At 50.2% G+C, this 71,095-nt stretch overlaps 1 protein-coding gene and 2 pseudogenes across 1 annotated transcript; 2 read left to right on the forward strand and 1 right to left on the reverse strand.

Annotated features, from left to right (window-relative positions):
* The first annotated feature begins 7,792 nt into the window (after positions 1–7,792).
* Positions 7,793–23,259, forward strand: LOC137146702 (C-type lectin domain family 2 member E-like; annotated as a pseudogene).
* A 1,671-nt stretch (positions 23,260–24,930) lies between these two features.
* Positions 24,931–34,800, reverse strand: LOC137146704 (killer cell lectin-like receptor subfamily F member 1). Its single transcript, XM_067538193.1, has 5 exons — positions 34,716–34,800; positions 30,731–30,880; positions 28,984–29,138; positions 27,040–27,152; positions 24,931–25,062 (listed from the first exon to the last, which is right to left on the reverse strand). Exons 1-5 carry the CDS (start codon positions 34,798–34,800, stop codon positions 24,939–24,941), a joined length of 627 nt encoding a protein of 208 aa, XP_067394294.1. The 3' UTR covers positions 24,931–24,938.
* A 14,479-nt stretch (positions 34,801–49,279) lies between these two features.
* LOC137146701 (killer cell lectin-like receptor subfamily F member 1) lies at positions 49,280–62,052 on the forward strand (annotated as a pseudogene).
* The last annotated feature ends 9,043 nt before the right edge of the window (positions 62,053–71,095 follow it).

Genomic DNA, 71,095 nt, shown 5'->3' on the forward strand with positions numbered 1-71,095 from the left:
TACAGTACAAACGAATATATTTTAGAACCTGTTGCTTAAGTGACAAGATGTGTATATGTAGCATTTAGGTCACAACGTAAGCATCCTTACAAAAACCTGTATTGATTTTTCAGACAGCGTGGAGGACTACTGCATATACTGCAGCTTCATCACTTGCACACAGAAGAAAGATTGCATGATGGTAAGAAACAAGAAATAATTTATGTGGTTGCTACTGTTTTTGACTACAAGCCACACAGTAACAGTAGGTAAAACAAGTGCACCACTAGCAGCGATAAGCAATAAGAACCCCGATAAGAACATATGACGATAACAGTAAGGACAGTACATGACATAATAACATTAATAATACAAATGTACTGATAGCTGATTAACAAGCTACATCTACTCTGACACAGGAGCCACCTCAAGCCACCCTACCTCATGAACTGAGGGTAATGGAGGCGGGTTGGCTGGGGATGGGGCAGGCCTTCAGCAGCGCAGGGATGCTTATCTCAGGCCAGGTGCCCATCCACTGTGTGGCGAGTGGTGTACAGAGCTGAGTTCAGGGTTGCTTCTGAGCTGTAGCCGTTGTGGATTTCATGGGGGGTTCCCTTCCACTTTGTCTGTGGCACAGCTCAATGTCTACATGACCGAAATATTACTGACATCTCAGGAACACACACACACACACACACACACACACACACACACAGACACACTCCATGTTGGAGCAAATATGTAAGTTACGTTCGGTTTTTTTGAAAACACGAACTAATATGATGGAGCAATATCACAAGACTTGCACATACACCGCACTCAATACCCTACCTAAGGCTCAGTATTCTTGTATTAATTCGTGTGCAGTACTGTGTCACCAACGATGAGAGCAATCTCCTCAGTAATGATTATACATATAATAAACATTATTTATGGAGTAGTACCAGTCAAGAGAAATTACATTTCTCATTGTCTGGCCAGTGATTTCATTCATATTCTCATTATTATTTATCACAGGTCCAGTGTGACTCCTGTAAGAGGTGGGCACATATTCTCTGCATTCCTGGAGGAATAAATGAAGAAATACTGCATGATGAGCACAAGGAGTACAAGTGCAAAAAGTGTGCATAGTTCATACATTGTATAACTGTTGTTTCAAAATAAATTTTTGAGTTATGTTGGAGTTATGTTGAGTTATGTTGGAGTGACATATCTGGCATATCAATGGAGAATAGGAAAGTTTGATATTACTGTTCAAGCCAGTAGAGTAAAGAAAATGTTCATAACTCAAATTCATATGTTTACGTACCTGTTTTTGAATACTTTTAAAAGAACTCATTGTTCTTGATTCTATACAGTTGTGTACAATAAAAGTTAAAAAAAAATTCTTGATACTATAGGGGAAACTGAAACTTCGACATGGGATAAAGAAATAACAGGGAATAAAAGAATTGTAATAAGACAAAAGGTCGGTGGGGGGAGGAGGGGAAGGGCTCTACTGGAAAGAAAGCATTTAACACAATCAAGGAAAACTGTACAATTAACAAAATATACCACAGAATGTCTCTGGATAGCAACTCCATGCTGCATTAATGGCAATATAGCAGTAGGAATATACTCCCACCCACCAGACAGTATAAAAGTAAAGAATGTAATAAAACTTTTGGATTACAAGTACCCACATATTGAGTTTCTATGTGATAAATAGAGAAGATTTCCATAAACCTTACATGTAAGCTTCTTGTGCCAGGTAGTCGTGAAACACACTAGAGGAGGTGAAATCTGTGCTCTAATAGTAAGTTGAGCACTGATGTGGAACAAGAAGTTAATATAGATGAACTGCTTGGAAATAGGGGCCAGAGCATTATAACATGAAACACCCCTGTGGGAATTAAAGAAACCATAGTAGAGGATCAAGGTAAATACATATCACAAATGCAAATACAAACAAAGAAAAGGGAAAACTGAAATCCTAGAGAGGAAAATGGAAAGGATCTTACATGGGGACAAGTGATGTGTACAAATACAATTGGGAAGGAGAGATAGGAATGTGAAGAAGAGGTCCAGTGGAAAAAGTGATACAGGCTATGAGAAGCGGGGGCACACTTTTTCCCGTGATTTTGTGTGTCCAGGAATGTGAAGAAGAGGTCCAGTGGAAAAAGTGATACAGGCTATGAGAAGCGGGGGCACACTTTTTCCCGTGATTTTGTGTGTCCAGGAATGTGAAGAAGAGGTCCAGTGGAAAAGGTGATACAGGGTATGAGAAGCGGGGGCACACTTTTTCCCGTGATTTTGTGTGTCCAGGAATGTGAAGAAGAGGTCCAGTGGAAAAGGTGATACAGGCTATGAGAAGCGGGGGCACACTTTTTCCCGTGATTTTGTGTGTCCAGGAATGTGAAGAAGAGGTCCAGTGGAAAAAGTGATACAGGCTATGAGAAGCGGGGGCACACTTTTTCCCGTGATTTTGTGTGTCCAGGAATGTGAAGAAGTGGTCCAGTAGAAAGAGAAAAGAGGAAAAGGTGATACAGGCTATGAGAAGCGGAGGCACACTTTTTCCCGTGATTTTGTGTGTCCAGGAATGTGAAGAAGTGGTCTAGTAGAAAGAGATAATAGGAAAAAGTGATACAGGGTATGAGAAGCGGGGGCACACTTTTTCCCGTGATTTTGTGTGTCCAGGAATGTGAAGAAGTGGTCCAGTAGAAAGAGAAAAGAGGAAAAAGTGATACAGGGTATGAGAAGCGGGGGCACACTTTTTCCCGTGATTTTGTGTGTCCAGGAATGTGAAGAAGAGGTCCAGTGGAAAAAGTGATACAGGCTATGAGAAGCGGGGGCACACTTTTTCCCGTGATTTTGTGTGTCATTGCTTGCTGAATGCTTGCTGAATGCTGAATGCGGTGAGCATGCGCACAATGCGGTGGTCACAGGTTTACTCTTCTGCCATCTAAATGGGAGAAACAGTGCGGGGGCACACATTCTCATGACATACAGTTTTCACTACACACCCCCCCCCCGGCTGATCGCTCAGAACCTGACATCAGGGGTCCAACCTTTGAGCGGCAGGGGCCCCATGGCCACGTGTTTCTTACTGGGGCCGCTGAGCGAGTTTCGGAGGGGGGGGGTGCTGCTGTGCCGGGGGGGAGGGGAGGACCTGTCATGGGGCACGTGACTCACTCACAGCTGCTGCGCTTCCTCCCTCCCCCCAGAAAAGCACATTTCGGTGACCTGCAGTAACCTACATTCCAGCGTCATCGGTCCCACGCCGGCCGGGCCAATCAGCGAGCAGCCTCTCCCCCAGGGCATGAAGCGTACTGAGGCGGCGGCGACTATAAATGCGGCGGGCGCGGGTTGCTTTAACACGTTTACACTGGCTCCGGGGCACGGTGTCGGTCCGACGCTGCAGCCCCCCCCCCCCCCCCCCCCCCCCCCCCGACCAGCACCCTGGGCAGCAGGTAAGTCCTGGGGCAGAGCCAGGGAGGAGGGTGATGGGCGGTGGCAAAGTTGCCGCCGCCGCCGCTGTCTGGGCGGGGACAGGACCTGCCCCGGACAGAAGCCGGGAGCAAAAGCGCCGCCGCCGCTGCCTGGGGAAGCCACATGGGGGAAGCCCGGCCCCACTTCCAGAACTGGGGGCCGATAGGCGGCAGGCCGGGACCGGGACTGCAGGGCGGTGCAGGGGCCTGGCGGCAGGATCGGGACCGGCTGCCATTGGCTGCAGGCTGGGCCGGGCCCGGCGCCCCCCCCCCCCCAACCCCACCAGTGGCCCGGCGGCGCTCACCAGCTGCCTGTCCAGCTTCGGGGCTGCTCCCTGCCCGGCTTCTGTCGCGGCTCTGCTCTGGGGCTGCCCCCGCACGTCCCTTCGGGGGCTTAGGGTAGGGGTGCTGCTGGGGCTCAGGGTGCCCAATTCTCCAGCCAGGGCCCCCAAACCACCTCCCGCCCCCTCCAGCCCTAGCCCAGCCGGGCTCCTCCGGGACTTACCTGCTGCCGGGCAGCCTGGGGTCGGAGGGGCTCCCACCGACATCATAAAAGCACCTAAAGGAGCCGCGGTGGTTCTGTTCAGGGTCACTGTCTTTGAGGGTGGGGTGCACTCAAATGCCCCCCTGCCCTTGGGGATGTGTATGAAGCACTAGTTAGAGCGGTACAGAGGTATAAATAAAGATGATCAGGTCTCTAAGAATAGAGATGCGGGAGGGGGAAGACATGGCTGATTTTATTTTCCTGAAGCAGTGCATAGCTCCCAAAGGTGGGGTGAATGCTGTTTTGGGGGAAGCAGTGAAAGTGACCACAGTGAAACTGACTAGACAGAGGCTGTCAGTGCACAAAGATAAAATGGGGAACTGTTGTGTGTGTTTAATCTCGGTCAGTCAGCGGCTCTTCAGTGCTGCAAATAATTCTAGCTCAAACAGAAGTGACGGGCTGGAGGTAGGAGTCTCCCAGGCATTGTCTGCACTGCAAACGTGTGTTTACACCGAGATCCCGAACTTGATCATAGAATCATAGAAGATTAGGATTGGAAAGGGACCTCAGGAGGTCATCTAGACCAGCGGTTTGCAAACGGGGGAGATAGGAAGGCACGAGACGGGTCATGGGGGGGGGGGAGGTGCACATTTTTTTTGTGGAAAACAATAATACATCTAGTAATTGTATTTATGCTGAGTGCACTAGTGACTAAGATCTGTAATGGTGCTGTGTACTGTGTTCGACAGATGTATCGTGTTTGCTGCGGGGGGGGGGCTATGCATGTGGGGACAGGGTGTTACAGGGAGGGATGCTGTGGGGCTGGGATTCACACATGTGCAGGGATCCAGGGGAGAGCCCTGGCGGCTCAGGGGTTCAGCTGAGCAGACAGCAGCGTGAGCCGGGAGGCAGCAGCTGAGCTGTGCCTGGGTGAAGAGTCTGGAGGGTCGGGCAGGCACAGAGAGTGTTCCCGGTCCTGGGGCAAGGCCAGGTGCATCGTTGGGGGCAGGTGGGCTGGGGGGCAGGCTGTAGAGGGGCTTTATTTTATTGCCCCCTCCTGCGGGCTGGGGGCGTGACGGGCCCTGCACACCTGGGGTGAAGACTGGGAACAGGAAGCCAGGGCGAAGGCTTTTCCTCACTCCCGTGTGTGTCTTGCTGAACTGGCCGAACAGCCCTTCCCCCTCCCCCATTCCTCAACACAGCCGGCTCCCCCCTGGGGGAGCTCCGTAGCGGACAAGCAGCAGGCGCAGCCCTGCACCCTGGGGAGCCCTGCACCCCCCACACGTATCTGGGTTGTGCAGCTGCCGTTGTTGATTGATATAAATGTAGGCCCTGTTTTTTTTCTGAAAGGGGGGGAGGGGTGCAATTGTTACACAAAAGACCAGGGGTGGCTCCATTTAAAAAGTTTGAGAACTGCTGATCTAGTCCCACCCGCTGCTGCGTGTCCCGGGCGGGCGGTTTCCGTAGCGGGGCAGGTCTCTGGAGCCCGTCGGGGGCGGAGGGACCCGGTGGCGTTGAAGGGGTTTAATCATGATGGCGCCGCCGCTGGCGGGGGTTGGGCTGCTGGGCCGGGAACTAGACGCCACAAACCAACCTTCCCTCCCCCGCCCCTCCCCCACTGCCGGTCCGCTTCCAGGGTGTCTGGCAAGGCGAGCTCGCTTTAAGACGCTGTTCCTCAGCCGTTGGATGGTGTCCGGGGCCGAGCCTGCCGCGCTTCGCAGCACCGGGTCCCGGGCGGCCCAGCGTGTCGCGCTCTGAACCCGTGTCCAGCCGCCGAGGGGTGAGTGAGCGTCTGTCAGCGGCACCAGCCGGGACCCAGCCCCGCAGATACCCGGGCCGGGGGGAACCAGGCGGGCGCGGGGCGGGCTGGGCGGTCCTCATCCCCACGGACCCCGAGGGGATCTAGCCCCACAGACAGCGGCGGGCTCGGACACGCTCCACCCTAGGGATACCCGCGCCGGGCCGGGCCGGGCCGGGGAAGGGCTGGACGGGCCCGGGCAGTTTCTGGGGGTTTTGCTCCCACCCGGGCCGAGCTGCTGAGAGCGGAGCCGGGAGGGGGGCCAGGCCGCGGGCTGCGTGTGTCGGGCCGGGGCAGCCGCCATCGGGTCTCGGGGCGCTTTGCCCGGCCCCAGTCAGCGTCTGTCTGCGGCTCCAGCTGCCGTGTGTGCACGGCGCTGCACAGGGGTTAGCGCACGGCCCGGGGCAGCAGGTGTGGCTCGCCCGGCACCGCTCGGACGGGTCAGACCGTCTGCGTTACAGCAGCGCAGGGCCATGTGGGCGGCGTTTGGTCTCCCTCTTTCGCGGCCCGACCCCCCCGTCTCCTTCCAACCCACCCTCGGGTTCCCCTCTTCGGCTGTCACGGGCATTGCCCGGCTGCGGCGTCTCGCTGTGAACAGAGCCGAGTGTGAGACGCTGGCACGAGCCGAGATCAGCGCGGCCCCGCCCCAGGCTCGGAAACCGTAATTCCCTGCGGCGGCGCACGGCTGGGGGTGGGGGGCAGAGACCTGAACTCAGAACTGAGTGCGTGACATCTGTGCGCGTTTGTCACCCCGGCAGTGTGTTACGGCAGTTTCCCCTGCACCGACCACAGCGGACAGGCTGTCACTGGGCCGCTCCCGGGCAGTGCTGGCAGCTGGCAGCATCCAGAAATGGGCCAGGGCTCGAAAAATGGGGATTTAAAAACCTTGGTTTATTTTTTTCTTTTTAACTTCTGGTTTCTGAGCCGTGGGGTGGAACCAGGTCACATTGTCCAACTTCTCGCTGCATCCACAAAAGCTGGAAACTTAGCTTCACTTTTTAAAGGAAAGTGGAGATTCTCCTCTAATTACAGGAACTCAGGAGCTGGGTTTTGGAAAACACGAAATTATCCTAAAATAATGTGAGAGTTGTCAACAGGGTTTGAGACTTTCACAGCAGTGTCTAGGAGATTTAGAAACCTAACTGTCTGCACTGTGCTAGTGCCTAGCTGACCATCCGAGGTCAGGGCCCTGCTGTGCACTCATCCGCCTTCAGTTTGAATGGACAATGTGTCCAAATCTCACGGCAACAGCTGTGCCACCCCCACATACTGAAAAATGTTTGGAGGGGGAGAGGAGGCTCCCCAGACCTGCATCTCTTTCCCGATCATGTTTCTTATTAGAGGCAAAAACATCCCTACTCAACCCCCTTTTTTATGGCATTTCCCTTTCTGGAGCAGGGAATCACTTTGAAATGTGATGTCCCTTGGGATGCTGTGGGGCAGACAAGCAGGCAGGAGCAGTGTGTTTCATTCCCTCTGCCCTAGGTGCAGGGATAAAGGGCTCACCAGGATCTGCAGAGCAAACACACAATTTGACTTCTAGGACAGGAGTCGCTGCTTTGTGTGCAGTGGTGGGAGTGTTCCTGATTCACTTTGGGACTAACAGAAGGTTGGTCCTCAGGACTCCTGAGTTCTTTTCCCAGGGCAGGGGAGTGAGGTGTAGTGGTCAGAGCACACACTTTAAACCCAGCTCTGGCAGACAGCTGTGTATTGGTTAAAGCACAGGACTGAGTCAGGATCCTGGGTTCCAGTCCTAGGGCTGCCCCTGACTGATGATGTGAACATGGCAGGGTGTTAGTTGGTTATTGCCTCTGCCTTAATTTCATCCTCTCTGAGATGGATGTTACATGCTCACCCTGCTCTGGAAAGCAGCTTGAGATCTACGGGTGACAGGTTCTGCACCAGTGCAAAGAACTGATAACCCATTAGTGTTTGCACAGGCCTTGGAACAGCTCCCTGGAGTTACTGACCTAATTCTGCTCTTGAGTCAGGAGCGGGCTGTGCTGTGTAATGCTGCCCCTAGTGGAGACTCTCAGAATTGCAGCAGAATGATGACGGGGGGCCGGGCAATACAGAGGGCCCCGGATGTCACTCCCTGCATTACCCTGGTACAGCAGAACCGCAGAGTTACCAACACCGGGGAATGGAGGCTGCTCGTAACTGGGAAATGTCTGTAACTGAACAAACGTGATGGTTCTTCCAAAAGGTTACCACTGAACACTGACATAACACAGCTTAGACACTTTACTGTGCAGAAGAAACCTGCTGCTTTTCACCATTTTAATTGATATGAAACAAGCACGGAAACAGTTTCCTGACCTAGTCATGTCTTTTTATTCAACTTTCCTGTTATATTTCAGTAGTTTACATTAACACAGCGCTGTGCGGGGTTTGCTTTTTTCTTTCTTTTTTTTTTTTGTCTCAGCTGCTGCCTGATTGCCTGCTTCCGGTTCCAGATGAGGTGTGGGGTGACCGGTGAGTCTGTAACTCCGGTATTCGTAACTCTGAGGTTCTACCCTATGGGCCATGAAGAAAAGCCTGTCTGGGGAGGAGCTAATGGGGAAGATCATGCGTTCAATATGGGGGAGGGAAGGGGTGCTGTGCTCAGGGGCTGTAGGCCCAGTGAGAGGACCTAGGATTGCAGATGCCTTGCAGAGCTTCACCTCTTCTTCAGGCAAGCCCCTGCTGCCCGTGTAACAGAGGCTCTGTATTGCCGTGAGCTAGTCCCAGAGCCAAATCAATGCAGTTAGCAAGAAAAGAGGAACAAATGAGAGACAAGGCCACAGAATGGGGGGGGGCACCAACAGAGACTGACGCCCACGTAATTCTGATTGTTACTGTCTGTTTGGTTACATGAGTATATACAAGGAGGGGGTGGGGAGGAAATCAGATCCTGACCTCTAACAAATCTCCTGCTGTGGCCATCCCCAGCCATCCCCACAAAATCAGTTCTCAGTGCACAGGGTGGGTAGATTTAAATCAAGGTGCCTTTAATCACCAAGGGGAAAGCCTCTGTTTAAATTATTGATTTTGATCAGCTTTTCCATTGGTTCTTCAGTTATTTTCTAAAGGAAGCTTCATTCTTACTGGTTGATAGAACCATCACAACATCTGGATGCACAACTACAGAGTCTTTACACTAGATCTGGGTAGCAAAAAGATGTACCAAGAGTGTGCACTGTAGCCATTTATTCACATAATTACATGGCTTAATATTTTGAGATTCTTATTAGTTCTGCATTTTTAGTACATTAGAAAATGGGGAGTGATGTTGCTTATTTTCTAGATAATTAACTTTTTTGCTCATGATCGATGTCACACTACATTAGGCTGGTAACTGGAATTTAATTAAACACAACAGCAGATGAAATGTATTTAACCCAACAACTCTAAACGTCTTGGATACGTAAACTTCTCCTATCAAAATATGTTCCATGTCTACAATTAAATGGCATATTAAACTGAGGGACTAACTGAAATCAGTGAATTAAATGGATTATCAGGTTAGCCTGGGTTGGAAAGCTTTCAAATGCATCAAAGTCTCTTCAGTTATTTTTAAAATTCGTAGATTTCATCCCCTCCCATCCCTGCTCATTTTTAAGTTTTCCTGCTTTTTCAACTCCCAGTTGATTTCACAACTTTGAATAAATTGTCTGAATGAAGAAAATATTCTTTCTGGGCCTGCAGAAGAGATTGTGGCTGTCAAAAAGCTGGTTTACCACATTAACAAACTCTGGTTCCAGGTGCTTAACTAGGTACTTTAGGTTGAGAATATTAGCAAGAAAATGAAGTGGAGTAAGTGCTTGATTCATCCGCCTCTTTACTGCCTGTGATTTAACTTTGTTGTTGGGCGTTTGTCTTCAACGTCTTGATGCTCTTTCTGAATTTCAGTACCATCGGCAATACAGTAGTTATCTTTCTGCAGTTTCCCCCGATTCCTTCTTTCTACAGAAAAGCAGCCTTTTTCTCCAAGTTTTTGATAAAGGCTCATGGATTCAGCATATTTAAATAAATATTTTAAGACATAATTTTAGGCCTTACATTTTGTACATTAAATTCAGATTTAATTTAAAATGGGTTTATTTTTAAAAAGAAAAACTTATTAAAAATCCAATTAATTAAACATTTATTCGTTCACCCAGTTTTTATCCACCCTACCTTTTTTTGTGGCCATATCTTTCTTTTTGGGGGAGGGATGAGGAGGAGAGACAGGGCAGGCTTCACACTGGAGAATTTCTTTCCTTTCCCAGAAATCGCTTAGTCACCTGTTGTTCCTCCTTGCTGTTTTGCCTCCTTGAGAACGGCTGTTGCCAAGCTCCCCGGGTTCTCCGGCCTTTCTGAGATGGCCACTGTCACTACATCATCTCCATCCACCGCCCTGTGCAGTTATCTGTGCCATCACTAGGGTATCACGGTGGCACATCCAGAATTTCCATACACATGAGATGTTTTCCCTTGTCCCCTCACTGCCAGGTAATGTGTAAAGGCACAGTCCGTAAGGGACACCACAGGGAGAGAGTTAGTCACTAATCTTGGGTACCAGGTTGACAAGGGAGGTCTGATGTTGGCATCTTTGGATGAAGGTTTAATGCTGTGTAACCCTCTTCGTGCTCCCTTGGCCAGGCTTGTCCCCGGTTTGAATTTTTTTCAGCAGATACTCAGAGGGGAGACCAAAAAAACCTACCAAGTGACCATCAGGCTCTGCAGCTCAGGGCTAACCTCCAGAAGCTGCATTGACCGTGCCCATGGGAAACCCCAGGATGTGCGGCCTCTGAACGTTCATGTGGTCAGAAGGGTGTGGGGGGGTGTTAGTGTTTCCTTCCCTCCATTGCTGCCTGGTTGCTGCCCCGTTAGGATTCTCTACTTGGGCTGGCTCCAGGAAGGGTGCATGTTTGGGTGCGGGGGGGGGGCTCCCCCAACCCCTCATGGACACCTGTGAGAGGCAGTGACAGGGATCCCTGGACAAGAGCTACTGTGCAGCGTTTACCCAGTCTCTTGAGGAAGCCCTTCAAGCTGCCAGACCGCTAAGCGGTCTCCTCCCTCCAGGGTAGCCTAGGGTGACCAGATGTCCCGATTTTACAGGGACAGTCTCGCTATTGGAAGTTTTTTCTTATACAGCTGCCTATTTTTCCCCCCCCCCCACCCCATCCCGATTTTTCACACTTGCCATCTGGTCACCTCGGTAGGTGACAGGCCTCACTGCCTCTGAGCCTGAGTCCCTGGGCTCCAGCTGTGCTAGCCCACACCGAACACTGGCACTTCTGCCGGCAAAACTTTTGTCACAGGGATGTGAAAAAAAAAAAACCCTGAGCGACGGAGGCTTTGCCGGCAGCAGTGCTGCCCTAGGCAAGGCCTTAGACTCCTGCCCAGGGACTTGTCCTCGCTCCAGCGACCAGGGCACCCGGCAGGAACTGGCAGTGACACAGGCAGCGTTTTCAAAACAGGGCAGGGTTTGTTCGTCACCTGCACACGGCCCTGGAAGTCTCTCGGTTGGCAGACAGACAGCGAGGTTAAAGCAGCGTCAGCCTGGTCAAGCCAGAGCAAACCACTAGCACGCCCCTGCTTAGTCAGTGGCGGCAGAGGGCAGCCAGCGTCCTCCAGGGGCTCACACTTTATCCCCGTCTGATCATGGCTCAGTCCTTCGACCTCAGGCTGGTCTGGGCTCAGCGTCTCTGCTGAGAAGTGGGAGGAAAACCTCCTTAGGGCGCTGTTGGCCAGCTGTCAGTGCTGGGCTCAGTGAGGTTTTTCCATTCTCTCTTTGGCCCTTCGTTGCTCTGGGTTGGTTTCAACCAATTCCTTAATGATCCTGTTCGCTGCAGCCCAGACATTCAGGTAACACCACGCGTTGTGTGCTGCCCTGCCCCCAAAAGAAGACTTAACCATTTCCCCTCCACTGGGTAACAATGCAGGGTACAATATGGGGCGGGGGAGGGAGGGGCTGCTGCACCTGGCGCAGAGCTCGGGGGCTAACTGACGTCAATATTACGGAAGCCCCATGGATCCCTGGAATCTTTGGTCCCCCCTCAAGGGGGTCCTGCCCCCCAGGTGGGTAACCACTGTTCTAGGGCAGCTTCAGCCCTGGGGCCATCAGTGAGACGGGTCCTCTCAGCCCTGGCTGACGGGTCTTTCTCTTTCAGCCACTCACGGTAACGGCAGGAAACGTATCATTGCCCTCGCACTCGCCCTCGCACTCGTGTCCCCAGCTCTCCTCGTCACTGTTATTGTCCTGGCAGGTGAGTTCTCAGCCCCCCCCCCCCCCCCCAGTTGCGTCTCTCCTGGCCTGTCCCGCCCCTGGGACAGAGGATTCCTGGGGGATGTTCCTCCAAGACCCTCCTCCTGCCCCTTGCAGTCCCTGCACCTGGGCTCTGTGTCAGGATGATCTGACTCACGTTCCTTCCCCCAGCAGATCTCTCAGCACGTTGGGTCCCAGTGGCTATTGCCGTGTCCCAGGCACAGTCACTTGTTCCCATGCTCAGTGTTGGTGACTGACGGGGCAAGGTGCAGGGCTGCAGTGAGCCGGGCCCTTTGCCTGCAGCGTGTCCCCCTGAGGCACCAGCCTGGCCTTCCTGCCTCCCCGGGTCATGCCCTGGCCGGGCTGGCAGGTGCTTTGCTGCAGTGACTGCGCTGAGCCGTGGAACGCAGCACAGACACCTCCATCACCGCAGTGCAGAAACCCACCACGGAGCGACCTCGGCCGGGCAGGGCCCCATAGCGCTATTGGCTTCCCCGCCTGCCCAGACAGCGCGGCTAGTTCAGAGGGCGGCTGTTCGTGGGAACGTGAACCCGGCTGTATCTGCCATAGCCTGGGGATGGGGGGGCTGTAAAACTGTCGGGGCTGGGATTTAGCTGTTGTCCTGGGATCTGATCAGTGGCTCCCCAGGAGGGTTTAGCAGCTGGGAGAGGGGATCAGTCCAGGTCTGTCTGCACTGGCACCTCTGTGGCGCTGTGGCAGCAGTGATACACTTCAATTGGTGCAGCTAACGTAGATGAGAGGGGCTTGCCCTGGTTCGTTTGGCTGCAGGAAGTTACCAGAGCAGGACACGCTGCTCCAGCACGTCTGTGCCAGGGTCTGCACTGATGTAACTGCCTCACTGCCCTCTACACGGGGGCTGTGAATCCCAGCTCCCTGCCGTCCTGGCTGGCTATTGCAATGGGCCGCGCTGGCTCACACAGCGTAAGGTGAGATCTGTGACCTGGGGGTTCCACAGCTGGGGGTGCAGGGACCCCCCAGAACGCAGTGGGTCAGATGGTGGAGATGGCACCAGTCAGAGGCTCCCAGGACTGAAAGGCCCTTGCTGTGCCCTGTCCCCCCAAGGCAATACTGGAAGGGGCCCAGCCGGCCTGGCAGCTTTTCTCCGAGGGGCTTGTGTGTTGCCATGCCCAGCGCTCTGCACAGCGTGTGTAATTGTGCCCCACGCAGCTGCCGTTGCTCCCTGAAATGAGTGACACAAATCACACCCTGAGCAGGACCATGAAGCATCTGCTGCACCGACTGCCCTGCTCTGTGACTAGTGCTCACACACGGGGTGCGGGGCACTGCCCCATGGAGTCTGCAGGGACGTACGTGCCTTGTGCACGACCTGCTCTATCTTCCATCAGCATGGCCACAGCTGCTAACGTTCTCCCAGACACGAGTGTCCCGGCCACAGGGGAAGGTTTAAAACCAGCGATGGTGTTAGTGTTAGTGTGGTGCAAAATGCAGATCATGTTGACATCAGCATCTTACCCCTTAATTATTGGCCCCTGCCCACCCCTGCTGTAGCACTGAGCCGGGCCCAGCTCTCTGTGCTGGGCCTCCAACCAGGGGCTGTTTGTCAGCTGCATCCCTACTGAATGTGACCTTGAGAGAGTGAGACCAGGGTCAGGTAACCCCCCTCTGGGGCTGGATTCCCAGTGTGCTCCTGGCTCCCTCACACCCCCAGCACCTGGCATTGGTTCGAAGAGTCTCCGAAGCCTGGGGCACCAGGGTTCATTTCCCCGTGTTCTCCTCACGGCCGGGCTGCAGGTCCCGCTCTCACACCATGTTACTGTCTCATTCTCAGTGCAGAGATGTGAGCATCTGTCAGCTGATCTGGGGCCCCTTGCATGCCCGGATATGTGCCCAGACGGCTGGATCGGATACCAAGGGAAATGCTACTACTTCTCAGAGGGCGAAGGGGACTGGGCCTTCAGCCAGAAGCACTGCTCTTCACTGGGTGCCTCCCTGGCTGGGATTGACAACGGGCAGGACATGGTAAGAGACGCTAGTTGCAATGGACTGTGCCTTGCCTCAGTGGCTGCTGCTGCAGTAGGAGCTGGGCTCTGCCCTTGCGGGGCGAGGAGCAGCTGTGACCCCCCTCGTGCTGCGAGGCCAGAGGCAATGTACCGCGGGGATCACCTCTCGACAGGTGCCCAACAGCTGCCCCAGCCCAGAGGAAATTGGGGTGCTGGGAGCTGTTTGGAGTGGGAGGGTTAATACTGAATTACCCAGAGCTGTGCCAGAGGGAGGAGAAAATCCCCAGCCACCCCCTGGAAACAGCCCGTCAGTGTAGGACTGGGATTCCCTGCACAGAGCCTGGGGCAGCAGCAGGGTCCGGGCTCTGACCCCGCCTCTCCCTCTGCTGTTTGTAGGATTTCATGGCGCGCTACAAAGGGAAATTTGACCACTGGATCGGCCTCCGGAGGGACCCGGGGCAGCCCTGGAAATGGACCAATGGCACCGAATTCTACCACTTGTGAGTCTTCTTTTCTCCTACTCCATGAAGTCCCTGGTGTCTGCAGCACTGCCGCACGTCGACCTAGCGCTGTAGTGTAGACCAGGTCTGCATTAGCTTTTATCACTCAAAGATCTTGGCATCACTGTGGTTAGTTCTCTGAAAACATCCTCTCCATGTGCAGCGCAGGCAGAAACGCCACCAGAATGTTAGGAACCACTAGGAAAGGGAGAGAGAATATGACAGGAAATATCCTTGTGCCTCTCTATAAACCCAGGGTACGGCCCCACCTCAAATACTGTGTGCAGTTCTGGTCACCCACCTCAAAAAAGACACATTAGAATAGGGAAAGGTACAGAGAAGGGCAACAAATTGATTAGGTGGCGGAACAGCTTCCGTACTCAGAGAGATTAAAAAGACTGGCCCTGTTCAGCTTGGACAGGAGATGACTAAGGGGGGCTATGATTCAGGTCTATAAAATCACGCCTGGTCTGGAGAAAGTGAAGAGGGAAGTTTTATTTACCCCTTCACACAACACAAGAACTAGGGTCACCCAGTGAAATTAGCAGGCAACAGGTTAAAACAAACAAAAGGACGTATTTCTTCACACAGCACAGTCAGCCTGTGGACTTGTTGCGGGGGATTTTGTGACGGCCAAAAGTATAACTGGGTCAAATAAGAATTAGCTCAGTTCATGGAGGACAGGTCTGCCAGCTCCTATTAGTCCAGTGTGCAGAGACACAACCCCATGCTCTGGGTGTCCCTAAACTTCTGACTGCCAGAAGCTGGGACTGGACGACAGGGGATGGATCACTCGATAACTGCCCTGTTCTATCTTCGAGTGATTGCTCATGTCCATTCCAATATGGGTGTGTGCACGCCACAGTGCACGGTTCCTGGAACTCTTTCCCCCTTAGCAGACCCTGTAGGGCCAGCTCTGGTGCCCCTGGAGTGCCACGCTCATGCTGCAGCACGAGGCACTGCCGGCCCCAGACCCCCCAGTCCCTTCTTTCCGCCCGTGAAGGTTGGATGGAACTAGCACTTGCTCTCTGCACGTGCCTTCCCCTTCTGTGAACTCTTTGTTAGTCGAAGTACCTAGTTAGTTTAAGTGTTGTTAAGTGCTGTAGTTAGTAAGAAGTCCCTGATGGACTTAAGGTGGCCAGGCTATGTCCCGGCCGCCTGGGTTTAACCCCCACCCCGTGTCCCTCCCCCGCACTCGGTACCTTAAGTGCCTGGGGGGACAGCAGACAAGAGTAAGATACGCAAGGCTTTAATCAGAGAGCAGAGCAGAGAGATCAGGTTTAAAGCCTTGCTCCTAGCGCAGCGCTCCGCTCTGTGTCCGGGTCGTCCTGCTCCCCCTCGGTGAGGAGCGCACTGTCGGCACCGGATTCCACTCGGCGCGGAGCAGCATCCCCCGGGCCCACGACGAGAAGAGCGCATGGAGCGCAGACACTCCCCTGCGCCGTGGGTACGGGCAGGGTCAAGGACGGAGATGCACCAGCCACGACCCGTCGAGTCCCCTCCGGGTCTGCATCTCTGAGCAGGGGTCCACCCCCGACTCTTCGGAGGGGGAGAGTGCCCCTGCCAACGCGGAGGCTGGCGGCATGAGCCTTGTTGGCCGGCCTATGCCACCTCCGCCCCCCCCCCCCCCCGCCCCCGCCGAGGGAGAAGGGGCTGGGGTCCCGGCGCAAGCCCGCGTGGGTCCCCCCGCAGGGCGGTGGAGATCCCCGGTACGGGGAGGACGATCTCCCGCCAGATGGCCACCAGGGGTAGAGCGAGGATGCTCCCCCAGCGGGTCGGCACCAGAGCTCCCTGCGGCAGCGGGTTTCTTCGGGCGCCGCCGCCCTGGGCGGCGCTGCAGCCACAAAAAAAAAAAAAAAAGCCGGGCCGGAGCTCCCGAGGGCAGGGGGGCTCCTGTCGGTGGTGGGGCTCTGCTGGCACCACAGCCCCAAGCAGGGCCGGAGCTTGCAGCCACCCCGTGGCTCCACGCGGCGCTGGGGTCCGCATGGCACTGGGACTCCATGCTGTGCTGTGGCTCTCCACAAGGCTGAGGGCTCTTTGGCGCACGGTCCCCAGTGTAAACAGGGCACCCGGGACCTAGGACGGCCGCCTGTGTGACGGCTCAGGTCCCACGGGGGGGGGCAGTCATCGGAACAGCCGACGCCCCCTCAAGGTGTCCAAGCAGGCCGCAAAAGTGCTAGTAGGGGTACAGTCCATGCCCTGGCACAGTCTGAGGCCCATAAACACCACTCCTTGGTTGAGGAGTCGGACCCCATGGAGACACCCCCCCCCTACGGGGGCACCCCTTCGGCAAGGGGAGCACCCGCAAGACTTGCCTCGGTAGTCCTATTACCCCTTCCCGGACAAGGCAGTCTCCGGGGACCACATGGCGCTACTGAGGGATTTCGGGGCACACCAGCAGTTGCGCAATAGTGGGCCCCTACCTTGAGGTTGGCTTCCGCCATCCTGCATGGAGGACTCACGCTGGCTAAGGCAGCGCTCCAGACGTCAAACGACGCTGCTGCCGCGGCGGGTAGGGCCATAGCCCCCGCAAGTTCCATGAGGACGTGCTCATGGCTGCTGCCATCAGGCCTGTCCAGGAGGTGCAGCAATCTATCCAGAATGCCTGGATCCAGGAGTCTAGTATGCCGCCCTCGCCCTACACGGACGCATACTTTCATGGGTCCATCCTCCGGAGCCAACAGGGGCTGGCTCCTACTACCAATTTACAGCCTGCCCCTTGGCCTACCTTCGGCTCCAAGGGTGTTCACAACTTGCGTGGCGGTAATGGCGGCCCACCTCAGGCGAAAGGGTGTGCAAATCTTTCCCTACCCGGACGATTGGTTGATAGGGGGTAGGTCCGGGTTCCCAGTGCAGGTCAGCGCGACTTACGCTGCTCCACGTGCAGCAGGCTGGGTCTGCTCATAAACGAACAGACGTACACTGACCCCAGTGAAACGCATAGAGTTCCTTAGGGTCACCCTGGACGCTCCCCAGGCCAGAACCTTCCTGCATCAGCCATGTTTTCAGGTGCTGGTCTCTCTCATCTCCCAGCTGCACCGATACCCCACGACAACAGCCAGGCACTGCCTACTGCTGTTAGGCCATGTGGCAGCCTGCACATACGTAGTGAGGCTAGCTCGCCCGAGACACAGGCTGCTTCAGGCATGCTTGGCCTCGGTATATGGGCCGAGCAAACACCCACTGAACTGGGTGGTCTGGTTCCCCGCCCGTCCTAGCCTCCCGGGACTGGTGGAGATTCCCTAGGGCAGTAGAGAAGGGCGTTCCCTTCATGGAACTGATCCCGTCGGTCACCTTAGGCTCCGACGGCTCGTATGTGGGATGGGAGCCCACATGGGTGCCAACCTGAGCACTCGGGGGCTCTGGTCGGGGGAGGAAGCGTGCTTGCAGGTCACCGTGGAGGAGCTGAGAGCTGTTCGCCTAGCGTGCAGGCTGTTCCTCCGATCCCTGACAGGCAGAGTGGTGCAGGCACTGCCGGACAACACTGCAGCCACTTCACATGAAGAGGCAGGGAGGGGCGTCCTCCCGGCGAGGGAGCTACCCGTCCGTGGGGCTTTGCCATGAGGCACGACTCCTCTGGACTGCATCTCACCTCATGGGGGTGAGTGATGAGGTGGATCGCCTCAACAGGTCGTTTCTACCCCGCCACGACTGGTCGCTGCACTCAGGGATAGTGACTGCGATCCTCCAGAAGTGGGGTGTCCCCCAACGGGATCTGTTCGTGTCGGTTTGGAATGCGCAGTGCCAAGGCTCGGCTTGCGCCGGGGTCATGAGACTGGGTTGCTTTCAGATACGTTCCTCAGTAGTGGGACGGGGACCCTCAGGTACGCATTCCCGCCCACTCCACTCCTGCCCAAGGTCTTATTGAACATAAACAGGGGCAGGGCGGATGTCATATTCACTGCTCAGGCCTGACCGAGCCAGCGCTGGCTCAGCATGCTGCTGGACCTTTCGTTCGCCCCGCCCATGGGGCTCCCAAGGCGGCACGACCGTCTCTCCCAGGACCACAGTGGCCTGTTGCCCCCGGTCCTGGACTCCCTGCAACTTATGGCCTGGAGGCTCTGTGGCTGACGGAGGTAGGGGGGTCTGCTCGGTGCAGGTCCCACAACTCCTGCTGGGCAGCAGGGACCCTTCTACACAGGTCATGTACCAGGCTAAGTGGCCATGGTTTACCTCTTGGGCAGAGTCCCGGGGCATTCCGCCAGCCTCTTGCCTCCGCAGGTGACCCGGGAGTACTCCGGAGTCTGGTGCTGGCCTACTTGACGGTCCACTTGGCAGCTATTTTGGCCTCCATTACCCGCTAGCAGGGAGATCCCCGTTCTCCCATCCCACGTTGGTCGGGGTGCTCAAGGGGGTGGAGAGGCGGTATCCCCAGGTCCGCAACCCGGCGCTTCCCTGGGATAGCAGCCTGGTCCTCTCGAGACTCATAGGGGCCTCCCCCTTGGAACCCATGGCTTCACGCCCTCTGCTGCGCTTCGTGGAGGGTAGCCTTCCGGGCGGCCATTACCTCAGCCTGGGGGGTCTCCGAAATTAGGGCCTTGACCTCGGAGCCCCCTTATACACTATTCTGTACGGATAAACTGCAGTGGAGGCCATGTGGGTTGGTTTCCGAACCTCACTGTAACCACGATTGATCTCCCTGTGTTTCCCAAACCGCGCGGTCTGGGTTTGGAGATGGCATTCGCTAGACACGAGACGAGCCCTGGCCTGTTACATGAAGACACGGCCGTTCCAGAAATCGGCGCAGCTCCTCGCCGTGGGCGGGGGACCGGATGAAAGGATCACCGGTCTCCACCCAGCACATCTCCGCGTGGATCACATCCTGCATCAAGTGCTGCTAGGAGCAGGTGAATGTGCCGCTGCCGGGTGTCTTCACAGCGCATTCACCCAGAGCTAAGGCCTCCTCTGCGGCTTTTCTGGAGAGCGTGCCCCTGCAGGACATCTGCAAAGCAGCCGCCTGGTCGTCGGTGCACACCTTCACGTCCCACTACGCCATTGTTCAGCAGGCGAGAGAGGTCGTAGGATTCGTCAGAGCCGTGCTGCGGGCAGCTCACGGGTAACTCCTACCCACCTCCAAGGTACAGCTATTTAATCACCTATATTGGAATGGACATGAGCAATCACTCGAAGATAGAAAACAAGGTTACTTACCAGTAACTGTTGTTCTTCCAGATGTGTTGCTCATGTCCATTCCACACCCGCCCTCTATCCCCGCTGTCGCAGTTGGCAGAAAGAAGAGATTTGAGGGGGCGTGGGGCCGGCAGTGCTGCGGCATGTGCGCGGCTCTCCAGGGGTGCCGGAGCCAGCCCTACGGAGCCGGCTAAGGGGAAAAAAGTTCCGGGAACCGTGCACTGTGGCGTGCACACAGCTATACTGGAATGGATATGAGCAACACATCTCGAAGAACAACAGTTACTGGTAAGTAACCTTGTTTTCTGTTCATTCCCTCTGAAGCACCTGGCACTGGCCGATGTCTGCAGACAGGACATCACTGGGCTGGATGGACCCTTGCTCTGACCCACTGTAGCTGTTCTGGTGTGTTAACAGCTGAACGGCATTTTATAAAAAAGCCCTTTGTGGTGGTGAGAAGCTGGGAAATGGGCCCAGCGGAGGCTGAGGAAGCTGGTCAGTGGATGACCTGTTGTTTGATCCCAGTCAAATACTGTCACGTCTTCCAGCCAGAATGCCCTGGTGTAGGCAGCAGCCTGGCTTTGTGATTGTGTCATGGGGCATCTGTTAGCCAGGCTGCTTGGGAGTCTGTCTGCACTGTGACTGGTACCGTGCCCCCAGCCCGGGCAGACAGGCACAGCTAGCAGTGTGGTGGTGTGCACAGATGCCATCTTGGGCAGCCAATCCTGCCAGGTGCCTCGGGTCAAAGACTGATGGGCTAATGCCAGCCGCCACCTGTGCAACAACAGCCACACGGCTATGTGTGCCACTCAGCCAAGCCGAGCCAGCAGGAGCCTGTCTACACTGCAGACATTGTGTTAATGTCCTGAGCACTCATCACACGTCTACACTGCAAAACAACCCACAGCAGCGAGCCTCAGAGCTGGGCTACAGACTGGAGCTAGTGCTACGGTGCTAAAATAGCTGTGTGGGCTTTTGGGCTTTGAAACCCGCCCTGCCTCCCCCAGACCCAGCGATGCCTGCCTGAGTCTGCCGAAAGCCTGAGCCAGTAGCACTGAGGGGGCACTGCTCCATGCATCTCAGTGGGGTGTTAACCCTGAAATCTGCTGCCCAGTGGGGACCCAGCCCAGCCAAAGGTCTGCATCGTTGCCATCAGAGCTCTGCTGGGGTGAAGCTGGTGTCATGTCCATTCCCCCCTCCCACCCTCCTCTGCCCACAGCCATCTGCTCAGGTGGGTGGAGCCTGCAGTCTCCCTTCCCTGGGATAGACCCCAGCCCACCTGGAGCCAGAGGCTGGTGATCTGTGGGAGGGGAGGTCCTGGCCTGCCCAAGGAGTGGTGCTGGGCCTTCTCCCAGTGCAGCATGTGGCTGTTCTGTGGCCAGGATGGGACCGGGGCGGGGGGATGCAGAATTTGCCTGTGGCCCTGCATTGCCTGGATCCTGCCCTGTTCCCAGGTCTGACTCGCCGGCCTCCAGCTCTCAGGGGAAGCGCTGCGTGAATGGCCGGGGTCACACAATGGCCTTTGGGATTGTGCTGCAGTCTCTGCACTGCTGGCATTTCACTCCAGCCCTGACCCAGCCCAGTCTGCCCTGACAGCTGATGTGAACTGCCCAGGGTGTCCTGCACCCAGTTCTTCTGTGTGGTGTTACTACTGCTCCTCACTTTGCTGACACTCGCCTGGAACCTCCCCCTGGGGCAGTTTAGGTGGGTTGGGCCTGCAGGGGCCTCTCCAAACCCAGCTGAGAGGGTGGAGGCAAGAACCGGGGTTAAAATATCCACCCAGCATAAAGGCTCCATGGAGGCCAGTTGATCTTAGAACCTCTCTTGGCCCTGCTGCCCCACTGTCCCCTTTCTATTGCCCCCTTCTGCCGGGGGCTGGGCTGGGGCCTGTTGCTGCTGCAGAAAGGGGAATCCTGAAGCGCTGTGAATGCAGCAGCTCCCTGCGCTGCGGGAATGTCTCCCCCTGTCCGTGACTGACGGGAAACGCCCAACTCCCACCTGCCACCAGCTCTGTAGCTTTTGTCTTGCAGGTTCCTGGTAAGAGGAGGACGTGGTGACTGCGCGTATCTGAACGATCTGGGTAGGGTCAGCAGCTCACTGTGCACCAGTGAGAAATACTGGATCTGCACCAAACCCGATGTGTTCACAAAGGGAAAGGAGGCTGCTGCAGATGACGGCTCATAACAAGAGTATTGTAGGATTCGTGCTGGAAACACCTGCCAGTGATCTCTCTTCAACATCCCGTCTGATCCACTGCAGAAGAGCAGGGAATGGGCTGAACATCCCTGGGCAGAACACGGCTTTTCTAGTTTTCCCCCAAACCAAATATTTGCACATTTTGCACACTCACCTCTGCTACCTCTTTCCTCTGCCAGTAAAACTGCTGAAATCAGCCTTTTCAGCCCAGCCTCAGCTGCACCAGGGACTCTGCCTGAGGAAAGAGCCACGACGCCAGCCTCAGCTTTCACTGTCCTAGCACCACCCCAGGAAAGCTTTTACTTTAGAAAACTGTCGGTGAATCCAGCATCGTTTGTTGTAGTGCTAGAAAGTGCCGGAACCTTATTTATTGCCTCTGCTCCTACTCACTGAAAATCCTGTCTTGTTTTGTTTTTTGTTTTATTATTTAATCCAATCCAGAGGGTTTACATTCAATTGTCTGGGTAACTCCATTTGTGGTGAACGTTGTTGCTGTGTATTGCTGCTTTAAAGGAAAAACAGCCGTAATATCTCTGGACTGTCCAGGAGACGGTTGGGCAGCCTAGAACATACATTTTTTGGGGGGAAATCCAGTGTGTTGGGGTTACTAATCAAGGCTGGTAACTGGCAAGTGTAACCCAAGTGTGACTGCCAGGCTGCAGTCTCACCCACTCAGGGCATGGCTTACATGCTGGAAGTCTGTTTGGGGGGCTCAGCTGGGAGCTATTTCAGCAAGGCAGTGTAAGGCACCCAAGGGTGCAGGGCAGGGGTGAGGGCCCCTCGCTGGTCTGGTTGCACCCTGGAATGTGAGCTGCCCAAGTCTTGGTATGTAGGCGTAAGGGGAGAGATGTCTGCTTGGTCCCTGTGTGGAGCCAGGTGGTTTAAAAGAGGGCAGGGAGTGGGTAGGTGTGACACAGGCAGACCAGGTGCCAGCTCATGCCACTGTCCCCGTGGCTCCATGGGTCACAGAAACACACAGCTGGGATCAGGCTGGCTCACCCATGTGCCAAAGTAGCTATTAGAATGATAGGAATGTGCTTAGCCTGTATTGAATGTGTGTGAGCTGCGGCAGGATTAATCTCGCTTCTGACACCGTATCCCACGTTGTAAGGTGATGTTGGAGTGTTTGTGTTGGCGCCTGTGACTGTAACACCAGAGCAGAGCGGCATTAACGTGTGTGAAGTGCTGATCTCCAACAGCTCAGAGCACAAGGCAGGAGGTGGGATACAAACATTAACAAGAAGGAACCGTATCTACCTCTGCGCTGCTTGGACGTGCCGGGAAGGTTGCGGGGGAGAAACAAGTTGTTTCTAGCTGTAAGCAAGATCCCAGCTGCTTAGCGTGGGTTAGCCCTAAAGGACACATGGAGCTTGTTATAGAAACGTCCATTACCTTAGAAACTGAAGATTGTTATTAAAGCAGGTAATCATATCTACACACAGGAGTTACAATCAATCTGCTGATAATAAATCTTCATATTGTTCATTATAAGATTGGCTACAAGCGTTGTCTGTCTTTGGTGTGAGATCTAAGGTGCAGTTGACTTGGGGTAAGTGGTTGGACCTCTGGGACTAGGGGTAACCGGAACGTTGCTGTGATTCTAGGTGTCAGGGACTTTCTATCACAAAAGCGGCTCACCCGGATGGTGAGACAGATCTGAGCACCACAGGGACTGTGTGTCCCGGGTTAGGCTGTGACAGGACCTGAGGAGTTCGCACTTGATCACTGATGGTGAAATCTCAGTCTAGATCTCAAACACTTTGGGGTTTGTGCTTTGGTTCCCAGCACTCTGCCCTGGGCTGGCCCTCGCTCTCAGGACACTGCAGACAGCACGATAGCAGGGCCCTGGCTCCAGTTCCCGCCTTGCTGAGCCGGGACAGACGGGGTTTGCAGACTGAGGTGTGTGACCCAGAGAGCCATTGGTGCCAAATGGCAGGGGGTACAGGGGGTTTTACAGGGATCCCCTGGGGCTGATCTCCACATGGTAGTTCACCAAGGGGTGCATGTCAGATCTGTACCATGAGCCAGTAGCCCCCGGTACGGAGAATATGTCAGGAGTTATGTATCGATACTGACAGTTATGCCTTTAATATCCTGGGGTTAAGGCAGATCACCAGGAGGTGCCACGCCTCAGAAATGTTCCTTGCAGACAGGAGGTAACTGACACTGATCTCCTCATCCGGCAAGCTGTGTGTTGTACGTCTCACGCTGGATGCCTGTCTGCAGGCACGCTGACCCAAGTGCAAAGTGAGAGGTTGGGAAATCTGACAAAGAGGAAACCTCCCGGAAGACAGAAACCGCAGGGGCGTGTCCTATTTAAGAATAAAGACGAAGGATTGGTCTGGTACGTCATGGAGTGCAAAGAAACACCTGGCTGCTTCATCTAGGCAAACTGGCAGTGTGCTTGTCTCCTGACAGTCGGGTCACAGTCGGACTAGCTGTAAAAGCTGCAAGGGTTTAGGGGGAGCAGTGCTTGCTTAGACGTGAGAAAATCCTCTGAATTAAATCTAGGTTCCAGAATACGTGTTGTTGTGATTTTATTTTATATGTAAGCCTTTGTTCCATTGTTTCTAGTGGCCACTGCTTGGATCTCTGTACTTTTCTTCAATCACCTTCAACTTGCCTTGGATGGGTTCAGAGTGAAAGCCTGGGAGTTCAGCGGAGCCGTGCTCTGAGGTTGAACACATAAAGCTGGAGACTGAGTATCCCATGGCCCAGTGGCTGGACACACCCAGGGGATGCTCAGCAGGTCTGAGTGTTGGGGTGGGCCTATCGCCGATCTGCAGTGACAGCTGGGCCTGTGTGGCCTAGAGGGGAGTGTGTGTGTCCCCAGTGGAGGGGCGGAGCTGACCCAGGGCAGGCACAGAAAAGGCTCCATGCTAAGGGCAGGTGGTAACAAGGTGCCTCGCAGCCCAGGATGCCCCCGGGAAGCACAGCATAGCAACGTACTGCAGGTTAGGGGACCTGTAAATTACAACCCACTGCCCCAGCCCAGTGAGAAGGAATTAGGGGAGGAAATGTGACCTGAAGGTGTAGCTGAGTCCCAGAGCTCCTGGGGTTACACGTTGCCCTGGCTTGAGCTCTGTCTAAAGCCGCACTCTTGCCCCAGGAGACGAAAGGCCGGTACTTTGCATTACAGAGACACAAATACGGCTCCTTTGTCCCATGGTTTATATCATGGCAGCTTCTTTCTGGCAGATCCATTGGAGCTCAGAGCCACATACATCAGACTGAATCTGGGTGTCTTTTAGCCGCCCGCAGCGGTTCCCTTCAGCAGGGCCCGAGACTGAGAAGCTGCAGACGTAAAGAGAAAGTCGCTGTCATTGTGCTTCCCTTCCCTTGCCAAGGCCCCAGAGATGATATTTTTCTTGAGCTTCCTTCTCTAAGGGGAAGCTTGGCTCTGGTGTTGCCCTTCATCTCTGTAACGTTCCTGCGGAGCTTCAGCTGAGACGACATCCCAGCCTGTGAGATGAGCTGCGGGGGGAGGGGGGTCTCGGGCAAGGAACCAACAAGGCTGAATCTCGTGGGGCTAGTGACCTGGTACTGGCTGGCTGGAAGCAGCCACCTTGAGCTCCTGCCTCAGCCTTCCCTTAAAAACCAAGTCCGAGTCTCCTGGGTGAGAGGAAACCTGCACCTGTGACCAGCGTAAGGGACGGCTGCAGGGAGCCTGGGGGCTTCTTCAGACGCACAGTGAGGGCTGGGTTCACAGAGGGACTGAAGAACCGAACAGCCACTTTCGGCACCTGCCTCCCAGACTCGCGTCCTCCTGGGATTCACAAAACCCAGCTCAGCCACCACCAAACCCTGGAGGTGTCTACACTGCTCAGTGCCGACGTTTGCAGAGTCAAGGTTTGCTACGTGCCTCTCCCCATCTGCGCTGCTGCCTCCCCCTGGCTACCAGCTGCCTATGCCCCAGTGTACTGCAGGAGCCAGTGGCAGACAGGCCTTCCACTGCTGGGGGGCCTGATCCGACAGGCATGCGCAAAGGGCACTAACTGGATTGGGCCCCACAGGCCAGCGCACACCAAACGGCCGGGAAGAGCAAGCGCTCCCTGGTCCCCTGATCACTGGGCTCTAAGTTACTTGCCTGGAAAGTGGGAGACCCCAGTTCAACTCCCCCTTGTGCCTGCAGCGAAGGGATTTGCACAGGGGTCTCCCCCCTCCTAGAGCAGCAGTTGCTAACTCTGAGCTATAGGATAGTCTGAGGTGGACGGGGGGTCCCTCAGTCTCTGCTGCTGATGCTGTTCCACTGGGCTACGTAACTTAAATAACTGGAGCAGAGGGACTAAATGTCACTTCGGTGCATGTTGCAGAGAAAATTTCTAGACCCCCTCCCTGGCGGCTTCTTGAAGCAGCTAGTCCTGGCACTGCACAGGGAGAGGGGATTCTTGCTTTATCCTCAGTGGAGCACAGGGGGTGAATAGAGCTGAATGGCCTGGTAATAGCCACCACCCTGTAAATTACATTCTCTCTTCGAGTGATTGCTCATATGCATTCCAATATAGGTGAGTGCGCGCCCTGTGCATGAGTCTCCGGAAGCTTTTCTTCCCCTAGCAACTCCCGTGGGTCAGCTCCTGAGCCCCCTGGAGTACCGCGCTCATAGTGTGGTACATAGGGCGCTGCCAACCCCGTGTCCCCCAGTTCCTTCTTTCCGCCCGTGACGGTCAGTGGAAGGCCTGCCCCTTACTCAATCACAAGTAGCAATCTCCGTACAGTTAGTTAATAGTTTAAATAGTTACATGTTTTATATAGTGTAGATAGTGGTTTTCATAGTTAGTTAGTGTATAGTTAACCCTTAAGGGCACATGTAGTGTCCCGGTGCAGTGGGGGGAGCGGGGAGAGAGAAATATTGAACAAGCCCAGAACAGTAACATTTAACTTCAAAAAAGGGAACCCCATGAGCAGGAGGATGCTTGTTGGATGGGAATTAAACAGCTGTCCCAAGGATAAAATGCCTCCTGTGCAGTATGGAGCCTATTTAAAAACACCGTGAGAGAGGCTCAGACTAAGACTGGCTACATTTACAGCGCTGCACTGAAGACTCTACCTATACCGACGGGACAGCTTCTCCCCTCGGTGTAGGTACAGGGGCGGCTACACCAAGGCCTTTGCTGGCGCAGCAGAAATACCTTTAACCAACGGAGCTTGGCTGGTAAAACTTTTCAGTGTAGGCCAGGCCTTAGACAGACGTTGTACATTGAACATCAGCAAGTCACACAGTGGAGCTTTCCCCAAACACCTGTCCAACAGTACACGTCAGGGAGCACTCACCGTGCTGGGTCTAATGGGGACCCGTCCACCCAGGTCCACGTCCCCCGCGGGGGTGTCATGTTAAGTCCAATCCAGACGTAGCTTTCTCCTCGTATCACATCCTGTATGAAATCCTGGGAAGTGCAAAGCCGAGGGGTGTGGTGAAAGTGCCGTAACAGGCTAGAATTCCCTGAGCACTCCCGTTCGATACCTGCTCTTGGCTACAGTTGCTCTGCCCGTGATGCCAGGCAGAGAACCCATCCGCACCTGAGCTAATTCACCCTCTCCCCTGGGGTGGCAGAGTCCCAGGGCAGGAGCAGGAAGTGTGGCTCTCTCTGTGCAGACATGGTAACACCAGTACCTGGCTTGGGGGTCACAGGCTGAGCTGGCCCTTTAAGGGGGTCCTGGGTTCAGTCTCACCTGTGACTAGGCGTCCCTAGACTGAGAGGTAAAGGCCGGGTGGAGCTACAAGGGCAGCCCTTAGGGGTGCAAAGGCTGCAGGAGCAGCTGGGAAGGGACGTCAGGGCTGGAAAATCTGTGGTGTTCTTGCTCTGAACTCTGTGTTCATAAGCCAGACTCTGAGAAGGGGAGAAAACACCCCAGTGCGGCATTTGATTAATTGGGGACAAGGAGACATGAGGCAGAGGGGGTTTAGGCAGGCTGGATATAAACCCCGCTGCACTGGGACTGTGCTCAGTGACTCCTGTCTCTCTCCAGCTGGAGGTTTATGATCCTATATTTTGTTACCATCTCCTCCTGGGTCTGGATCACCAGCATGCGAGAGCTCTTCCGCGAGCAGTCGTCTCGGCTCCGAGTCCAGGCTTTACGCTCTTTAGACAGCCAGTAGCACTTGTCCCCATGCAGCTCCCTTGTGCCTGCAGCGAAGGGATTTGCACAGGGGTCTCCCACCCCCTGGAGCAGCAGTCGCTAACTCTGAGCTAGGGGATAGTCTGAGCTGGGAGGGGGGGTCCCTCAGTCTCTGCTGCTGATGCTGTTCCACTGGGCTACGTAACTTAAGTAAGTGGAGCAGTGGGACTAAATGTCACTTTGGTGCATGTTACAGAGAGAAAATTTCTAGGCCCCGTCAATGCCGGCTTCTTGGAGCAGCTCGTCCTCGCCCCGCCCAAGGAGAAGGGATTCTTGCTTTAGTCCTCAGTGGAGCATGGGGGTGAATAGAGCTGAATGTCCTAGTAATAGCCACCACCGTGGAAATTACATTTTAGTGTCCTGGGGCAGTGGGGGAGAGAAATACCAATCAAGCCCAGAACAGTAACATTTAACTGCAAAAGGGGGAAGTCATGTTAAGTCCAATCCAGACGTAGCTTTCTCCTCGTATCACATCCTGTATGAAATCCTGGGAAGTGCAAAGCCGAGGGGTGGGGTGAATGTGCCATAACAGGCTAGAATTCCCTGAGCGCTCCCGTTCGATACCTGCTCTTGGCTACAGTGGCTCTGCCCGTGATGCCAGCCGGAGAACCCGTCCGCACCTGAGCTAATTCACCCTCTCCCCTGGGCAGGCAGAGTCCTGGGGCAGGGGCAGGAAATGTGGCTCTCTCTGTGCAGACATGGTAACACCAATACCAGGCCTGGGGGGTCACAGGCTGAGCTGGCCCTTTAAGGGTGTCCTGGGTTCAGTCTCACCTGTGACTAGGCGTCTTTAGACTGAGGTAAAGGCCGGGTGGAGCTACGAGGGCAGCCCTTAGGGGTGCAAAGGCTGCAGGAGCCAGCTGGGAAGGGACGTCAGGGCTGGAAAATCTGTGGTGTTCTTGTTCTGAACTCTGTGTTCATAAGCCAGACTCTGAGAAGGGAGAAAACACCCCAGTGGGCGTTTGATGAACTGGGGACAAGGAGAAATGAGGCAAGGGGGGTCGAGGCAGGCTGGATATAAACCCCACTGCACTGGGACTGTGCTCAGTGACTCCTGTCTCTCTCCGGCTGGAGGTTTATGATCCTGTATTTTGTTACCATCTCCTCCTGGGTCTGGATCACCAGCATGTGAGAGCTCTTCTGCGAGCAGTCCTCATGGCTCCCAGTCCAGGCTTTACGCTCTTTAGACAGCCAGTAGCAGTTGTCCCCATACAGCTGCCAGTCCCTGGGGCAGAGTTTGCACCCGGAGCCCTCTGGCAAGAGAGATGGGAACAGAGGTGTCGTTAGTGCTGAAAACTCAAACTCCGGCTGGCTGAAAACTCCTGTTCAAAGCTGATTTTTAATGGAAAATGCCATGGTGACCACAATGAAAGTTTTTAGTGTGGCTGAAATTTTTCATTTTTTGATGGGGGGAGGGGACTCAAAATGGAAATACTGATGGTGTTGGGATTGTGGTGAGAGGGAAGATTTCATTCAGTTTTGGAGGGAAAATAAACATTCTTAACATTTCCCTACCCCATTAGCAAAGAGAGGAAGGACTTTCACTTTTCTACATCCTTCAAAGGACATCAAACTTGTATTTCTTTTCATATTTTTCATGAACTAGGTTTGCAGGATATCAGCTCTAGTCCGAGATATTGCTTACGTTTTCTCCTACAGGCATGGAAAGAGCCTTCAGTGCTCAATGTACCAGCGAGGGCTGTTCTCAGGGGTCAGTACTCAAACAGCAGGGCACACTGTAGGTCTGGACTGCGTTGTGCTGACTGAGCTGAGCAGCCAGAGAGGAGAGAATTCACTTGAAGTGTTTCTCTCTTTCTAAAGATCTGCTCCAACTCAGTTGCAAGTTCTGGGCTCAAAGCAGGAATCCTTGGCTGGGAATCTCTGGGATTTGACCATGTCAGCTTATAAAAGCCGAACAGAGACAGGCCCAGCCTGTGCCCCAATGGGAGACCTCAAGGTATATCAGAGTTAAAACAAATAATACTGGTGACAGAGAAGACAGAATATCACTGCCTAAGGCAGAACTGAACCCAGAGACCCAACCTGGCCGCTGGGGGAGGGGGAAGCGCTGTACCACTGCTACTGTCAGGATTAGCTGAGAGTTAAAAGCAAGGTCCCATTATGGTCGTTACAAATCCCATGGCTCTTCTGTAATGGTGCAGGTCTGACTCTGTTCAAATTATGTTAAAATTAAATTAAAAGATAGGACTACATGGTCTGTAAAACACTTTGGGATCCAACCTCTGTAGCAGCTGTATTATTATTACACTGTTACTAAAATTGCCTGTGCTCCAGCAATGGGAATTACTCTGACCACTAGATGTCACTGCTGCTTCTCTGCATAAACAGCTGAGGATTATTATTTGTTGTACTCTCCATCTGGGAGGAACGTTCTTTGTTTTTACAGCATCTGGCGTGACCGGGCCACTGGTATAGTTGAGAGGCTCAAGTCATGGATCGGAGCCCCGCTGTGCAAGGTGCTGCACATACACATAGTAAGACAATCTTCAAAGATTGTCTCCCAATCAAACCATGGTGAGAAACAGGTGGAGATAAAGAGGAGAAGGTTGCCAAGGAAAGAGTAAAATAACCATACTGGTACTGTAACAGGCACCGCCAGCGTTAATCTTGCACCCAGCAACTAGGACTGATGAAATGAACAAAGACAGAGGCGCTTGGGATGTACATAAAGGGACCTTACTGCCAATGAGAATCTGGCCCATTGTATTTCAAGCTGACAGTGTCCCTTTAACTCGGTGACTAGGTTTTCAGTCACAGCGAGAGTCCTGCAAACTTTTCCAGGGAGAGCGACTCATGGTTCTGGGACAGCAGGATCCAGGGTTACCTGCCAAGCTGCCGTGGTGAGGTTCACACAGAATTGGTTTCAAGCGAGACCGGAAATCCTCCAGGTGGGAGCTGCATTCTGTGCTATTGACAATTCTGGTTTCATTCTTCTCCGCTGTATTCAGAGCCCCTCTGGTCTGTAATTGGGAAACTTCAAAACAGCATCACAGTCACTTCTAAGGCAACTATTTAGGGATTAAAAACCAGCCTGTGGAAGGTGTAAACTCATCGTGTCCATTACAGCTAGGGTAGGGGCAAAGAGAGAAACTCACTCACTACAGGTGTAAGCAGGGTCTGAATGAGCTCTCCCCCGACATCTAGTGATGAACTGGGGGAAAAGACCCCTGGAGCAGACTGTTTGTATCAACACGCCTACTCTCCCGAGGCATTCAGCAGGCAGACCTGCTTTGCCAAAGGGATCGATTTTGGCTGGTGCTGGGTTACAAATCGCTCTAGTAGTTCCCTCATTACCGATCCTTTGTATTCTTAACTGTCGAAACTATCATCCCCCCCATCCAGGATACCACAGATGATGCTCCCGTTGTACTCACTGACTCCCTACCAAACTCTGTACCCCCTGATAACCTGTACATTATGCCTGGATGTCCAGCAACTATTTCGCTTAAATTCTGTACCATAACTTTTTAAACATTATCTTCAATAAAATGTTTAAATTTGAACGCGGGGCAATGAAAGGTTGTTATCCTGATGGTACAGGTAAAGGGCAGCAGAACTGTGCTTAGCCTGCTCTGACTGAGGGGGTCAGTGTAACCTGAACCTCACTAAACAGGTTCTGCCAAATGTCTCTGTGGCTCCCAGTGGGGGGTGGAGTAGTGCTATGAGTGTCTGTGGGAAGAGTCCGAATATGTCTACAGAGCAATTAAACTGGATTCCATAGAGAGTCCTTGTTGCTATTCAGTGATTACTAGAGTGAGATCAGATCACTGAGGAGCAGGTCTAGGGGCTGGCCAGACCCTTAGGCCAGGTCTGAGCACCCTGTTGCAAGGAAAGCCAGGGAAGAGGCCCTAGCAATCAGTAACAGCTGAAATCACTCAGGGCTGGGTTTGGGGGTGGGGGAATTTCAGAGCGCAGCATGGCAGCAGAAGTGGCCATGAGCAGCAAGCAGCAGCAGAGGTGGCAGCAGTAATAGAGGCATTAATCCATGGCTCCCTTCCTATTTTGGGGTGGGAGGGGCAGGGAACCCACACGAACAAACCCCTGAATGCTGGGTCTTCGCTGACTAAGGACGGTAACTGTGAGTGGGGTGCAGGGGAAGGAGTGGCATGGTAAAAGGGATATTTGTTTGTTGGTCTTTCACACCACAAGGTGGGAAACTGAGGCAAGGACACTGCCCAGCGTATGGTGGGGGGAGGGGTGTTTGTATTTTGGAATCATGGTGATGGTGTTTCCCAGATTCATGCCGGGATTCCTTTTCCCTTTTAATAAAATGTTTCCTTGTGCTGTACACAGACTCAATGCTGGCAAGGGGGAAAGTCCTGCCTCTCAGAGGCACCCAGGGGTGTACAGTTTCCCCAGGTTACTGGGTAAGAGCTCAAGCCAGTTCTGTTTTGTGTTGTTAAGAGGAACCCCTAGATAGTGAACCTGGCCCTTGTTTCTGCCGACACCACTGGCAGAGGGGTTATGCACCGTCTGGGTGTGTTCCACTTCCCCTGTGTGTGTAACAGCAATGCTATCCCAGTCAGATCATGTGTGTCCCATACTAAGCTCCTAACTGCACCTGTTTGTACTAATAAAGTACATGTGGCTGTGCAAATGACTCAGCAGCCTTGAGTTACTCACCCCAAACAGCCAACACTATCACAGCCCCCAGCAGAATGAAGATTCCAGCCCCGGCCAACCCTAGAGCGACCCAGATCCAGCGCGGATACTGATGGGAACCTGTAAGAGACAGTGTTTGGTGACCAGGGATCCTAGTTTTCTGGGTTAATAAAGCCAAAATTCTCTGATAAAAAACACACTAAAATCCACATATTTCCGTGATTAAAATGAAAAGCTGAATTTTAGTTTCCCTAGACACAATATATATATAGGTATCGGTTGAACACAATGTTTTACAGATAAATATTTAGAAGTTTTAAATAAGTTTGACACCTACCAATGCCATCAACCATTGCAATACAATAAAATTAATAGAACTGCCATTTGTATTTCTGACACTTACCAAATACTTCAATGTCTGTAGTCTATATTTTCAGCAAATTGTTTGTTTTTTAAAAAATGCACAAAAAATAAAGCAAAAATTGCTTTTATATTAACTTTACTCACTTTCTGAATTAGTCCTAGAGGCTGAAGTGAAAGTTGAGATGCATTAAAACATGAACCCCCATGTACCATTGAGTAACTGCTATAGTCCGGGAGCAGTTTATTGGAGTATATTTAGCTATGTCCATTTAAAACGCGTTCAAAAATCAACCACAAGAGGGCGAGGTAGCATGCGTTGAATAAGTGACACTGGTACTTGCAGTAAAATTTAGTTAATAGTTAATATATCTTTTTACTTTTTTCACAAAATGTAAAAACTAAAGATTCTCCGTAAAAACTGCACAGTCTGTGTTTTTCCCTGGCAAACAGATTTGTCGCATCCCTGTTGGTGATGCGCCATCAGCCCCCAGCATGAGGAACAATAACACACATCCCTCGAGGTCGGGAATGAGTTAGACCAGCACAAGGCACCTTTGCGCCAGGCTAACCGGCTCCTCCCTAGGAGTTGCACCAGTGTAATAATGCTGGTTTCTAACCAAAAATCACAGTGGCACCAAATCTGCAGGCCCATCAGCCCTCACTCAGATCCCTGAAACGCCATCTCCAAACTTACATGTCTACACTGCAACTGGGAGGTGGGAGCGTGTGTCTACCTACGCGACTGAGCAGCACGCTCCCAGCTGCAATGTAGACCTGTTCTGTGTCTCTCTAGTCTGCTCCCTTCTGCCACTGCAAACCATGAGAGATACATGCAGTGACCAGCCAATGGCGCTGTGCTACACTTCCGCCCCTGCCCCCTACAGACCTCTTTCCTCTGCCGACTGGAAACTGACCGTGCCCTTTGCTGTGGAACGTCTCCAATATTTGCCTAAAAATTCCCCATTTCCAAGACTTCAATAATTTTCCAAGCAATTATTCCTGCCCGGCAGCTTGTCAGCGGAAATATTTGCACAAAAGGGGCCCAAACACAGCTACAGTGAACTCATTTCAAAATTCAAACCAATATAAGGGGAGATTTGCTGCGGTATTACCCGCTCCTAGCCTGGAAAGAATTGACAGCTGGGACCACTGACGTTCACATTGAATTGGTGCATCGTTGTCTGACCCCCTGGCCGTTATGGAAAATGCAGCATTAGCCTTCGTTTAGACCAAGATTGTAAGCTCCGGGAACCTCCAGAATGAGGATGCACATTTAGATTTCATAATAAGGCTACGGCACATTTTCCATTGTCTTTCACAGCAGTGTCGTCTCATCCAGTTGTTTGCATTCAGTGTCCTATGAAAATACACTTACTGGTGGGCAGTCAAGCACCACACCTGTGGATTTGTCATAGTCCTAAAATTTACTGGGTGCTTTGTTGGTTTGCTACTTTCCCCCTGTGCAATTACACTGTGCCATGCTGCAGAAACCGCCAGACGTCAATGGTGCTATTCGTGGTGGTAAATCCTACACCTACGAGTCAGAACAAGCCCTTAGTGTTGACGTTGGAAACACAGGGAGTATTTTCACTCACTCTCTCTTGCAGTGAATTGTGCTTCACTCCATGGGGTGTCTGCTCACCCTGAGACACTTTCTCTCATCCCCTCTCTGAAACGCTACACGCAAAGGCCCCGGCTGGGGTTTTCAGAGTTGTCCAGTGGAGTTCGGCACCTAACACTCCCAGTAAATTTCAGCTCCGTTGGGTCTCTGTGAAGCCCCAGGCACTTCCTGTAACTGCTGTGTAGCAAAAGTAGACACCCTGGAAGGATGCTCAGTCACTTACCTTGGGCCCCAGCTCCAGAGGGGTGGCCTGGTTGTCTCTGCTTCGGCTGGCGGTTTAATACTGCGTAGCCCTCTTCGTCCTCCATTACCCAAGCTCGTCCCTGGTTTGATTTCCCAGCAGGTGCTCAGACGGGGAAAGGAGGCCCATTAACTGGCATCACACTTGGTCTGTGCAGCTCAGGGCTGCCACCAGCACTGACTGTTCTTCAAGAGAAACCAGACAGGAAATGCAGCCACTGAGCTCTGGTGTGGTCTGCGCTACATCTGTCTCCTCTGCCCTCCTCTGAGCTGGACTGCAGAACTGAACTGGTTAGACAGGACGGCTTTGAGCACAAGTGGCAAAGCAGAGTGCTGGTATGTGTGTGAGTGGTATTCTGGGGCAGGGCTCAAAGAGGGCAGAGTTAAGGTTGTTTTGTGGGTGGGCAGTTTCCCTCTGAGTGTTTATACATCAGTGACCTATGCTGGTTTGCTAGAACAGCTGCATATCACATTGTGTTTTGTTTGACCAGCCCTTGGGGCTACAATCCGGCAGGTAAATAAAGAGGTTTTTGGAATTAGTGCAGGCAGTTCAACACTAGGAAGAATTGCAGCCGGCCAGAGAGCTCGCTGCCAGCTCAACCTGCTGGAAACTGATTGTAGCCACAACAGCAAACACACGCGCATGACACTAACCCACGGGCTCCCACAGGAAATGGCCTTTGGTCAAGAAATCACGTCAGTGGGTTGTTCAGCACCTGATGCTGGGGTTGTTCACACCAGTGCTGCCCTTCCTGGCAACATGCTCTGCCTGTGTCTGATGCTGTAACAACAAGAAGAGGCCAAACTGTCTCAGCTTACTATTGTGGGTTCAGTGGTATTTCCTGAGAAGGCACATCCTAGAGCCCTGCTGATAGAAATCAGCTCATTTTACCTGATTGCCCTATCACCGGGTAAACTGACTGAGAACTCGGGTGACCACTCCCCTTTAAAGTGAACCATAAACCTGGTGTTGAGTACACTGTGTCCCAAAGACCAGACTCCCCCATGGCGTGAGTGTGTCTGGGCAGGACTGCAGGGGAAGGGTAACAACAAGAAGAGGCCAAACAAGTGTTGTGTAGCATGACAGGGCAGCTTATTATCACTGGGCAGGATGCCAGTGGAATTTCAGCCTTCAGTCAGCATCTGAGGTCAGACTCCAAGATGGAGTCCAAATCCTGAGAAGTTCAGGGGAGGGTACATAAACATTCCTAAACCCCCTCAGCCCAGTAGCTGTGGCAGAAACCAGCTTATTTTTCTGCTTAACGTTTGCCCCTGCGATTGATACAATCAGTTCTCAATCCCATGTTCCTAGCGTTGTTCCCACAGCTCAGCAGGGTCTATGTGCAGAGGGAAGCAGAAAAGCAGACGCTGGAACGCGGGTGGCAGGAGTCGCTGCCTGCTTCTCACCAACTGCAGCGTGAAGACATTTTGATCCCTTGTGCCAAGGGCTTTGCCTGAGGCACAGACGGGCTTCTCAGCCTCCATCGAACGCTGGCAGAGTCCTGAGCGGCAAAGCTCTTCTGAGTGACAAAGAGGCCTGGGGGATCTGTGTTGTACCCAGTGACGTACGCAATCAAGGGGTTTTCACTGGGAGGCGTCTGTAACCCATTTCTGAGAAAGTAACACGCAGATTCAGACAAATGTTCAGAGTCCAGAGCGATGGGCTTATCTTTGGGGGACAAACACTGCCAGCTCTGTGTGCCCCCTCCCAGGGTAGTGGGAGTGCCTGCTGCCCATTGGGTTATAACCTGGGAGGTGGACTCTAATAAAATCTATCTGGGCGGCACTGGGCCATTTTCCAGTCACAGTGGGCTGTGGGGCTTTTGTAATTTTATGTCTGATTTTGTCAGCAAGTAGTTTCTAATGTGAGGTGAAACTTGGGGGCACACAAGACAAATCAGCCTCCTGAAAGGGTGTCAGTCGTCTGGAAGGGTTGAGAGCCGCTGGTCTAGTCTCCTGAGGGCTGTCACACTTCGGTCTCATTTCAGTGGTTGGGTGGCGTGTGCGGGTGCTGGGTGGTGCTGGTGGCCTGTGACACACAGGAGGTCAGACTGGATGATCTGGTGGTGCCTTCTGGCCTTGAACTCTCTGACTATGACTCCGTGAGGGGCAGACAGATTGGCACTTGGCAGTTAGTCCAGGACATCACCGGGGTCTGGGAGCGCTGAGGGGGACGTTTATAGCAGACCGGGGCAGTTAATTGAGAAAGCAGGGGAAGGGACAATATGCAGCCATGTAGGCCACCACTGGGGCCCAGTCAGGGACGTCAGAAAGGGTGAGGGAAGGGCCAGGAAGAGGGTGGCCTCTAGTCAGTCTTCTGCCCATCTGCTTTACACCTTCCACCATGCTTTTAATTAATTAATTAATTAAGGAATTGGGTTGTTATGTTGGTTTGCATGTGAACTGCTAGTGTGGGGAGAATAGGGGACCTTGGTATGAGGAGGGAGGAATGCAAGAGGGGCACACTGTCCCCCATTCTCCTGCCGTGCCGTGGGCTCTATGGTATGGGGAAGGGGTTATGGGTGACACAGCCTGTGGCATGGGGGAAGGAAGGAATGGGGGGACACACAGGGCTCCTGTCATGAGGGAGTGCGGGTGGCTGCAAGGAGTCCCTGAATCAGAGAGATTGGGAGGGGGCACCCAGGCAGCTTGTGGGGGGAAGGGAGGGATGGAAGGAGCCCCCGATGTGTGCAGTGAGTTTGGCCTACAGAATCCATGTGTGTGACCCTCTAGTTTATCATTTCTTCCGGGTCCTGGCCCACCAGGATTTGTGAATTCTTTGCTGTACAGCCACCCCGGCTCCGATTACAGGTTTTACTCTCTTACTCCTACACTGAAGCCAGTCCTATTGGCAGACTTTGCACCCAGACCCCTTCAGAGGAGACGTGTGTGAAGGGTGTCACTGATTGTTCTGGGTGCACTGAATAACAACAATCACTTGCCTTACTGTAACAAGAGGAGCAGTCATATGTGTTAATTCAGACTGGGAGCAAGAATTAATGGGTGAAGTCCCATGGCCTGTGTTATGTAGGAGGTCAGATTAGCTGATCAAAGCTGTCTCTTTTGGCCTTAAAAGACCCAAAAAACTATACATCCTCTAACCAGGATGTTTCACTAGTTGTATGTTTTGCTGTAGAAAGGCTGCCTGTAAGGAAGGGGGAAGGTGCGTGGGAGGAACCCTGGGTACCGAGATTTTGTATTCTAGAACCTGTAGACTATTCTGAGATCCACAGGGAGAAAAGATCGATGAATACATTTCCATACTGTGGTATGTATTCGATGCTAATATTATTCACACCTGTGGTGATCCAGACATAATTACAGTAATTCAGTACTAAAATCTAGAGCCACCAGTGCTTACCCTGCCTGGCCTCTAGATGTCATTGCTCCCGCTTCAGACAGTCACAGCTCAGAGCATTTATTTAGCGACCCAGCCAGGACTGACAGGGACAGAGAGAGATCTCACACCACTGACTGATTAGCCATTAGAAATGAGCTAGTGTAGAGGTAGCCGTACCTGGACAGCTAACTGTGTTCTGTGGAGCTCACTTGGGAGGAAGTGTTAATAGAGAAGTTTTACAGCAGCTGGACGCCCCAATATGTTTCCCAGATGACCTACCTTCACGCTGCCAGAGCCCTCCCTGATCTCAGTCACTCACTCCCTGCTGGCAGAAACCCTCACTGATCTGGTGTATGCCCAATGTGAGCGATCTCCATGCTGATAGTTTATCTGGTAGGGCCCATGACAGTTACAGGGGAATAACTGGCAGACAGCCAGAGCCAGCCTGATCAATATTCAGTGCTTCAAAAACTCTGAAATGCTCAGTATTGTAATTCTACCTGGGAGTGGGTAGCTGGAGTTTCTCATCTTGGGCTGTAGAGTTCATAGTGTAACCTGCTTCATCTTGCATCTTCTAGTCTTGGGTTTTATCTTCTGGCAAGTGATTAGGAAGCACTGGCAGGACCTGTATTGAGATTGTCCAGTGTAGGGCATAGGCCTGCACAGGGGAAGCAATCACGTCTCCATAAGGGAGAAACCACACGAAGCTTCGGTGCTGTCATGGATGCGAGGGGAAAGCAATAATTCAGTGTGTTCATGACTGGACCTCTCAGTCCTCTTAATCATTCAGTTCGAGACAGGCACCTGACATGGGAAATTTTAATCCAAACGGTTTGGTTGGCAATGTTGTAAGCAGCTGAAAAGAGGCTTTTGTAACAGGAAGCATCAGGCAACCTTAACTATAGCTCAGAGGTTCTCAAACGGGGGGTCGGGACCCCTCATGGAGTCACAAGGCTATTATGGGGGGTCGTGAGCTGTCAGACTCTGCAAGCCGTGGCTGCAGGTGTCAGCTTCCTGCATGGCTGACAGACAGAGCCCCTCAGAGCTGGGCTGCCAGAAAGCAGTGGCTGCTGGCTGGGTGCTCTCAAGGCAGCGCCACCCCACCCCCCCCAGCAGCAGCGCAGAAGTAAGGGTGGCATGGCATGCGGGGGGTCATCACTTTTTGGGAGGGGGTCCTCACAGCTTGAAATATTTTCAAAGGAGGTCTCAAAAAAAAGTGTGAGAACTCCTGTTAATGGTGCTGCAACCACCACCTATAAGAATAATTGTACACCCACTTTGCACTAATGTAAAGGAGTGCGTGTGTCACAGGGTGATGGAAAATCAGGCCTTTAGAATTCAGCTTCCTCCTCGGTACAGTAGAACCTCAGAGCTATGAACACCTTGGGAGCGGAGGTTGCTCGTAACTCTGAAATGTTCGTAACGCTGAACAAAACGGGACGATTGCTCTTTCAAATGTTCACAACTGAACCTTGACTTAACGCAGCTTTGAAATTTTACTATGCAGAAGAAAAATGTTACTTTTAATTATCTTAATTTAAATGAAACAAGCACGGAAACAATTTCCTTACCTTTGCGATGGGAAAAGAAGATGGGATCTCTGTTTCTCTGAGAACTGATTTTTAGAAATGGCTGCAAAAGCCTGAGATGGAAAATGTCTTTCTAGCAGTTATAATGTCTTAGAATGTTCTGAAGTAATAAAATAGTTAGGAGGCCTAGACGCCAGAGAAAGACCTTGTAACTTAGATAAGGAAAGTTGAAAATACTGAGCTAGAAAATTCCTAGATAAGCAGGGTTTTTTTAAAAATATGTATGGCCATGGAAACTGTGACGTATAAAGACTTGTTTGTTTAAGGCTATAAAAGCTTTTAGAATTCTATGTTAAGGGCCGTCCCTAGCATATAGGGACCACCTTCTTTACATAAAGAATAAACTTTGACTTTGCTAATCTGTTTGGCTTATTCTGCACTATCCGCAAGGCAACGGACGTGAGTTTGGGTTCTTCCACACCTTGTCACATCTTTTTTTAAGTTTCCCTTTATTTTTTAGTAGTTTACATTTAACACAGTCCTGTGTTTGAGTTTGTTTTGTTTTTGGTCTCTGCTGCTGCCTGATGGAGTACTTCTGGTTCCAAATGAGGTGTGTGGTCGACCGGTCGGTTTGTAACTCTGGTGTGCGTAGCTCTGCGGTTCTACTGTAGCTGTTGCTGGCTGTGCAGGAGGAACATTAATAAAATCCTGTTTTAATCCCTGTTGTCAGCAGCTCTGATTGATACACGTGGGAGCTGATCCTGCTAAGTGCAAAGGGGTCAGTCCACCTAATAGTGCAGCTCTGCTCTGAAAAGTGACTCTAAGGGGACCTCTGCACTTGGAGTTAGGGGTGTGCTTCCCAGCTCAAGGAGACAGATTTGCACCAGATGGGTATGATTAAAATCTGAACTTAATAAGCTATGCCATTGTAAGGCACATTTTTTCTGGTAATACTGCATCCACACTAGGGTTATAGTAGTATAAGTATATTGGTAAAAAAAACCAAAATACCCCCAAACTAAAATAGTTATACTGATACAAAACTGTGTAGACCAAGGTCGATTATTAGACACTAATGAAAATTGCACCCCTAATTAGTACTAAGTGCTTTGAAAAATGTCAAGTGCTAAGTACAATAATTATTCTACCTTGGATCCCAGCTGAGTTGGGCAGTTGGTGTTTTTCCTCTGCAACTGGAGATTTAGTACTGTGTAATCATCTTCAGCCTGCATCCTGTGTTTTGGGTTTTGTCTCCTAACACATGATTAGAAAATTAAGAGACATGCTAGCCACACCTGTACTGAGATGGTCCAAGTAAGGGCATATGCTCACAGCAGAGATGACACCTCCTCAAGTGTCTGCACTGAGAAATCACACAGGAAGCTTAGACACATGCATAGACACAAATAGAAGGGCAGTAATTCAGGTGTTCATTAGACTAGGCACCTCAGAACCTTAAGATGAAGAAGATTATATTGTGTGGACAGAAAATAAAGTTAAACCAAAGAATCATAGATGCAGATCACGTGCTGAAACAAACTGTGGCCCCATCTTTTATTCACTTTTAAATACGGGTATCTTAGGACGGCTTCTTTTAGTTCCCCATCTGTAAAATGGGGATAATCCTCCTTTCTCCCACCTTTTTGTCTATTCATATTGTAAATATGTTGAGCGCAAAACTCTCTTGGGGGGGGGAGGTGCGTGGGGTTCAAATTTGTTATTACATTTTCAAGGAAATGTTTCAAAAAAGAATCTTTTGATTTTAGAAAATTTGTGTTCCTTCTTAGTGTGTGTGTGTGTGGGGGATTCTTTTACTTTTCTCCCAATGGAAAGAGATGCGGTGGGTGGGGAGACTAAAAAAAAAAGTAGGATTTTTTTCCCCACCAAATCAAACCAAACCAAAAAAAAAAAATCGATTTTTCTCAAAGAAAAAGTAATTAACCCAAATGGACACTTTCTGTGAGTATTATCGTTTTGGTTGGAAAGTCACTTTTTGTAGAAAAACCGTTCAATGAAAATTTTTTTTACCAGCTCTAGTTCAAAATGGCTTTGGAAAATGGCCACTAAACTTCATACGCGTAACTGTGCAGCAGTAACCCACGCTTACCCAGTGGCGTTCCGATCCCCTCTATTGGCTACATCACAGACGTGAGAGTCCATTACCTCTCTGAACTGCAGAGGTTTTTTAGCTCAGGCAGTAAAGGTATTTAGATCAAGAAGTTAGCTTCAACAACCCAACCTGCCAACAACCCACCCAGAAGTGGTGTTTTACAATTACAGACCACATCCGTGTGTACAAATAGCCCATTTTGTACACAGTACATTTGTTAATAACTGCAAATGTCTTTTGTACGGATTACTGGTGCATAAGTAGTTACATGTAAAAAAACCCAGTAAGTTTAGAAGTTTGAAATCGTGGCTCTACATTTCTTTTTCTGAGAGTTTTATCTGCATAATTATTGCAGATTTCGACCCTCTGGTTTATTGTTTCATCGTCCACTGAAATGCAGCTGTTCTGGGATAAAACATGTCGGCTGTTTAACAGCAGCACTTTTTGAACAAGAACTAAAGAAGGATACGATAATGGCCTTGCTAGAGACAGGTGGAGTTTGTTTTTGTTGCAGTGCAAATCAGACAATAAAATAATGTAATAACAGTTTTTTAAGGCAACTACGCTGGATATTTGAGAGATATTTAAAATTCTTTATCTGACTACAACAACTTCAACCCCTGATATTCCCCCTGAACTTCTTGACTTTATCCTTCTATTCCTGTTCTTTCATTCAGTATTTTCCATTCCCTAGTTTCCATTTGAGAGTGTTACAGCCCACACTGAGTTAAATATAACCGTACAAAGCACTCTGCTCTTTGCTTGGTTTCAAAGAAAGGAAATGGAGGGTTTTAACTATTAAGCTGTCCACTACAAAGCTTTCACACCTCAAGCATCTCAGCGCCTCAGCCCAGCTGTATTTTTACAGTACAAAGAGAGCTTGAAAACCTAGTGGAGAAAAACAAGTCGTCTGCAGGACATCCTAACACTGTTTGTTCACTGCGGTTAGGTCCTGGTTATTTGCAGAGAGGCCTTTGCTGTTTACTGTGTCATGCTGGCTGGTTTGAGGGGGGAAAGGGGGAACATTTACTGTATTGTGTAACATTAATATGTCAAAATCATAATGATTCATGTAAGATATGCCATGTCAGATACTGTTAGAAAGGATATAATGTGCTGAGTAAGAATAATACTTATGTTCATGTATTATATGTGAAATGGAAATTATGGATATATTTACTATATCTGTATTTCAAATTGTGCTGGCTGGGATACTCCTCAGACAGAGAGGTGGCAGGACAATAGCCTGCTTAATGGCCCATTAAGATACTCACGGATGCAAGGGACCCAGAAAGAAAATAAAGGCATACCTGAAGAATTACCAGGATTGGCCCCTGTGACTCTGGACCCATTTTAGTTCTTGTAATATTCCACAAGACAGCATGGCCAGGGCCAGAGGGTATATAAGGTCAAGCCACAGAATCCATCTTGTCTTTGTTCCTGTTCAGATACAGACACACACCTACCTCTGGATCAATTCATTTGCAACCGAACCGAAGGGCTTAGACCCATCCAGGTACTGGATGTATAACAGAGGAACTGTACAAGCCTGCAACTCCACAATTCTCCCAGAAACTTGATGTACATGGACTTTCAATCATTTGTATATATTTTATTTGCTTTGACCCTTTAACATTTCTCTCAGAGTTTGTTTCTTTCTTTTTACAATAAACCTTTAGTTTTAGTTACTAAAGGATTGGCTGGCAATGTGATATTTTGGGTAAGATCCAAACTTATATTGATCTGGTATTGTGGCTGACCCTTTGGGGTCAGGAGGAACCTTTTTAGTAAAGAGCATAGAGTTTAAATAACTGGTCTCTTTACTGGACCTAGTGGCTGATTTGGGAGCCAGGAACTGGAATGCAGTAAAGGAGACTGTGGGCATTTGTGGACTGGCTTCTTGATAACCAGTGTGGGAAATCAGAAGCAGTTCGTGGCTGGTTGGGAAGCCGGACTTCAGTGTTACCCACTAGCGCTGGGAGAATCTGCTCTCCTTTTGCAGCCTGCCCTGATCTTGGCATTCTCAGGTGGCTACTCTGGGCACGGATGGGTCAAAAACTGCATAGCCCTGTTAGTGTTAGAAACATAGAATCATAGGGTTGGAAGGGACCTCAGGCGGCCATCTAGTCCAGACCCCTGCTCAAAGCAGGACCAACCCTAACTAAATCATCCCAGTCAGGGCTTTATCAAGCCAGGCCTTAAAAACAGCTAAGGATGGAGATTCCACCACCTCCCTAGGTAACCCATTCCAGTGCTTCACCACACTTCTAGTGAAAAAGCTTTTTCCAATATCCAACCTAGACCTCCCCACTGCAACATTGCTCCTTGTTCTGTCATCTGCCACCACTGAGAACAGCCTAGCTCCATCCTCCCTGGAACCCCCTTTCAGGTAGTTGAAGGCCACAATCAAATCCTCCCTCACTCTTCTCTTCTGCAGACTAAATAAGCCCAGTTCCCTCAGCCTCTCCTCATAAATCATGTGCCCCAGCCCCCTAATCATCTTCGTTGCCCTCTGCTGAACTCTCCAGTTTGTCCACATCCTTTCTGTAGCTGGGGGCCCTAACCTGGACAAATACTCCAAATGTGGCCTCACCGGTGCCAAATAGAGGGGAATAATCACTTCCCTCGATCTGCTGGCAATGCTCCTATTAATACAGCCCAATATGCTATTAGACTTCTTGGTAACAAGGGCACACTGCTGACTCATATCCAGCTTCTTGTTCATTGTAACTCCCAGGTCCTTTCCTGCAGTTACCACTTGTAGCCAATACTACAGCACCTTTGTTTGCTGCATGTTTTTGCAAAGCCACAGACCAATGTTTTCACTCACGGCCCTGTTCAAGTTCACAAAATACATCTTCACAGACTGAATAGCTATTTGGGAGAATTCTTCCTCCTACAGTAGCATCTCCCCTGCTATATAAAATCAAACATGAACGTGTATTTCTGTAGCATTTTGGAATTGTTATGGGAGCAGGTGCTGATGTCATGCACATTACGAGTGGGTCACATTTTAGCCCTCTGTGTGGGACTCTCCATTGAAAGAGTTAGTTCTACTTTGCACAGACACGTTGCACTGTAGGTGTGTGTGCACCCAATGCACTCGAGCTGGAGACTTTTGCCAGCAGTACCAATAATCAGTGCATGTGCCTCTGCTATCCTTGTGCACAGTCAATGGTCTAAGGAGGGATGGCAGCTTTCAGAAAGAGAGTTTCTCTTCCGTGTTATTACTACAATAGTTTAGTTAGTCAGTCAGTCTCCTCGGTGCCTTACCATCACCACTCCTTCACGGGGAGTACCCCTCTAACTGCCCTGGCTCTGAAACTGGATTTGGATGAGAAACATCACTCCTTTTCCTATCCTGCAGTCTCCTCAAAGCAGCCAGAGCCATCTGAGACTGATAGACGGGTCTGGTACCATCAGGTCTGGTACCCGTGTTGGCAGCTGTGCACTTACCTGGGCTGTCAGTGCCGTCAACACCACAAACATTTGTGTTTACCTCTGCCAGTCTCACCTGCGCTGCAAGTGCCTCCTCTGATTCCAGTCACAGCAGCCTCAGCTATGTAGGCGCTGGTGTCACCGTGTCCCACTGAGGCACCATTGGTTTCTCCTGCATCCTTGCTGCAGTCCAGATCAGCTCCGCCAGCATCCAACACCGACTCACCCTTTGACCTTCTGTCCGCCTCGTCTGCTTCCACTGGCGCTGTCAGATATTTCAGTGTCTGTTCCAAAGCCCACGGGAAGTGCTCCCTCACTGAGAGGAGAGTGATATTTCCTCCTTTTCCTCTTCAGACTCTGCACACGATAGACTTCTGTTTTCTCCAGGGTGTGACACTGGCCTCTAGGGCAGTGGTTCCCAACCTTTCCTAGTGTGTGGACCTCTTTTCAACCTCCAAACATTTTGCAGACCATCACATGTTGCTAGTTGTTTTTTACACTCTGGTTTTTTATGGAAATCTAATGTAATAACAAAGAAATAATACGCACTCAGTAATCATTTGTAATGTACACATCTTATGAAATTGTTTTTTGTTTGAAATTGTACATTTTTCTTTTCTATGGACTCCCTGTAGTTGCCTCGCGGACCACCAGGGGTCTGTGGACCACAGGGGGGGAACCGCTGCTCTAGGGGAGCCACGCTGAGATAGCTTAAACAGGGCAAAACTGCAAGGAATGGGACAGGCAATTCCCATAAACGGGTTGGTTAATTCCAAAACTTTAAAGTCCTTCAAGACCTCCTGAGGAGAGTGGATGCTTCTCTGGGAGTGCAGATTGAACTGGTGCAAGACAACACACACAAACAATTGGATATCCTGTAGACGCCTGCCCGTCCTAGTAATGAAGCTCTGCTGAAACCTGCTAAGACTCTTTGGCAGACACCAGCTTCTATTCCATCCACGGCTGAACAGGTGGATTCTCAAGCAGGGGGACACGTACCCCTGGGGTGTGCAGGGGTCTTCCAGGGTGTAGTATGACCATCCTATCTGGCCAGGTCGCTGCAGCCCTTCCTCAGGTTGAGACCCCGGGGGAGGCCACTGTGCCTTTCTAAATGGGGAACAATTAGCGCTCGTGCACGGGTCTTCGCCCTGGCCCTCGGGCAGGGCGGACAGTCCTGTGGTCTGTAGCCTTCCAAGCCCAGGTGGGGTGAGGCACGTAAGCAGTCTATTGCCTCGGGCCCTGAAGCTGGGTGAGGCAAGCAAGCACTCTATTGCCCTGGCCCTTACGTAGGGCGGGCGAGCAAGTAGTTCAATGCCCCGGCCCTTAGGCAGGGCGAGGCAGACAGTGGAACCGCTATCTGTAGCGGCAGGAGAAGAGTACGCTCTCCCGGGGTGGCTAGGGAAGGGGGAGGGGGACGCAGGCCCACCCGAATCCACTGCGTCCCAGCCCAGGGCCCTAGCAGTGGCAAAGGCGTTTGCCACTGAGTCAGCAGGGCTCCCGCTGCAACATGCTGACCGGGGGGGCGGTTTCGCCCCTGACTCAGCCACCAGCTATGGCTGTCCCTGGGCCACTTCCTCCCCCTATCCCCAGGTACCTGTCTCCTCCGGGTCGCTGGGGTACTCGGCCCGTGGCAGGCTCGCCAGTCCCTCCTCATCGACGGGTGGCAAGGCAGGGAGCTCCTCTGTGGCAGGCAGCTCCTCTCAGTCACAGGGCTCCTGGGATTCTCCAGCATCGGGCAGCTCTTTGAGGTCCTGCGCGGCCTCAGGTGGCTCGGTGTTGGGCAGCTCCTCCAGGTCCCACCCGGACTCACAGGGTAGCTCCCATCGGGGGGCTTGGTCCAGTCACTGGGGCCTAGTAGCCCAGTCCAGTCACTGGGGCCTGTCCAGTCACCAGGGCCCAGAGGCCCTACCCAGTCCCTGGGCAGGTCATGGAACTGTTGGCGTCTTTGCTCCTCTGGGAGGCGAGCGCCCCTAGCATCGGCTCGGCTCGGCTCAGCTCAAAACCAGCCTAGGCCTCAGCTGATGGGTCAGCATGTCTGCCTCCAAGGGCAGTCTCCTCCCTAATGAGCTACAGGGCCTGTCTTTTATACTGCCCCTTCCTGTAGAGACTCCGCCCCGCGGTTGCTGATTGGGCTGGCTGGGCGGCCCTATCACGGCCTGGCCTTTTGGTTGCCGGGCAGACTGGCCTGCCGGGTCTGTTTCTGTCCAGCCGGGTCGCTGCGGCCCTTCCTTGGGTTGAGATTCCGGGGGAGGCCACAGCACTTTCCTACACAGGGGTACATCAACTCATCTAGATATTTGCCTGGTTTTACAACAGGCTACAGAAAAGCAATAGCAACGTCAGGACAACCTAAAATTTCATACAGACAATGACTTCTTCATACTGCTCTATACACTAAAATATAAGTACAATATTTATATTCCAATTAATTTATTTTATAACTATAGGGTAAAAATGAGAAAGGAAGCCATTTCTCAGTAATGGTGTGCTGTGACACTTTTGTATTTTTATGTCTGATTTTGTAAGCAAGTAGTTTTTAAGTGAAGTGAAGCTTGGGGTATGCACGATAAATCAGACTCCTGAAAGGTTGAGAACCACTGGATTAGACAATATCACGTTCTACAGAAAGAATATTATTATTTCTTCACCAGCCCTGTCCCAGATTCTCTAGTAGTCACAGCAGCAAATGAACGAGCAAGGCAGATGCCCAAACACTACCCCGAAAGACAAGGAGTTTAAGAGAATGGACTTGTATGTGAGGAAGGCCTATATCATTGCGAGCCTTCAGAGTAAGGTGTCAAATTATCGGCCATTATTGGCCAAATATATTTCTCGTAATTGGTCAGCAGTTTCAGAATTCACATTAAGGTTGCCTGAAGAATACAAAGAACAGTTCTTGGCCATAGTCTCCAAAGGACACTTCACTGCCCTGATGTTCCTCCAAGTGGCTATTGATGCAGCTGACAGCTCCATGCTCTATGGTGACAGCCATCTTGATGAGACATACTTTTCTGTTGCAAGCCCCTGGCCTCCCAAAATCGTTTCAGGGAACGAAGCTATTTTCTCAAAAGACCAGTGATGCCATGCTCATGTTAAGTTTACTGTGTGACTTTTCTGCGTGTCTACATCCCAGTAACAAAGAGACCTCAGGATGTCTCCAGATGGAGTTCTGAGCCACCTAGATACTACCCATCAACATCATCCACATCAGTCCCTTCTCACCAGACTTCATCTACTTTGAAGCAGTCGTTCTGACATCGTGCTCGAGAACAGCAAACTGACAACGTCCCATATCCAATTTTTAGACATCCCCTGCCCTCCCTTTGGAAATGACCGATCTATCTGTATCGACAGACTGTTTGGGAAGGTGAAGGCTTCCCAGCCTATGATACCCACCACCCATGCAGGGGGTTGAGTCAGGAAGATAGGTATGATGGGATGTATCTACCCCACACTCACCTGGCAGGGTTTAATGCAGGACTGCTGAGCTCAGGGTCCCTGGGTAGGAAGCTGGAGAAGAGGGTGGGCCCGGGTTCTCAATCAGCCACTGGGTGAGTGAGGCCGTGGGGAAGAAGTCTGCCAAGGACTAATGATGAGTTAAACCTCCCCAGGAAGGGGAAATACGGACAGTGACACAGTTGGAGGGCCGAGCCATGAAGAGGATGCTGCAGGCAGACAGCAGAGATGAAGTGATGGTGTGCAAACCACGGATGCGGGGGCGTTAGCCTCGAGCCAATCCCCAGAGTACCAGGAGAAGGTGCCAGTCTGGTGGTGAATGAGGTGCCCTGGGACAAGAGTTTATTTATAATAATAATAAAAAATTAGGAAATAACCCCTTTGTCATCGATTTCTCCTCCAGACAGGAAGCTGGCCTGAAATACCTGCTGAAATGGTTTGAGTCCTTCCTGGAGGGACTCAACCAATGAGTAGTGATGGGAAACTGCACTTCACCACCGGACCCCTCACTTGGAGTCGGACAAGGACCGATTTTCTCCGCCATCATTTTTAACATATACATGCAGCCAGGAGGTGAACGGGTCAGATGACCTGGACTCAGGTGCCAGCAGTCGGCAGAGATGTGTGTCATCAGCATATCCCTCACCACCTGTGACCATACCACTGCCACCAAGATGGCCCAGCGCTCGGCCGAGATCACCTTGTGGATGAAGAACAGCTGGCTGAAGCCGCGTCCGAGTGAGACAGAAGGACACTGGTGGACAGAGGAAAGCATTTTGAAGAACTCACAGCCATTGGTCGAAGGTCAAATCAGGAGCACTCCTGTATTCCTCGCTGACGCTGCACACTCGTGAAGCGGCATCTGAGATTGACACTTTCTACCACCTCTGCTTGGGTAGAGGCTCCTTCCCATGCTGGCAGGTGAAGACCTGGCCTCAGTTATTCACACGTTTGTTACTCTCAGCTGGATCACACCAATACAACATGCCTGGGCATGAAACCTTCAGCGCTTAGGAAACTCCAGCTAGTACAGAACAATGCAGGGCCTCCCCTCAGCAGTACAGGCTACCATGAACACATCAAACCTCTCCCGCTCTCTACCCTGGCTTCCCATAGAACTCTGCATCAAGTTCAAGGTCTCGGCTCTTGTCTTCAAAGCACTCCATGGCCTGGGCCCAGGGTAGGAAAATAATGATCTAAAGCTCTAGGATGAAGACTGTGGTCGACAACTTCATTCCTCCGGCTCAAGGGAACTCTCAGCTATAAGGACAAAGCCCGTCTGTGCAGGAGACAGAACTTTCTCTGGAACAAACTCCCCCGAGAACTAAGGATCATCACAAACTTCACCATCTTCCACTCCAAGTGCAGGGCACGTTTCTTTGACCTTGCCATCTCTAATACAAATGCACAGCAACAAGTATATTTATATCAAAAAGCAAAACAAAAAACCCCGACCCCACCAAACCAAGACACTCCACTGCACATTTTCCTCTGGGGAAGTGATGAGAGAACAAACATGTGACAGATGTTAGTCACATTGCTTAATGCACTACTAGATGTCTCAGACACTATGATGATGAGCGCGGCATAAGATCCTACACAGAACAGAATATTAATACGTTACTGTTCAGCAGAGGGCAGACACATGCATGAGACTGTTCTAAGGCACAGATCTCCCTTCTGTACCCTCTCACCTTCCTCTGTACTGCCATGGCTGGAGATATAATTTATGCTGATTTAAATATTCCTGGAGCCAGTTCCTCTTCAAGGCCACCACAACGATCTCAGCACCTCAGTAAGTGGATTTGGTTTCCTATATTTGTTCTGATATGGTCAGTCTTTGGTTAGAATGCCATTTTTTCTAAGATATTTTGTGTTTGGCTTGCAGCACAGATAGCTTAGAGAAGCTGTGTCCAAAGCCAAGAAGCAGCTCTGTGCTTTACGTATGGTGGGACTTAGCTAATGTGAAATTCTGTACCACCCTCAGCATTTGGTAACTGAATTCCGTTAAGGTGATCTAGTGCACTTTAGTTTGTGTCACAGAAAACTTCATAGCCACTGACAGTGTAAATATGCAAATACAAGTGCAATACCATCCAGCTGTGCTTTGTATGACACCTTCCTACTAATTTCAGACATATTTGGAGCATACCAGCAAACCATTGAAGTAACAACACATAGCATAATGGGTTCTAGTGAGAGGCAGAGAGCAGCGCATGGGGTGAGTCGGAGGAAGAATGATTGAGCACGAGGAAGGCGGGAAGCTCGTAGAATAGAATTTAATTGTTTTGTTGGAGAGAAGGTTCAGATCCACATAGGTCTGAGAGAAGAGGTGGAATCTGAAGCTAGGTAGGGAGCCACTTCTGTGCAGAGGGTCATGAAGAAGGTGGCAGATGGTAGGTACTGAGGACAGGGGTGGATTTAGGGGGCAGGCAACCCAGGCGATCGGGCATGGGGGGCACCAGGCTCGGGATGAAATTGGCTACAAATGCAATAAAAATAAGGCACTCAAAAGTTTAACAAATGGGTGAAGGGGCCGATGACTTTCCTCACCTGTGGCGCCATTTGGTCTAGGGCCAGCCCTGACTGTGGGGCAGGAGGGAAGAGGGTCTGCTAGCCTGTAGGGAGGGGGAAGCCCAGTGTCTGAGGAATGTAGGAACTCGATTTACGGGGCTGCCAATATTGCGTTTTAGTTTTTACTGACGTGAAGATCTGAAGTAGATTTTTTTTTACGGACACAGTAAACTTTTTACTGCCATCACTAAAAATACCATAAACAATACAATAATGTCACAGAAGTGTGTACTCACTTGCGATATTCTGTACACAGGAACTCGGAATTATGCCATTGTTTTAGCTGCAGTTAATTGATCAGTCGGGTTCTTTGGGCAGGTGCAATAATAGAAAACAGGAAACTGATAAAGTCCTGGTCAGTGCAGTTTTATGACACAAGAAGTGATTCTGAGCGATGCCAATCAATGTCAAAATACAATGTTTTATTTCTACCCAATTTCATGGACATTTTCATGTATTTATGGGTTTACGGACAGTGTTAAAATTGTACATTTTTTACTGACTGTCCATAAATTTATGGACGTAGTTACTGGGACCAGAGAAGAGGAAGAAAGGAGAAGAACCTGGCCAAAGGGAGGTGGGGGTGGGAATGACAGAGCTAATGAAGGGGATTTTTCTACTGGATGCTGAAACGAACACAAAACCAGGAAAGCTCTCCAGGGACAGAGATGGTGTGTTCTGTTTGTGAATGTAGGACAGACAGTGAGTTATTGCACCGTAGCTCAGCTGAAGCGTGGAGAGTTGGGAGTTAGGGGGGATGAGGACAATGACGCATTATCAATGTTTTAGGAATATTGAAAATACAAGGAACCACATGTTGCAATTTAACTTAATGGCTGTAGTCTGAATATCATAAATAATTTGTGATTCCCCTGAAAAATTATATTAAATGAATTAAAAATATTGATGCTTTGGAGGCTGTTTGGGAAAGAATAATGTAAATATTAACTAGCTATTTTACAGGACATTTTCCAGAGGTACAGTAAGGTTATAGATTTACTTGAAGGAAAAAAGAACTTACAAGGTGGGAGGGTGACAAAGTCTCACATCCTAGGCCGTGTTTGGAATTTAGCCAGAGCAGGGGGAAGCAGCAATGTCATCTGGGTTCCTCTATCTGGCCCAGTCTGGTCAGGACGTCTTTCAAGATCAGGATGATGAAGGCCCAATGGCGTAGCAGTGGATCTCAGGGTCTTAGGAGATGGTCGGCGTGGCAACCATGATGGTAATGCTTGCTGTAGTGGTTGCTGGCGACAGATTCTTCTCAGCTTTCTCTTTTCCACACCCCTCCCCCAGAAGTTCTTTTAAGGACCCCGAAACAGAGTGGTGGGTGGAATAGTCCATCCCCTCAGTAATTTATTTACCAGTTAAGCCTACTTTCTGACATGTTAAGGTTGGTTCATTAATTTCCAGTCCCACACTCCTCTTGTTTACCAAACATGATCTTAACACAGGCCTTGATTTGTATCAGCAGGCTGTTTTGTTTGAATGAGTTCAGTCTTTCCATTTCCCTTTTGCACCTTTTCCTATCAACATTTATTATTATAGGTTATTGTGACATGTAACAAACTTTCTCACCTCTCACATTTGAGCTCACAATTAGGGTAAATTTGTATAGTTTTTACTGATGTGAAGATCTGAAGCTGATTTTTTTTACTGACACGATAAACTTTTTACTGACATCACTAAAAATACCATAAATAATACAGTAATGTCACAAAGTGTGTACTCACTCATGATATTCTGTGCAGAGAAATTTGGAATTATGCAGTTGTTTTAGCTGCAGTTTATTGATCAATCGGGTTCTTTGGGCAGGTGCAATAATAGAAAACAGGAAATTGATAAAGTCATGGCCGGTGCAGTCTTATGATACAAGAAGTGATTCTGAACGATGCCAATCAATGACAAAATACAATATGCTTTATTTCTATCCAATTTCACAGACATTTTCATTTATTTACACGTTTACGGACAGTGTTAAAATGGTACGTTTTTTTACTGACTCTGTAAATTTACAGACGATTGGCAACCCTGCCCAGTTCTTAGAACAACACTCACATGGTCATGGTACATCATGAAACATAGCATGGCTGAGGAGCCTGGTCTATCAGGGCGTGTTTGTGGGCCTGAAGCAAAATCTGAAACTGGAACTCTCCCCGCTTCCATGTTTCATCCAATAACCCTATTGTTCCACAGGTTTGGGGACACTCTCAAATGGGAGGTGTGGAGCAATCTACCCTTTTTAGCATCTCCTCTGGGTGGCCCTGCAGCCCATCAACAAGAATAGGGGAATGAGACACCCAAACTACAATTCTATGAGACCCACAGTGGGTGACATTTCAGAATCAAAATACTGCATTTTGAGGGTATTCGTTTTTTTGACAAAAAGAAATCAACATTTTCTAGAGAAAGCAAACGCTTTTAGCAAAAAAAAGGAAAAAAAGAGAAAATTTCAGTCCCAAATTCAATTTTCTATTGAAAAATAGTTTTGATGGAAAATGTAACCAGCCATATCCACTATATTTAGCTTAGGCTCTCGCTGATATATAGACAAACCCATTGCCTACAACAGAGCAGCATGTGTGTAACTGTGATGCAGAGCCTAGTTCTCCACTGCCTTATTCCTTCCTATGCTAACAGTGCTGATGCATCAGCCAGAGATTTACTCTGCAGCCATATGGACAAATAGCTCTGATAGCGTATCTAGTTAATAGCTGGTATCATTAGTAAAGATGGCTGTAATTTTTAGAATTCTGAAATTTCAAAATTTGAAAAACCAAATTGGAAAAAATATTCAGCAAAACATTTGCAAACTTTTTGACCTGGGGCGTGTATGTGTGAGGGGTTCAGTGGGGCAAAAATTTTAAAATTTCGAAAAAATTGGGAACACTTTTTGAACTGCTTATTATTAATTCTCTCTCCAGTTCCCACGACCTCTCATCATTAGTTCTTTTCTCAACATTCAAAAATGGTTTGATTTACTGGGGTGGCCCAGAGGTGACATGGCCTCTGGCTGACAGGTTTAGTATTATTTTTATTACAAGAGAACTAGTCATGACTGGGGACTCATTGTGCTAGGCGCTGCACAAACATTTGGTCTCTCAACCAGGCCATTTATGAACTAAGGCCCAAGTCCTGCTAACACTTTACACACACACTTTACTTTTCTCATATAACTGGTCCTGTTGGAATTAACTGGACTACTTATGAGCTTAAAGTTAAGGGCAGGCACAAGTATTGTCACCCCTCTGCTCAGTGACAGTAGACAGTGGAGTCTGCCCTGTTGTTTTGACACTGGAGAAGAATTCAGTGAGCTGGAGGCTGGGTATTTTCTCAGTGCAATCTGTTTATTTACACCATATGCACCAGTCCTGGAATGGAAGTGCTCACAGATGGCATGCAAACAGACCCTTCTTTCAGGAATCTCAAACCAAATACCAATGCCTGGTTCCCAGGAAGCAGCTCTGCCCCAAGATGTGACTCTAGTCAGAGAAATTAAGGCAGAGAGCAAACTCCCCTGCCGGTGCAACAGCTCCCCCACAAAGTAAAGATACCACAAAATGAACAATAACATCGCATTTCTTCAAAGACTGAGCAGTGCTCACACACAGCAGGGAAAAGAATTTATCTGACCGTGTGTAACAGCACCACCTGGTGACTCCTGACATAACAGCATTTATAGATCTGGGATCTACATAAATGGGACAAAACACACGGGGAACTTAAGAAAGGATCTGACGCAGGGCAGGGGAATGGCTGTGTAGAATGAGTGAGGGAGGGTCGTCCATGCATAAGGGACAGTGTGGAAAAAGGTGTGAAGGTGCTTCTGGGAGAAATGGATGAAAGAGGCTGCCTTTGTTAAAGCTGCCCCTCGAGTTATATGGAGAGGAGGGGAACTCCCACGTACAGAGGCTGAATAGGCTCCAGAGAAGAAGTTTCATTATTTCTTACGCTGCTGCTGATGGTGTTTCTCACAACATTGTCTCTTATAGATTCCCCTTCATGTCCCCGCTGGCATCACATCGCTGTAGGGGTCGGATGGGCTGGGAACATCATCCTGACAATAGCTGTGATAGCGCTGGGGGGGTGGGGTAAGTAGCTCCAATCTATTTATCCATTTGGGTTTAATGGTGCACCAACTCGGAATGAATATTCCATTCCGGATTCCAGTCCATTGGTGAATGAAATCCTAGACATTACATCACCACCCAGGGCCAAATGTTACAGGAACAAGGTGCAGTGAAAAGCTGAGACCTGTGTGATCCAGGTGAGACATGTTCACTGCTACATGTGGATGGAAGACAGAAATCCACCTATACTGTGTAGTGAATGGGATTCTCTCTTCCTCAATCCACACCCTAGCGGTGATGGATACTACACAGTCTGATGGTTTTATACCCCCCACAATCGTTTTTTTTAATTCCTAAATAGCTGCAATAGAAGTGATTATTATTGATGCTGATGCTGTTTTGAAGTTTCCCAGTTGCACGTCTCATGTGAAGGACAGACTGGAGGAGCTCTGAATACATCAGAGAAGAATGAAACCAGAATCGTCAGTAGCACTGAATGCAGCTCCTGCCTGGAGGATTTCCGGTCTCGCTTGAAACCAATTCTATGTGAACCCCACCATGGCAGCTTGGCAGGTGACCACAGCTCCTACTGTCCCAGAGCCATGAGTCGCTCTCCCTTAAAGATTTTGCAAAACTCTTGCTGTGACTAAAACCCCAGTAACCATGTTAAAGGGACACTGTCAGCTTGAAATACATTGGACCAGATTCTCATTCATACTGAGGCCCCTTACATTACGCCAGTGTTGCGCTCCCCAACTATTCAAAAACCATGAGTCAGGCGCTAAAAAATCATGAGATTGGCTTACGGTAGGAAAATTAGACATTTTGGGTTCTTTAGATTTGCCTTCCAATTTCTGAGCCTTTAGGTTGCACTTGGGTCATGCTGTCAAACTTTTCTCTGCAATTCTGACAGATGGAAACTTTCTTTAATGGAACAGATTCTCACATAATCCCATGACTCCAGGAGCTGGGGCTTGAAAGAAAACACCAAACTTCACAAGAAATGTGATAAAAATATGAGAGATGGCAACATTTTCAATGTGACAGTAAACTTTCATATTTTAGTCTGTGTTTGCAAGGAGGAAGGTTATTTCAACAATAACTAGAACAGTAAAAATGCAACAAGTTTTCTGCAAAGATTTTCGTTTTGAAAAAAGGCAACTTTTTGTCAATCAAGTCTCCTGGTAACTGCAGCAGGAAAACAATGTTCAGACAGCAGGGTGATTTTTTCAGTAGATGGGGCACTTTTAAATATGCTGTAATGCTTTAGGTTTGGTTCTGATGTACTATACACCCCAAACTCCTCTGTCTTTTTTTCTTTTCATCATCCCAATTGGTGGGTGCAAGATAAACGCTGTGGCTGCATCTTTCTGTACCAATAGGGTTATTTCACTCTCCTTGTCATCCCGCTTCTCTTTGTGTTACTCCAGCTGTTTCTTATCCTCTGGTTACAGTGGTAGCTCTTTGGGGCAGAGACTGTCTTACTACGTGTATGTGCAGCATCTAGACCAATGGGGCCCTATCCAGGCTTGTGGCCTCTCTGTCCTACAGTAATACTATGTATTGATTATTATTGATTTGTATTGCAGCAGGGGCAAAAGGCCCAGTTGTGGACCAGGGCCCCATTGTGCCAGGTGCTGTGAAAAACATATAAAAAGACAGCGCCTGCCCCAGAGAGCTTACAATCTAAGTAAAGCAAATTAATTCTCAGCTGTTTGTGCCGAGGATCAGCGGCGACATCTAGTGATGAGAGTAATTCCCATTGCTGGAATACAGGCAGCTTTACTCGTAGTGTAATACCATATCTGTAGAGGTTGGATCACAGAGTGTTTTACAAACTATGTAGCACTCTCAGGAATCATTTCCCCCACTATTGAAATGCAGCCACCTCTGGGGTGAAACTCAACACCTGTTTAGCAGCACACAGCACGGCTATACAATGACGTAGGGGAATGACTGAAGAAGAATCCCACAGCTTGTTGGAATTGCAGGGGGTGTTTTAGAGAGGCAAACTGAAGTCACCCAGGCTGGAATTTGAACAGTTTCAGACCCCATCCAGTATCCAAGAAGAGCCAGGTGACTGGAAGATAGCTAATGTAACGCCAGTTTTTAAAAAGGGCTCCAGTGTGATCCTTGCAATTACAGCCTGGTGAGCCTGACTTCAGTACTGGGCAAATTGGTAGAAACGACAGTGAAGAATAGAAGTAACAGACACGTAGATAAACATGATTTGTTGGGGAAGTGTCAACATGGCTTTTGTCAAGGGAATTCTTCATGGGAGTCACCAAGCAGGTGGATGAGGGAGATCCAGTCAATATTGTGTGCTTGGATTTTCTGAAAGCCTTTGACAGGGTCCCTCACCAAAGGCTCTTAAGGTAATTAAGTAGCCCTGGGATAAGAGGGATCAGTAACTGGTTGAAAGATAGAAAACAAAGGGTAGGAATAAATGGTCAGTTTTCACAGGTGAGAGCGGTAAATAGCAGCATCCGGCAAGGACCTGTACTGGGGCCAGCGCTGTTGAACATATTCATTCATGATTTGGAAAAAGGGGGTGAACAGTGAAGTGGCAAAGTTTGCAGAATATACAACATTATTCAAGACAGTTAAGGCGAAAGCTGCCTGTGAGGAGTTGCTGAGGGAGTTCTCACAAGTGGGTGATCTTGAGGTCACTTCTAGAAAGCTTCCACTCAATATGTAACAATGGGCAAAAAGGCTAACAGTAGGTTAGGAAAGGGATAGAAAATAAGATATAAAATATTATCTTGCCTCTATATAAATCCAGGGAGTGCCCATACCTTGAATACGCTATATAGTTCTGGTCACCCCATCTCCCAAAGGATATAATAGACCTGGGAAACAAAGATGAGAGGACATGAATAGGGTGGAAAAAGTGACTAGAGCCGTGTTATTTACCCTTCCCACAATACAGAAAACAGGGGTCACCCAATGACATTAATGGGCAGCAGGTTAATACAACGAGGGGAAGTACTTTTTCACATGAGACACAACTAACCTGTGGAACTCATTGCCAGGGGATGTTGTGATGGCCAAAGAACTGGGTAACTGGGCTATAAATAAATAAATTCATGAACACTAGATCCACCAATTACTATTAGCCAAGCCAGTCAGGGATACAACCCTGTGACTGGTGCCATGCTGACCCTCCGACTACCTGCAGCTGGGAGTGAAAGATGGGTGGATCACTCCATAATTACCCTGCTCTGTGCACTCCCCTGCAGCTCTGGTACGGGCACTGTCAGAGACAGGACACTGAGCCGTCTGGACAGTGGGCAGAGCCCACATGGACGCTCTTATGTTCTTAGTGCCCCAGGTGGGCCTTGCTTTTAGTTCTCAGCAGAACCATGGCACCAGCAGTGGCACAGCGCCCCCTACTGCCAGGCTGGGCACTGGGTTCAGTTCTGCCTTAATAGGGGGTGTCCCTCTGCCTCACTCCGTCACCCGTATTATTTGTTTCAACGCTGAGTTTCCCTCGAGGTCTCCCGTCGGGGCACAGGCTGGGCCTGTCTCTGCTCAGCTTTTATGATCTGACACGGTCAAACCCCAGGAATTACATTTTACTGCATCAAACCAGACGGGCCCAGCCAGTGATTCCTGCACTGAGCCCAGAAGTTGTGAGTGAGTTGGAACAGATCTTTAGTGAGAGAGCAACACATCTTTGGCCTCCCAGCTCTGCCGGCGCCCCACGGTCCGGACCTGCTGTTTGAGTACTGACCCCTGAGAACAGCCCTCGTTGGTACATTGAGCACTGAAGGCTCTTTCCATGCCTGTAGGAGAAAACGTAAGCAATATCTCGGACTAGAGCTGATATCCTGCAAACCTAGTTCATGAAAAATATGAAAAGAAATACAAGTTTGATGTCCTTTGAACGAAGTAGAAAAGTGACAGTCCTTCCTCTCTTTTCTAATGGGGGTGGGGGTGAGGTTTAAGAGTGTTTATTTCCCCTCCAAAAATGAATGAAATACTCCCACCTGCCAAAAAAATCAGTGTTTCCATTTTGAGTCCCCTCTCCCCATCAAAAAATGAAAAATTTCAGCCAAACTAAAACTTTCATTGTGGTCACCATGGCATTTTCCATTACAAATCAGCTTTGAACAGGAGTTTTCAGCCAGCCGGAGTTTGAGTTTTCAGCACTAACGACACCTCTGTTCACATCTCTCTCGGCAGAGGGCTCCGGGTGCAAACTCTGCCCCAGGGACTGGCAGCTGCATGGGGACAAGTGCTACTGGCTGTCTAAAGAGCGTAAAGCCTGGACTCGGAGTCGTGACGACTGCTCGCAGAAGAGCTCTCGCATGCTGGTGATCCAGACCCAGAAGGAGATGGTAACAAAATACAGGATCATAAACCTCCAGCTGGAGAGAGACAGGAGTCACTGAGCACAGTCCCAGTGCAGCGGGTTTATATCCAGCCTGACTCGACCCCCCCGCCTCATTTCTCCTTGTCCCCAGTTAATGAAACGCCCACTGGGGTGTTTTCTCCCCTTCTCGGAGTCTGGCTTATGAACACAGAGTTCAGAGAAAGAACACCACAGACTTCCCAGCCCTGACGTCCCTTCCCAGCTGGCTCCTGCAGCCTTTGCACCCCTAAGGGCTGCCCTTGTAGCTCCACCCGGCCTTTACCTCTGTCTAGGGGCGCCTAGTCAAAGGTGAGACTGAACCCAGGACCCCCTTAAAGGGCCAGCTCAGCCTGTGACCCCCCAGGCCTGGTACTGGTGTTACCATGACTGCACAGAGAGAGCCACATTTCCTGCCCCTGCCCCGGGACTCTGCCCGCCCAGGGGAGAGGGTGAATTCGCTCAGGTGCGGATGGGTTCTCTGCCTGGCATCACGGGCAGAGCCACTGTAGCCAAGAGCAGGTATCGAACGGGAGCACTCAGGGAATTCTAGCCTGTTACAGCACATTCACCCCACCCCTCGGCTTTGCACTTCCCAGGATTTCATACAGGATGTGATACGAGGAGAAAGCTACGTCTGGATTGGACTTAACGTGACACCCCCGCGGGGGACGTGGACCTGGGTGGACGGGTCCCCATTAGACCCAGCCCGGTGAGTGCTGCCTGACGCGTACTGTTGGACAGGTATTTGGGGAAAGCTCCACTGTGTAATTTGCTGAATGTTCAATGTACAACGTTGAACTAAGGCCTGGCCTACAATGGAAAGTTTTACCAGCCTAGCTCCGTTGGTTAAAGGTATTTCTGCTGCGCCAGCAAAGGCCTTGGTGTAGCCGCCCCTGCACCTACACCGAGGGGAGAAGCTGTCCTGTGGGCGTAGGTAGTCTTCAGTGCAGCACTGTAAACGTAGCCAGTCTTAGTCTGAGCTTCTCTCACGGTGTTTTTAAATAGGCTCCATACTGCACAGGAGGCATTTCATCCTTGTCACAGCTGTTTAACTCCCATCCAACAAGCGTCCTCCTGCTCATGTGGTTCCCCTGTTCGCAGTTAAATGTTACTGTTCTGGGCTTGGTTGGTATTTCTCTCCCGCCGCCCCACCAGGACGCTAAATGTAATTTACACGGTGGTTGCTATTACCAGGCCCTTCAGCTCTATTCACCCCTGTGCTCCACTGAGGACTAAAGCAAGAATCCCCTCTCCCTGTGCAGTGCCAGGACTAGCTGCTCCAAGAAGCCGGCATTGAGGAGGCGTAAACATTTTCTCTCTGTAACATGCACCGAAGTGACATTTAGTCCCTCTGCTCCAATCACTTAAGTTACGTAGCCCAGTGAAACAGCATCAACAGCAGAGACTGAGGGACCCCCCCTCCCAGCTCAGACTATGCCATAGCTCAGAGGTAGCGACTGCTGCTCCAGGGGGTGGGAGACCCCTGTGCAAATCCCTTCGCTGCAGGCACAAGGGGGCATTGAACTGGGGTCTCCCACTCTCCAGGCAAGTAACTTAGAGCCCAGTGATCAGGGGACCAGGGAGCGCTTGCTCTTCCCGGCCGTTTGGTGTGCGCTGGCCTGGGGGGCCCAATCCGGTTAGTGCCCTTTGCGCATGCCTGCCGGATCAGGCCCCCCAGCAGTGGAAGGCCTGTCTGCCGCTGGCTCCTGCAGCACACTGGGGTGTAGGCAGCTGGCAGCCGAGGGAGGCAGCAGCGCAGATGGGGAGAGGCACGTAGCAAACCTTGACTCTGCAAACGTAGGCACTGAGCAGATTAGGCACCTCCAGGGTTTGGTGGTGGCTGAGCTGGGTTTTGTAAATCCCAGGGGGACGTGAGTCTGGGAGGCAGGTGCCGAAAGTGTCCGTTCGGTTCTTCAGTCCCTCGGTGAATCCAGCCCTCACTGTGCACCTGGAGAAGCCCCCAGGCTCCCTGCAGGCGTCCGGTACGCCGGTCACAGGTGCAGGTTTCCTCTCACCCAGGAGACTCAGGCTTGGTTTTTAAGGAAAGCTGAGGCGGGAGCTCAAGGTGGCTGCTTCCAACCAGCCAGTAGCAGGTCACCAGCCCCATGAGATTCAGCCTTGTTGGTTCCTTGCCAGAGACCCCCCCAGCTCATCTCACAGGCTGGGACGTGGTCTCAGCTGAAGCTCCGCAGGAACGTTACAGAGATGAAGGACAACACCAGAGCCAAGCTTCCCCTTAGAGAAGGAAGCTCAAGAAAAATATCATCTCTGGGGCTTTGACAAGGGAAGGGAAGCACAATGACAGCAACTTTCTCTTTACGTCTGCAGCTTCTCAGTCTCTGGCCCTGCTGAAGGGAACAGCTGCGGGCGGCTAAAAGGCACCCAGATTCAGTCTGACATATGTGGCTCTCAGCTTAAATGGATCTGCCAGAAAGAAGCTGCCATGATATAAACCGTGGGACAAAGGAGCCGTATTCGTGTCTCTGTAATGCAAAGTACCGGCCTTTCGTCTCATGGGGCAAGAGCGCGGCTTTAAGCAGAGCTCCAGCCAGGGGAGAGCGTAACCCCAGGAGCTCCCGGACTCAGCTACCCCTTCAGCTCACATTTCCTCCCCTGGTTCCTTCTCACTGGGCTGGGGCAGTGGGTTGTAATTTACAGGTCCCCTAACCTGCAGTACGTTGCTATGCTGTGCTTTCCGGGGGCATCCTGGGCTGCGAGGCACCTTGTTACCACCTGCCCTTAGCATGGAGCCACTTCTGTGCCGGCCCTGGGTCAGCTCCCCACTCCACCGGGGACGCACACACTCCCCTCTAGGCCACGCAGGCCCAGCTGTCACTGCAGATCGGCGATAGGCCCACCCCACCACTCAGACCTGCTGAGCATCCCCCAGGTGTGTCCAGCCACTGGGCAATGGGACACTCACGCTATTCACCCATCTGCCGCTTCCAACAGCGCAGGACTCTCCAGCTTTGTGTGTTCCACCTCAGAGTACGGCTCCGCTGAACTCCCAGGCCTTGGATTGGTTCAGAGTGAAAGCACGTCAAAGCTGATTAAAGAAAAGTACAGAGATCCAAGCAGTAGTCATTAGAAACACCGGAAACAAAGGCTTACATATAAAATAAAATCAACACGTATTCCGGAGCTTTGATTTAATTGAGGATTGTCTCACGTCTAAGCAAGCACTGCTCCCCCTAAACCCTTGCAGCATTTTACAGCCAGTCAGGCTGTGACCTGACTTTCATGAGACAAGCACACTGCCAGATCCAGTGTGGGTAGCGTTACCACCTTTACACCAGGGGTGCAGAGCTCAAGTGTGTACCTGGGCTAGAGGTGATGTTGGCCGAATCTAGGAGGCTTTGAGCAGCATGCCAGTGCTGGGGAACATAAAGCGCTGCACCAAATGTTATGCCATAGATTCGAGAGGAGGAAGGGGTGAGAGAGAGACAGGAAAAGAGGGTAACTGGCGAAATCTGGGGCTGTCATAGTTGTCAATTTCACAGCTCAGCTACAGCAATGCTAGACAAGTTCTCTGGGCACTGGGCTGTGAGCCAGGGATGGGGGCTGCCACCTGGGCAAGTTCCGGCAGCTGCCACCTGGCTGCCAGCCCGGGAGGTGGGCGACTGCCACCCAATCCGAGCTGGGGCAGAGGAAGCTTCCGCGCTGGCTGGGACCCAGGATGTGGGCAGGGGGCTGTTGCCTGTCTTCAAGCTGGGGCGCTGGAGGCTGTCCGGGTGGCTGCCACTCAGCTGCGAGCCCAGCTCAGGAGACGCAGAAGGCTGCCACCAGGCTCCCTTTCACTGTGTTTTTCCCGGGTACCCCCTGCTTGTGTCTCACATACACCTGGGGGTACACGTACCACAGGTTGAGAAACTATGTTCTAACCCACCCACACTCAGAGGTCCTTACTTACACGTCCATTGCCCAGCGGATGGTCCAAATAAGCCAGACAGCAGTTTAGCAAGGTCAAGAGTTTATTCTTTATGTAAAGAAGGTGATCCCTATATGCTAGGGGCGACCTTAAACATACATTTCTAAAAGCTTTTATAGCCTTACACAAACAAGTCTATTTACATCAGTTTTATGGCAATACATACTAAAAACTACTTATCTGCTAGGATAGGTTGTAGATCCTTAATGATGTGTTGGAGAGATTTTAACTGGAGCTGTAGGTGATGGCCAGTGGTGTTCTGTTGTTTTCTTTGTTGGGTCTGTGTTAACTCACAGACTGGGATCTGCTATTAGTGTGCTCAGGAATTGACACGACTCTCATTCGATAATGACAGAAAGGCTTTAATTACTATACTTATAAACATATAAAATGAGCCCGCAAACCAAAAGTCCAGTATGTTTTAGCTGCAAAAGCAATTAGCCTCACCAATGCAGGCAAGAGGCGGTGATGGTTTCTTAGCAGCTTCCCCTGAGAGCCTGGATCCGTGGTCTCAGAAGGCGGCTGGGCAAGATGGTAGTTCTTCTGTTTCTTGTCAAGAGTGATTCTTCTTCTCTTGAAGCTTGCCTGCTTGCTTATTTCATTGCTTCTCTTTTATATTCTTCAATCCAATGTTTTTCAAAGCATTTTGCTAATTTACATGAGTAAACACAGAAATTCCAGAAAACAATACAAGAGGGAGAGACCCATGTGCTTTAATTAGTGAAAAGGTGCTAGCCACCTAGATTTGTTCTTTAGCTTCAGTGTTCCACCCTTCAAACAAAGGGGTATTGGGGTTGTTGTGATTAAATTGAGCAATACCTGGGTGGCATCCAGCCATTAGCTTTGATCACAAGGTATTTTGAGAGGTCTGGCACCGTGGCGGTCTAGCACACCCTGCATTTAACACATTTCTGTTTACTGCATAGATGAGTTACTCCGAGAGGATAAATTCATTAGGGAAAATGGTCCAGACAAGAGAGGCAATTAATAAACAGTTATCTTAATGAAATACCAGACATACTTTGAGAATAAGAAGACAGCATGGGTGTGTTGCAATGAGAAACAATCACCTCTTTTCAAAAGGGACTCCAGTCACCATTTCACATATTCTGCAATATGCACTTATTAATTTGGTAGTTTAATTTTATAAGTAGGCCCATCTTAGCTGAAATTTCATGGTCTACAGTCCCCGGCTTGATGCCCATAAGGCATTTATGTGGCATCATCTAGACATTCCAGCATTACCATCAAGGCAGGTAGAGCCACTACCTCTGAGGTTACATCTTCTCACTGGACATGCTTGGGTGCCTGCATTTATAAAGAGTTAAGAGAGCACGTAGCTCTTCTTCACTGGCACAGGACTCGATCCGTAAGAACAGCTATCGGGTCCTACATATGAGAATACATTGTATTATCGTGAACAATACGCCAATCCTCAAAACCACCACAATGGGGTGTAAAGCCAAATTTAGAATGCTAGTGGCAGTTGGAGGCCATCCGAAAAGGGTTTTCCACATGCGCTGCTGTGGTTTTTGTTTTTTTGTTTTGGTTTTCTTTTTTTCGTCTAATAAATAGATAATGGATTTGCTCACGCGTTGCACAGTAATAACAGGGCGGTTTGCTGAAGTTTGAACTTCTTGAACCTTTTTGTATAAATCTGGGTGGTGAATTAGTTTCTGCAGCTCATCTGAAGACATTCCTAATTGGACATCATTTAAATCAGTCTTATTAAAAAAAAAAATGAGATCCCCAAGTGAAAGATTGTCGGTCAAGCATTTGTCTATTACAGTTAAAATCACATCCTAAAATGTCTACAACATTACAAAAACAGTTAGAACTTTCATTTAAAACAACATTTTGTGAATTGATTATTAATACGTTACATGTAGTTCAACGACACACACTCCCTTCCCCAATGTAAATGATAACACTTTGATTTGAATACTCCTTATACATAGAGTATTAACATTCTGTTTGATCATTACTTACGCATACATCTTTATAATACAAAACATAACCAGGACACACATACGCATGTTGGTTACATTTTTTTTTTCTTTTCCAGCAATCTTGTATTTTAACTGCCCATTGGGAAGCTATAATAGGCATGAGGACAGTTTGATTAACGGTAATGCCCAGGGGCACTAGTGGGCTAGCTATCAAGACTTGCTGTGGCTGATATTCAAGGATGGCAAGACTTTATATTTGGGTGGTGGAAGTACAGCACAGCACTGACATTCTTGGCAATTGAAGGGTAGACCCTGGCTAAAAACTGCTCCTCTGCATTGTCCCTTCTGGTTATTCTCTGTATGGTGGATATATGTGTCGCCAGCAACACGATAACAATGAAACACAACATCTTGGCAGCACCTGAAAAACACAACATACAGCAGGGGCCTAACAGACCCGATTAGTAAACAAAATAAAGAAAACAATTTTAACTGTCTTTCCATTCCTTTAGCTGTGAGGAGTGGAACCACTTCTGAATTTTCTTTTTTGCAGTTCAAATTTCCACTTGGTACACAGTGGGGCTGGCTTTGTTGATGATATACACCGGACCTTTCCAGATGGGAGCGAAGATGACCGTATCTGGGGACCGGTACATGACTCTATCCCCAACACTCCACTCTTTAGGTCTCATTAGTGGGCCTAATTGCTTGTCCATTTTTTGTTGATTCTGCTTTAAAGCCACTGCAATCTGCTTGTGAGTTGCAGAAATTGTTTGTAACAGATCCCTGATCCACGTGTCATTTAAGACGTGTGGCTGCAGTGAGTCCGGGATCGTGTCTCCCAACCACCACTGTTCAGGCATTTTCATTTTTCGACCGGTGAAGGCTTCATGCGGGGAGAAACCATGAGCAGCTACAGAGCCTCGCACAGCCATTAATATGAGAGGGAGTTTTTCATCCCAGTCTTTTCCTTGCTGCTCGGACACCTTTTTCAGTGCTAATTTTAGTGTCCGGTTAGTTCTTTCTACCTGTCCTGAGGACTGTGGGTGGTGTGCAATATGAAATCGCTGCTTGATCTTCAGGGTTTCACATAGAATTTGAACACATTTACCAGTAAAGTGGGAACCCTGGTCAGAGTCAATTTCATCAGGTAAGCCGAATCGGGAAAATATTTCATTTATTAATACCTTGACAGTAGTCAAGGCATCATTTTTCCAAGTGGGGATTGCCTCAACCCATTTAGTGAAAGCATCCACAATCACAAGGCAGTATTTGAATCCTTTTCTACTGCGAGGCAATTCTATGTAATCAATTTGCAATCTAAGCCAAGGTCCTTTAATAGGCTGGTGTCCTAGGGGCCCTTTTGTCAACTGTGTGTCTGGGTTGTTTGCAACGCATGGTAAACAGTTATAGATAAAATGCTCCACATCTTCTCTTATGCTGGACTACCATCCTGCTGCCTCTAATCATTTGAGCGTCTTTTCGACTCCGAAGTGCCCATCCCGATGAGCTAGTTCAATCATTTCTTTCCGTACTCCCTGAGGAACTACCCACACAGCATTATTCTCTTTTTCCTTTTTAGCTAATACCAGGCCCGTAGTATCCCTCCAAATTTCCCAATTTCTGTGCTTGCCTTGCTTTGCCAATTTTTGAATTTGGGTATCAGCGTCCTGCAATGTTTTTAAGTCAGGAGCCTTTACCTTCTGGTTGCGAATAGCAGCCACAGATGGACAGTCACTTGGGAGAGTCCATATTGAGCCCGTCTTGGCTCCCACCTTTGCCAATTCATCTGCTTGTGCATTATATCGGGCACTGAAACTTTGGTCTTTCTGGTGCCCTTTTACCTTTCCAAGTTCTGTACGCCCGGTTCTCTGCTCTGCCAGCTTCCAAACATAATGTAATTTCCTTGCGTGCACAACTGGTTTACCATCTGAAGTTTTCCAGCCTCGTGTCTCCCATAAAGGGATCCAGTCTAGCAATGCCCTTATAACCCAATCTGAGTCTGAAAATATAACCACATCCTGTGATTGTTCAGTGTGCTCTAATGCAGCCGCCACAGCCACTACTTCTGCAGCCTGAGCTGAGTGGGATTCACATTTGCCCTGTATCTTTTGATTTGTTTTAGGGTGTATGGCTCCAAATCCTGTGTATGGCTGGCCCTTATCATAAAAGCAAGATCCATCTACGAACCAAACCCAGAAATGCTCTGGCACCTGGTCTGGCCGATACATGCAATTGACGAAGGGAGTCAATTTCTCCACTGTTATCAAGGGCATAGGGCATTCGCGGTTGCCTGCAGTTTTATCGCTCTTTGTCCCCCTCATTATCCCCTCTTTCTATGGGTTGTGCCGTAAGGGCAAAAGGAACAAGGCAAGGGTGAGGGATTTTTTCAGCAGTAATGTTTTTATTTACCAGCGTTAGCATCCAGTGTGCTAAGCATGGATTGGAAATGCGACCCTCATTAACCTTTCCAGACAGAACAAATTTGATGGGTGTATGACTGGTACGCAGCACTATTGGGCTGGATCCTACGAGATTCTCCCAATGCTGTAGTGCCCATACTAGAGCGAGCACTTCCTTTTCACAAAGGGTGTAAGATTTTTCTGTATTTGTCAGCACTCGGGAGGCATAAGCCACTGGTCGGGGTTTTGTGCCGTGATCTTGCAGGAGTACTGCACCTAAGCTGTGGTCAGTGACAGCAAGTCGCACCTCGAAAGGTAACTCTGGCCGTGGATATGCCAGTGCTGGGGCCTGAGTTAAGGCTTGTCGTAGTGCGTTAAAGGCCGACTGCTGCTCTGGACCCCACTTCCATTCCTCCCTGTTTTTAAGCAAATGATATAGGGGAGAGGCCAATTCTGCATAGCTTTCAATGAAGTCTCGGGAAAAACCTGTGAGTCCCAGAAATGAACGGAGGGTGGTGACATCAGTCGGAGCTGGGAGTTTATTAATTAGCTCAATGCGTTGACGGTCTGGGCTCCTACCATCCTGACCTAAACAAACGCCAAGATACTGGACCTGCTGGAGAACTAACTGTGCCTTTTCAGGGTTTACTTTGAAACCAGTGTCATGAATAATTTGCAACATCTTCTGAGTTCTGTTTAAACACTCAGAACGTGAGTATGCTGTGACTCGTATGTCATCAACATAGGAAATAACGTGAGGCTGATCCTCAGGAGGAAGGTGGTCCCACATTTTGATGACATGGGCATGGCAGGAGAATTTTTAAAACCCTGTGGAACCCGAGTAAAATTAAATTGTCTTTCTTTGAAGGTGAAGGCAAATTTATACCAGGAGTCAGGATCTAAGGGAATTGCGAAAAATGCATTGGATAAGTCTAAAACAGAAAACCATTTTGCACCACCAGCTATGGAAGCCAGAACCTCTGGGTATTTGGCTACCACCGGTGCTCGATTAGGGGTGGATTTATTAAGAGCTCGGAAATCAACAGTCAAGCGCCAGGTTTTCCCATCTGCCTTTTGAACTGGCCAGATAGGGCTGTTATTAGGACTGGCTTTTTCTACTAGAACTCCTTGCTTAAGCAAACTATTGACAGTCTCTTCTATGCTGGGCTCAGCTGCCACTGGGAAGCAGTACTGCCGCTGAGGTGGGGGGTCCAATCCTGTTACTTTTTCTAGGGCATTAATTTTCCCACAAGCTAATTTTGATTGAGCCCAGACCCCTTGGACAGTGTTGGCCATATCATGGACATCAGCGGGCCATTCAGGTTGTTTTAAAATTTCAGGAGCTTTAAGGGCTGAGCAGCGATGTACTGCATGGATAAAAACAGTTTCTGGTTCTTGTTCTTTAATGGTGTATCCAGGCCGCACATATAAGGTTGAATAGGAGAAGTCTACAATGGCACAAAGGTCTCTTAATACATTTGTCCCTAGAATCCCTGTTCCTCCTAATGGGGTTAGGGCAAACTCGGCTCTGTTTACAGCCGTAGGGGTCGGCTCTCCGACCCAAAATTGCAGAGGGTGGGAAATGTGAGCAGCGGTTGCCTGGCCATTAAATCCCTCGAGAGTTATGACTGGGGGGCTTTGAAGTCGGGAAGTTTGGAGTCCCTCATAGCTTAAAATGGAGAGAGATGCACCCGAATCCAATAACATCTGTTGTTGCCTCAATTTCCCTAGAGAGCTTGGGTCTTTCCAAAAGACCTGTACCTCACGCTGTCCCCACTGATCGTATGTTATGGGTGCAAGGATATTTGAAAGACAGACCAGGGAAACCAGGCTGGCCTAATACTCAGTATGGGTAGGAGCATTTGGTTGGGTACCATCAGAACTGCCCTGTAGGCTGCGCTCTCGTTCTTGGTGTCCAGCCAGGCGGCGGAGTTCATGCGTGGGTAACCCATGGATGGCGTCTCGGGGTTCATATTGGACTAGCTGTCGCCATACCTCTGTTCTGACAGGGTCAAGAATGTTAATTCTTGCTCCGTCTCGGTCAGCTGTGCGGGGATATCCTCGCCCACGGCCATCGTGATAGGCAGCAACCTTCCCTTTAGGCTTTTGACTAAGAGCCATTGCAGAGGTTGCATTATACGCATCACAAAGTCGTGTCTTTATTTCGGCTAGGGTGATTTGGGCTGGAAAGTTAACTGCCACTAGCCGCATTTCATGATTTAAAGCCTGTAACACTGCTGTTTTAAAATCAGGGGTATCGTAGTTAAACTGTTGTCCCTGAGCTGGGGTAGGAATAATTCCTGACAGGCGACCTAAAAGTTTTTTTTTTCAATGAAAAACTCTGGAGGCTCTCCAAGATTTTGTTTTTCGGAGTAAAATAAGCCCAACATATTATCTCCTGGGCAGAGATACTGGATGAGTCGCTTTAAAGCATCCATGTGAGTGGTGATAGCTCCACGTTTAAGGTCATTAGGGAGTCCAGCATAGTTAGAAGGAGGCATGGTTTCCCTAAATAAAGCTGGCAGGTCAAATTGGTAATGAAAAGTGGGCATATTATGGACTGCTGTAATCCAGTCCAAAACAGTGGAGCTATTTAAGGGTCCGAGAGTTTTAGCAAGTGCAGCTGCTTGTGCAGGTGTCATTGGAGTATTCTCTACCCGTGTATGGGTGCCAGTAATTTCATTTTGGGCATTTAGAATTTGCGTGGTATGGGCAGTGACAGGTGCCATAGGTACATTATTGGATATTAACGCAGGGCACGTTGGCAGCGGCGGGGAATTGTGATCTGTGTTTATCAGACGCATAGTGGCCGGAGGATCTGGGTTGTACGGGAGTGGGTATAGTTCTGCATCTTTGTTAAAGGAGCCTTGAATTATTTCAGGATGGACTGCTGAAATGATTCCTCTAGAGGCTTTTAATTCCTCCTTAAGGGCAGCAATCTGTTGATTGCACTTGGAATGATCAGAACCCTGATGCTGTGCCTGACGGTTTTGCTCTAGCACTTGCCTAATTGCAGTTTTAAGAATGTTTATAGAGATCATGTAGGTGTTTGTCTCTGTCTGAGGGATCGGAGCAAATCCAGGTGTATCTTAGGGCAGAGGTGGTCAACCGGTCAAAGACAAAGAGCCAAAAAATAGCTATAGATACCTCAAAGAGCCACATTTACCTTACCCTCCACTGAAAATTTGCGCTGATCCGTCAATTTCGGTGGCAGCT

The sequence above is a fragment of the Emydura macquarii genome, unplaced genomic scaffold, assembly GCF_026122565.2.
Source record: "Emydura macquarii macquarii isolate MOO-44397 ecotype Brisbane River unplaced genomic scaffold, CSIRO-AGI_Emac_v2 contig_469, whole genome shotgun sequence".
In the NCBI taxonomy this organism is placed as follows: domain Eukaryota; kingdom Metazoa; phylum Chordata; order Testudines; family Chelidae; genus Emydura; species Emydura macquarii.

Excerpts from the sequence above, each read along its gene's own strand:
- LOC137146704 (XM_067538193.1), bottom strand. The coding sequence starts at position 34,800 with ATGGAGGACGAAGAGGGCTACGCAGTATTAAACCGCCAGCCGAAGCAG. Across the intron at positions 27,153-28,983 it reads TCCAGACCCAGGAGGAGATG|GATTTCATACAGGATGTGAT; the intron begins GTAACAAAATAC and ends TGCACTTCCCAG. Across the intron at positions 25,063-27,039 it reads TCCCCATTAGACCCAGCACG|CTTCTCAGTCTCGGGCCCTG; the intron begins GTGAGTGCTCCC and ends TTACGTCTGCAG.